Source organism: Adiantum capillus-veneris, chromosome 17 (genome assembly GCF_014529385.1).
Source record: "Adiantum capillus-veneris isolate H3 chromosome 17, ASM1452938v2, whole genome shotgun sequence".
Classification (NCBI taxonomy): Eukaryota; Viridiplantae; Streptophyta; class Polypodiopsida; order Polypodiales; family Pteridaceae; genus Adiantum; species Adiantum capillus-veneris.
In genome coordinates this window covers 53,539,628-53,611,374 of record NC_140947.1, presented here as the reverse complement: position 1 = coordinate 53,611,374, position 71,747 = coordinate 53,539,628, and the positions used below count along the sequence as shown (strand labels likewise).

The window sequence follows — 71,747 nt, the reverse complement described above, 5'->3', positions numbered from 1 at the left end:
ATATGCTCTCCCATGCTGAATTAGGGATTGGCAAAGGTTGAAGAAATCTAGGTTGCTTCCCTCTATCAAACTTTGTCTTTTGGCATACCACACATTTAGAAACATACACTTGTATGTTTGCTTTCATGATAGGCCAAACAAAATATTTATCAATCCCTATTAGGGTACACTGAATCCCTTTATGCCCCGCATAAGGAGGAGCATGAGATTCATACATTACTTTCTCAGGTAGTGAGTTAGTAACGCATAGTCTATTGCCATAGAGAAGATAACCATCTTGTAAAGTAAATGGTTCCTCTTTCTTCCCTAGTGCAAGGACTAAAATCACATCTCTAAAATTGGGATCAATAGCGTACTCATCTATCATAGAAGATAGATCATTGTGAGTTGCTATGGAAACCACATTCACTCTCAACCGTCTTGAGAGTACATTGGCTACTTGATTATGCTTGCCAGGAATGTGAGCAATATGAAAATGAAATTGAGAAAGGAAATTTGCCCACCTCATTTGTTTGTCGGAGAGCTTGGTCTGCATCATGAAGTACTTAAGGCTTTGGTGATCAGTCCACAGAATGAAACGAGTCCCCAGTAAATAGTGCTTCCGCGAACTAAGGCATGTAGAACTGCGAGGAGTTCCTTTACATATATGCCTAGAGCTTGCTAAACAAGGTCGAGCCTTCGACTTTCATAGGCTATGGCGTGCCCTTCTTGGAGCAAAACAACTCCCAAGGCAATCACCACAAGCGTCACATTGGACCTCATGGCTTTGAGGGATCCGGTAATGTAAGCACATGTTGAGGGATAAGATTTTCTTTAAGCTTTTCGAAAGCATTGTTCTCCTTGGTAGACCATGTATACCTGACATTTTTATTTGTTAGGTCATGTAATGGTCCTGCTATTAGTGAGCTTTTCTATGAAGCGTCTATAGTATGCACACATACCTATAAACATTCTTAGTTCATGAAGATTCCTTGGATTAGGCCATCCTTTTATTACCTCTAGCTTTAATGGATCCATTTGGATGCCATCTTGAGAGATAATGTGACCTAAATATTGAATCTCTTGTAAGAAAAAATCACTTTTCTTTCGATTATCATAAAGTTTATTCTCTCGTAAAACTTGAAATATTACCTGGAGATGTTGTTTGTGTTCGTCTACTGAATTAGAGTAGATGATGATATTATCAAAGAACACTCCAGTAAAGGTTCGGTGAGGCCTGAATAGCTTCTCCATCAAGCGGTTGAATGTGGCTGGTGCATTGGTCAAGCCAAAAGGCATGACAATGTATTCGTAAGACCAAACATAGTGCAAAATGCGGTCTTTACAATGCCTTGATCAACTATCCTTATTTGATGATAGCCACTTTTTAGGTCAATTCTATTGAAGTAGATAGACCCTTGTAGCTTATCAAATAGGTCTTCTACCCGTGGAACAGGAAACCTATTTTTGATAGTGATCCTATTTAGTGCTATATAGTCCACACACATACGATATGTGCCGTATTTCTTTTGCACTAATAGCACGGGTGAACAAAATGGACATGAGCTAGGCCTAACCATGACCTTCTTAACTAATTCATGCACTTGCCGCATAATCTCCTCTTGTTGAGCTAGAGAAACTCTATAAGGAGGTTTATTAGGAGGTGAACTTCCTGGAGGAAGTTCAATTGCACGGTCATCATTGCCTCATTTAGGAGGTAGTTCACAAGGGATGTTGTCAATAAAAACATCTTGAAATCCCTTGAGAAAATTGGATAACTCCTATTCTTTGTGATTGTTTATATTTTCTTTTGCTAAAGCATTAAGTTCATTTTGAGAATCTTTAACAAAAATCATGTACACAGAAATAGAGCTCTTTATTGACTTATTGAAAGCTTGCGTATGTACAATGGGTATGGTGTTACCCAACTCTTTGGCGTCTAACCTAAAGTAGATTCTCCTTTCAGGGAATTTAACATTGGTAGCCATGCAATCAAACCATGGTGCCCCTAGGATTACATCCTCGTGCTTGAGAGGAGAGATAAAGAAGTCCTCTTTTCCACATAGCTTTGGACATGGAGCCTCAATTTCCCCATTAAGGGAGTGACTGAAGCTTCTTGCCCCTTGAAAGCACCATCGGCAGGTAGGACATCTCCCATCTCATAGGCTTGGATGCCTAGCTTGGTGGCCAACTCTATGGATATGAAATTGTGAGTAGAACCAGGGTCAAAGAGAATAAAAGCATCATGTTCTCTTACCTTTCCCCAAGCATGGCATAGAGGAGATCCTTTGTGGTGAGATTCCTCTTCTTGGATTTTGAACAAGGTAGCTCTAGGAGGCTCATGGCGGGTGTTCTTTTGGGGGCAAGCACGGTACGCATACCCTTGCTCCCCACACTTGAAACAACGGTTATCCTTGCGATAACATTCAAGCTCTTCAAGAGAGAGTTTGTTTTTACCTTTGTAAACTCCCTTCTCCTTAGCTTTGTTGTTATTGGAATTGCCCTTAGGAGACTTTTGGACATTGTCCTTCCCCTTAGGCTCATTGGAATCCTTGTTTTCCATGGGCTTAGGATTTCTCTTAGTCCCTTGTTGGAAATTGATTTGTGAAGCCACCATGGTATGGTGTATAACCACAGATATGGTGCATGGCCTTTGGGAGTTGACATACTCCACCATATCTTTGGTTAGACCCGCACAGAATTGTTGTTTTTGCTCTCCAAAATCCATTCTTTTGAAGACAGTGGCTTTGAGATGTAAGTCCCAAAACTGGTCTATATATTTGTAAATGGGTTCGTATGGAGAGAGCTTCAAGCTTCGCCATTCGGTGAGTACTTTGTCTTTGGCATCGGTAGCCAAAAATTGCTTCATGATGGAAGCTCTTAAAGCTTTCCATGTTTGTGGAGCTTCATCGTTTGCCCGTAGGCTAGACCACCATTGCTTGGCGGACTTTTGAAAATTCATAGCTATATAGTGTAGCTTAGAGGACTCCTATGAATCCCTCATCTCCAAATGCCACATCGAATTGTTTGATGAAAGCCAAGACTTTGTCTGTAGCACCAAAGGTGCCACCATAGGTAAGGAAAGCGATGTTCTTTCCTGCCTCTTTGAACTTCTTGAGCTTGGAAGACCTCTTTCATGCGGCATAGGATTTGGTATGGCCTCTTCTTTTTGATGGTTCGGCTGCTCCTCTTTACCCCTTTAGAAAAGCACTCAAGCTACTGTACCTGTGGCTCGAATATCATTAATTGCAAGGAATAGAAGAGAGGGTCTTTCAACACCAAAATAGTACCGGCTGCTGTCAAGCTTCTGATAGCTCAATAGTGGTTAATCCGTAGGCAAGCCCCGTAGGACTCCACTATTAAGACCACAGCTCTCGACGGTGATGCCCCGTTACCTGCACAAAGGCAGACACACTGCAAGGCTGAAAAATACCTATTCTACTTACTCAAATGAAATTAATAATACCAACCATTTATAGCTAGCTTGAGACCCTCCCTTCTTGAGCAAGAAAAGAGAAACCTTGTGCTCTAATACCAATGTAACATTTAATGGCCTAGTAGCTTGTGTGTAGCGGAAAATAGCATAGACATAGTAAGCATTTCATTAGAATAAATTCCTATTGAGCATAGCAAGAGTGCTTGGATGGAGAGAGAAACAAAAAGCATAACACCTAGTTAGATAGGCATGAACAATACTTTAAAAAAGAGAGAAATTAAGCTATTGACAACAGTTGAGGACCGGATTTACATGGAGCCGGTCCCCCCTCCAAAAGGCTTTGTATTATAGGTTTTCCCCATCAAGGGAGACACTTTACAATACAATTCTTTGTGTTCGTTTAGTAACTAGCTAGTGAAATGAAGATGAAAACTTCAAGCACTAAGCAAACACTTATAAAACACAACATCAATTCCCTCACGGTCTCAGACCCCAGACCTCACACACCTTCGAAGATGGTGAGAGCTAGCGGGGTATGAGAGTAGATTGAGAGGAAGAAACAGTAGTCTTACGAGAAATAAATATATCTCCTCACCTAATCACTCATAATAGCTTAGCATAGCTTAGTAATTAGCATGGTAGAGGAGATGAGCATGCATTGGATCTTGGCTCTTGGTTGGATTTGCATCACAAAGCCAAGAATTGTTGGTGTAGGCCTCCCTTCTCACAAGCTTGGAGTAGGTGATGAGCTTTCCATTAAAGCTTGAGAAGGAGAGAGAGTCTTCTTTGCTTCACACATCAGATTGTGTGAGTGTGTGTGTGATAATGCCTTGCCAAAATCAGCTCTCTCTCTCTCTCTCTCTCTCTCTCTCTCTCTCTCTCTCTCTCTCTCTCTCTCTCTCTCTCTCTCTCTCTCTCTCTCTCTCTCTCTCTCTCTCTCTCTCTCTCGGTCGACCCCTCTTGCAATTTACTCATGCTGACACCCGATTGGATCCTGCAAAGCTTAGCCAATCATAATTGAGAAGCATAAGTGATAGCCTTGTGACAAGTGTCCCCCTTTTCTCTTTTGTGATAGCTTTAGGTAATTAAATGATGCAGTTAAACTCTCATTGGACCCCTTTGTCTTCTGGCCAATAGGAATCAGGCAAGCCATTCGGCTGTTGAATGCTCATTGGACCCCTTGGGAGACTAGCCAATACTCTTCTAGAGAGCTTAATTCTTATTGGTTCTTCTATTAAGTGTTTTTAAATGAATTAAACTAGATTTACTCTAGGCTAATTCTCATTGGTCCACCTCTATGACCATCCAATAGGATTTGAGTGCACCTTGTGGGCAATTGGGCTAGGGAGCTGACATGTGTCCATTATGCCCTTTGTGTAAAGGGAAGCTTTAGAGTGTGTGTGTGTGTGTGTGTGTGTGTGTGTGTTCTCTCACCTTTTCTCTCTCTTTCCCTACCTTTAGGGCTCGCCCCCTCCTATCTAGGACCACTTGAAGACTTTTTGGTCATCACATAAGTATCCAATTCCACTAAGCTTGACCATTTGGACTTCCCTTTGAATTTTTGGAACCTTAGCATTTTGGAAGTCTTAATGGGCTGAACCCTAAGGTCTTTGGAGCCCATTGTTGCACATTGCTCTTTTGCAAATGGCCCCCCCTTTGGATCCCTATTTTCCCTCCTTTGGATTCCTACTGTGACCAATCTGCTAGCCTTACCAATAATCTAGCTTTTTCTCCCCTAGTACTTCCCCATATTAAATGACCAGTTTAACATAAGAAAATCATTTAGGAGAATTAGATATTATTTATTATGACAGTAAATAAGGTACCTAGGTCACTTTTGTAAACACAAATTAATCATAATAAAGTTGAGCGCTGCCGTCTACTGTGTGTGAGAGAGGAAGAGAGAGAGAGAGCGTGCGCTTCATCCACCGATGCTACTCCCCGCTCACTCATCACATTTGAGAACCAAAAACACCATCGTGCTAGTCTCGGCAAGAGCTACGCAACAACGCCAAGCATTCCTCATAGAACAGAGCGAACACGCATGCGCATCTACGTGCTATTTGCGGCTGTAAGTATAGCAAGCGATGTCTGTTTTCTGCCCGAAAGTAGTCATTAGAATTGTAGTGACATAAGCTACACATATGTACTCATAGATTTCAGTTTCGGGCACTTTCAAAATACTGCTCTGTCTTTATACGCGTTTTTTGCAGATGGGTCTAGAGCTAGGATTTTGAGTGTAGGGGTTTACAACAAGTGTATCCTAGTGAGGGGATGGTGTTCCTTAAGTTTCGTATGATTCTAGTATGATTTAGTGAGTTTCCTTCCGTTTGTGTGTATGTGGGTAGGTGGTGTAGTTGAGAGTAGTGAGACTCTAGATTGTGATTTAGTTGGCCTTCCACATTGTTGTATGTGTAGGATGGTCTCAGCATGACAAGCTAAAGAGATTTTCTCCGTGTGCCTATCGTGTATCCATGTACTCAATTGACATTATGTTGATCTAGGTTGTGTTACATGCACTTTATGGGTGGTGTGATTCGCTCCCGCAACATTGGCGCCACTGCCGGGGATACAAGGACTTAGGTAGGTATTCCTACTAACACTCATGTGATGGTTGCTTGCTTTAGTTTTGGCTAAAGAAGAACACACCCAACGAGACTATTAGGTCATCATCTACTCTCCATCGGGCATCACCACCCCAGTGCCGTCCGCCGCCATCGCTAACCACCAAAATCCATTAGATGGCTGCGTGCGGGCTCGTGCAGCGCCGAGCGCCATGCACCATGGCCAAGAGCTCCAAGATCCTCACTCCACTTTCTTGGCTAATGGAGGGTCATCCTCCACTATATATATCAATAATATCCACCTCATGCCCCCCCGTATGGGTTTAAGAGCCTGCCACATGGCACCTCACGGGCAGCTATCCCTCCAAAGGCTCCAAGACCACTCCAAAAAAAAACTTCAACAAACTTTTCTTTTTTTCCATTTCAAAGCTCTGCAACTTGATGCACAGGGGTCGAATGAACGAGCCGTAAAAGCAAATGAAAGCTCCAATTTTTAACTTTGTCTTGTACAATCCCTGTTGCACTTTGACTTTGCCGAGTCTATAATAGAGGCCGCCAAAATTGCCAAAAAAATTGATACTAGTCTACTAGCATTTGACATCGCGAATTCAGGCTTTAATATCTCCATGATCGAAGCTCTGATTGTCGAGCTATTGATTCCTATGGACTTCATATACCACATAGCTTCCATATAAACCTTGGCACACCATTCGAGGCAATCAAATTGGCACAGAATTGGCCCCCAATGAAACAACCGCTCATATCTTGGCCATTTGGACTCTGATTTTTTATCCAAAAAGACTGACAGGCACTGTAAGATAAGCAATTTAGGTGCATGCACTCACTTCATTTGTGACCCATCATCTGCAACTGTCCAATCCGGTACGGATTGTAAATTACTTTGATCTTCATTTTATTCCATAGCTCCAATTGAAGAACCGTCCGGACCAACATGTAGACCATATTGAGGACCATCTTTGGCACTCCCATTTTTCGCATTCTTTAACCTTTCACCTGTGACAGGCACCATAGCAAAACATTCCAGCCGTGAAAACCATATAAAGCATATATAACAGCTACTCCTTGCCTGCTCTTGACCTTCCCAACTACTGAATCACTTTGGCATGCCCTTGAGAGCCCACATATCCTGGCATTTCACTCTTTGTGGCACCGACCAACTTTATCTACACCAATGAGAATTTGTGCAATGGTGAAATACTGTGCATGTATGCTCCTATGGTGCACTTTTCTTAGACTAGAAAGAAATACATTGCACAAGATGCAAAAGACATTTCTCATTGTATTCAATAATGAATGTTACATCTAAATCACTATGTGAATGCCTAAATGTCTGTTTTGCGGCTTGCCTTTATAATTACTGATGGGGTTTGGCTGATATGCCTTGTGACCTACTTCTATCGATTAGTAGGTGGCTACCCGATAACACTCGATGGATTCAAAACTCATTTTGAAGACTCGAACTGCTAGAAAAATGGATGGGAAATTTGCTCATAAAATTAACGTAGTTCTTGGAATTACTTTAAATCTGCAACACTTCAATATTTGTTACACAAGAAAACTAAGATTTTGCAACATCTTTTGTTTTGAATTAAAATCTTTTCTACTACAATTGGTATACAACAAAACTCTGTACAAATCTCCAACGAGAACATCTTTTGCATCCATTTTTTGTGTGTTTTTGGAAAAGACAATTGCCTACAACACTATGCACGAAAGACACGTGTAGATTGGAATTAGCCACTACACAAATTATAAGGTTTTGGTTCATTCAAGGGGATCATCGACCTCTTGGATTAGGTCCGGGTTCGGTGCCACTAGTAGAAATGGTGAAGGTGGTGGTGGTGGTTGCGATTGCATCGATACTTGTGGTGGTTGTCGAATGGCTCGCACATGACGCGGGTTGGCATGGTATGAAGTGGAGATGTGAAGGATTTGTATCATTCTCCAAGAACAATCAAATTTGGCTCAAGTGGCATGGCTGTAGGATTGGTACATTTTAGACAAGAATTTTCTTCACATATTTCCTTCAAATATTGCATTGTATATGTGAATAATGTGTGATACCACTACACATCTAGACTCAAGGAGTCATTATCAGCATGTATGCTTGAGGAACCATAATCAGGCTAGCTTCACTGTCTTCCTTTTCCTTCTTTGAAATCTCTAATGCTATTTCAAGAGAATGGGCTCTTTTGCGCTCAACATCCTTCATTTACATGCTCATCTTGTGTTTTCTTTTATTACAAGCATTTGCATTGTGCATACTTTCTATTTGTTGTCCCAAATCCACTTGTTGATGCTAAAAAATTATGAGCTCGTTCTTTAGGTTCTCAATTTCTTCTTGTTGTTTAACAATGGTTTTGGCCTACTCACTAGCTTCATTTCATTCTCTACACGAAAACTGCTTATAATGTTTTTGATTGTAGCATGCACTTCAGATGTGTTTTTGGCAAGAGCTTGCATCTCTGACATGTGTTCCATCAATTCTTGAATAAGTGTGTGGGACATGCAATGTAGGATACAATAGGAGATTGGCATGGCTAACATTGTCTACATCATATGTCTGATCCTATCAACTTTAGCATCAATATTATGTTTTTGGCATCTGATCAACATACACTCTTGAATTGTGATATTGCATGTCTAGTTTGAACCAGTGTACTTGTCCCCTTTATTTTGCTCTATCTACTATTGTTCTTATTTCTCATGAGTAGGTTATTCTCTACATTTTCCAAATTGGACACAATGGCTAAAGCATTGGTCTCTTGTTGTTGTGTTGCATCATCTTTCTTTAGCACTAATAGAATTTTCCAAGGGGTAAAGGCCCCGTAGAGGCTCAAATTCTTTTGCTAATAGTTTCACATATTTGCACATATCCTTCTTTACCTCAATAGCCAAGTTTGTTTGTACATCTTGTAGCAGGACAGAGTCTACTGCTACCACATTTTTTAACTCTTTAGCAACAACTCGGTCTTTGAGGATGTGATTAGCAACTTCCACCTGCCCAACCTTTTCAATGACATTGAAAGAAAATTTAATGTGAATGTCATTTGCATGCTACAGTTGTCAAGCCACTATTTCAGCAATTTGTCTTGCTTCTTTCACTTCAATTCTTGTGACAACAAGCTCGGCGATGAGTTGTTGCCATTCCACTCCTTGATTGCTACTCTCTTCAATTCGTTCATCAAAGCTGCAATTTGGCACTTGCCTTCATACTTTTGTTGGTCATAATGAGATTGAGCTAACTCAAGTTCGTGAAATGTGCCTGGCTTGATGTTTTTATTGTTTCTCCAAAGCAGTGAGGTCAACCTTGGAGTATTGTGCACATGCTAACTGGAGTGCCCATTGCATTGCTTCCCCTAACGATTGTGAATTTTTGAACTTGCTAGAGGGTATGGCAAATACCAATGGTGGTTGGTCGCCGCTTGGAGGCATTACTACCGACACCACTGAGTTTTGCATGCTCTTCTCCACATTCTTTGTTTTAAAAATGATGGCAATAAACTCTGCAACCTTGCTTGTATGCTCACTCTTTTGTTTGGAGCTGCGTCTTGCAAGAATGGCTTTGCCAATTGGTTTTGTAGATTTTAAAAGATTTTGTAAGCTAGAAGTAATGCTACTAACCATCAATGAAGGGCAAGGCTTCTTTGCAGATGGGGCTGCCAAAACTATTAGTACCGCTATTGTAGGTAGCTCACTGTTTTTTCTATAGATGCAGTCCTTTAATTTTGCACTAAAGGACTGTCATCGTTGTCTGTGTCATCCGGTAATGTAAAAGAAAAATCAATTTTGCCTTTGCCCTTGGGATCTTTGATAGGCTTTTCCATGGGCTTTATGGGCTTCTCTTGCTGGCTTTTGATGTTCCTTCCTCTTTGGGTGGTTCTTTAGCCCAAAAAAAAAACAATGAGGATTTGTCCACAGCAAGAGTGTTTTTTTCTATTTTTGCCATCACATTCCTTGATGAATTGCCATAGTCTTTGATGTATATTTCATGTCCATGCTACGTGTTCTTTATTTTTAGGATGTGCAATGAAAGCTAAAAATTCTCAAAGAATCCAATTAGCTATGACATGCATCCAGACATATTGCAACATCCACTCCAAGCGATCTCTGATCCAATCAGAACATGCTTTTGTGATGTAGCACTCACCGAACTAAGTGTTGGCAAAGTAGACACTACTTGAGGCATTGGTAATCTTTGCAAAAATCTAATTTATGTGAACCTCCATCTAAAGGCAAGTGTAACCCTTAAGCGACATATTTAGGCTTGATGAACACATCGCGACCATTTGCACGAAGAAAACTTTGGGTCTCCTTAGCTACTACAATAATGTATTCCAAATCTGTTTGCACCTCCTAAATATGTAAATGGAGCTTGTGGAATTCAAATAATCTCATCTACTTGAGCCATCACTACACTTTGTCAAATGTGAGTGTCAAGGATGCAAGCTTGATTCACATCATTGTCATGTAGAGGCAAAGTGTGAAAATATGTGTGACGTGTAGGTGATAGAGCAGAATATACAGAGTGCAAGTGTGCAAAATAGCAATAGAGTGCACAAAAGCTAAACGTTTGAGGCTGTGTGCCAAGGGGATTTTTATAGTTGCATGCGCTTGCTAACTTGAAGTTTGAGCATTGTGAAATCAACCAATGAAATTGCAACACCTCATTCCATGAAAATGAGCACATAGGTGATCATCACTAGGATATGGCCTCATTTATTGCATAGTCCCGTCAGGCCATCACAATCATCGCAAAATCAAATGTAGTAATCATTAAAGCATCATTCTACATAGGTGCCATCAAGTTATTGGCCAGTTGTACCTACACTTTGGCATTTGTAGTGTTTGGTTCTGAATTTATCAACAAAAGGGTGTTACTGTAATACGGCCTAAGTTGATACCCATCGTCACTGGCTTATGAATAATATACCATCAATTTAGCAGAGGACAAAGGTTCCATTTTTTATCACCTTATGGATATACTAAGGGTCAATCCATCCGAGTACTAGCTTGCATGGCATCTTACCTCCTTTGGTTTTAAATAATAATACTAAGGCTCCTTCCTTGAATGCTTTAATCTTTGAATGCCAATCCACAAAATTCTTCCATCAACCCTGAATATTTCACTTACAAGATCTACATAGAGTTGCTCCTCTGCAAGCCACAACATTATGATGACTCTAATCCTTTATGACTCTTCGATCGTCAACCTTTCTTGTACTATTATACACAAACTTGGCACAAGAAACTCCATCGACATCATTGCTTATGTGCCATACACCATGAATTAAATCAAATGCTTGCTTTGTAGGTGGTCATAAATGCCCATAAAGCAGAATATATCTTTTTCTCCCAATCATGCCGATATTCCTCTACAATTTTCTTCAAAACATCTTGCAAAACCTTATTATTAGACTCAACTTGCCCATTGGTTTGTGGGTAGTACATTGCCGTCTTCTTATGAAGAATCATGTGGAATCTAACAACGTCAAATACTACCTTCTTTAGATATTTTTTACCATGTACAATCACCAACTCAGTCGGAAAGAAAAACCGATGAGGAAATTTTCATACAAGATTTTTGCTACATCGACAACTTCATTTGTTCTCAATGATTTTTCTTCTACCCACTTTGTATAATAATTAGTAGCAACCAGCAAATATGCATTGACACCACCCACCCATGAAGGAGGGTTGAAAGGACCAACAAAATCCAATCCCCATTTCTCGAATGGCTTCAAAGGTAATACCAAACAATGCCTTATTCGATCCTTTCTTGTTGGTTAGTCGATCTGTTGACACAGATCACAATTCTTAGCATGAATGTTGGCATCTCTAAACACAGTTAGCCACCACAATCTTGGACATAATACTTTCCTTGTAGTGGCTTCACTAGAAAAATTTCCAACTCCTATACCTTCATGTGCTTCTTTGAGAACTTCTCCCAGCTCATGTCGAGGCACACATCTGTGTAAATTTTTATTTGCACATCTTCTATAGAGTTTCATAGCAATGCGCTCAAAATGGAAGCTTTGCAATTCCGTTCTCTTTTGCTAATCTCTATTAAAATGCTCAAGGAATATCCCTATTTGCAAATAAGAAAACATGTCCTTACGCTAGTCATCCAAGTACATTATGACTACAAACAAGGCAGCATCTAGAAGATCATCTTCATCACCACCTTGTACCCCATCCGCCAGCTTTAAGCCATGATAAATAATCAACCAGCAACATGTTGCTTCCATGGTGTGTGAATTACTGTAAACTCAAACTCGGTAAAAATCAACATCCATGTAGCAAATTTTTTGTGCAATGTTGTCTTTGCTACCAAATACATCAATGTTGAATAATCCACATGAAAAAGAAACTTATTGCCAAGAAAATAATGCCAAAAATTATTGATTGCATAGATCTTCCCAAAAGCCTCCCTTTCAGTAACTGAGTAGATCCTTTCTATTGAACTCAATTGGTGGTTAGCATAGTAAACCATTCTATACCATTTGTCCACCTGGCTGCATCAAAACTGCACCAATTGCAACCTCTGAAGCATCTACAAAAATGTGAATGGAAAATCCCAGTGTGGAGGCTAACTAATGGGGCTTTGGAGAGTATAAGATTTAACCACCGAAAGGCCTTGTCACATTCTTCATCCCACTGCAACTTTTTCAGCTTCGTTTGATTATTGAAGGGTGTAGAAATATTGGCTAGATATCATAGCTTTGTGGCCATGCCACCAATTTGGCCATAAATCTTAACAAATCCTTCAAAGACTTGGGCAAGCCTCCTCTCCAATCATTGTCTCCTTTGAAACTAAGTACAACACTTATGCCAAAGAACTCACATCTAGCATGCATGCACTTCAAGTTTGGAAACGTTTACCAATGGATTCTAATTTGTTCATTAAAACCAATCAATAAAGCATCAAATAACTACTCTCTAAGCCTTTTTCTTTTGAAAAACACGTTAAGTGTCCCTCTATTATTCAAAATTTTTAGCCTACTATTCAATACCAACCTAGGCAAGACAATGTTGTTGTTGATGATTTGAGTAAAAGACCTCTCTCTTTTAAAAATATTTCTATAATTGAAAGTATATCATTTGCATCCATGCTTGATACATGTGCACAATATAATTATTTTAAGACTGCATGGTTGCACAAAAATGAGCATGTTACACATTCTTTTTTGGAGTACATCATTCAAGACCAATTTTTTAAATTTAAGCAACCGCTTTGTGTTGCACAATCATTCCGTATCACGATCATTGAGGAATTGCATAAAACACCATATATACAGGTCGTCAAGGTTTTGTTGTCACTTACCAGAATTTGTCTCATGATTTGTTTTGGCCAACTATGCACATTGATATAAAGACATTTGTTGAGTTTTGTTTTGTTTGTCAAAAGAATAAGTCTACCACAGTTAGGACTTTTGCATCCACTCGCCATTCTTGAAAGGCCTTGAGAACATGTTTCCATGAAGTGCTTTGCAAAGGGTGGCACCACAAAGTGCTTGTGCTCACTCAATTATGGCAGTTTTTTCCTTCAATGCTCTCAAGTGCATGAAGCACAGGAAGTCATCAAAGAGGCCTTCTTGATTGAGGCAAGAAGCTTTAAAGCAGGGGAAGAATTTGAGTGGGAAATATTTTATTCGACTGCTGTTATAGCTTACCTCACATTTTAAATCTAAAATGTGCTGTAAATAAATTTTGATTTGTAGTTCATATTGCCTTGATTCAATGCTAGATAATAATGTTTTCATGAAGTTATTTTGGGATTATCAGGTGTAATTGGCCACAGATTTGATAGCAACTTGCAAACCAGGTTACATCATAACGCAAAATTAATTGCTGTATTCTTGCCTCAAATTATTTCTTCTTGCTCTTTCCAAAAGGCACCACAGAATTACGAAGGCTCTTTCAATCAGCACAGAAATCAAAGCAAGAACTGAATATGTATAATGGTGGCTTCGTTATTGTATTGCCCCAGAATCTTTCACAGATCCCTTTGAGATCCATTCAATTCTCCTCATGTGGAGCAAAAGCTCTTCATATTGTGCGGATTCGAACCCGGAGGCGACTTTATGAACTATTCATCACTCTGACCATCCCAACCTCCTAAGAGTGCTCGCATCTTCAGAGATTCTTATAACTTACAATTTTTTTGAAATTGTGCAGACTTATGTATACAATTTTCATAAAATTTGTAAATATACTTCCTGTTAGAAATTACTTGTGAATCTCCTTCAAGGCCTTGATCATATGTATGCTTAAACTTTTACAATAGGTACTTTTCCAGACGCCACTAAGCATGCTTTATGTAACATGATATTTGCACATAGAGGTAATAAGAAAGACAAAGTATCTACATAGTTTCACATTCTCTACCACACCCACATGTATATTTACATGAAAAAGAACAGATGATTTACCCATTCTAGCATGTCAATCGACGGTTTCTCCTATCGTTTGTTTTGACATGTTTTGACAGGCTAGTGCCCCCCCCCCCCCACACACACGCACCCCTCGTTTAGCTTCTTCCCTCTCCCCAGGGATACCATGTATCATCAAGGCATGGTTGCTTCTCATCCTTTCTACAGTTTGACCTTCCAATAATTGTATTAATATGTGGCTGACCATATGGGACTGATGACAACAGTCTCAAACCTTCAGCTTTGCTTTCATAAGGTTCGGATTGTCGCTTACATAGTAAATGCTTTGAGTGAGGCAAGCGACAAGATTCAAGAATGGTGTAACAGGAAATGTGCATAGAAGTTGACAGTATGTGAAGCATATTTGCTTACATATCCACTTCCACAAGTTGGATATTCTGACCAGAGTCTACGCATCTTTACCCGTTCATGATCATTGCCAAACTTTTTTCTTTAGAAAAAAGAAAGAAAAATTCAACACATATTAGCAATTATACTTATCATTCAGTACACACTTTCCGTATCAATACACCATATCACTAGCTCTGCTTCTTACAAAAAAACGGCCACGATCTTGTTCACAAATTGGTGGTTTTATAACACAGCATACAAACTCTTGATTACCTATAACAACAAACGACTGTCCAGCATATGAGACAAAACCTGAGCCGGCTCGAAGTTCAATCTCATGTCATTCAAAAAATGAAGTCTCCATGGCTCAAAATGGAAAAAATAAAGAAAGTGCATAAGCTTTGCGAGACTCCAAAAGACCCAATCCCTCCTAAGATTCACTCGTAGCCACCAAATTGAGCAAAGCAAGGCTTGCTGGTGGGGAAGACCTTGCTCTACGAGAGCCGTTTTCATGTCTTCGACAGGCTTTGCATCAATCCCACCAGAATATGTTGACCCATAATTATGCAGCGCCTGCAAGATAGAACATCATCATTCAGCAGTTGCACCAGCAAAGCAAGAGCTGTTCAACCTTTTGGGCCAAAAGCATTATTCGATGAGCATGGACAGTACCTTTGCGCAAACCTCTGCTATTCGTCCACAAGCATCTGAAAGAGAGTCGTATTTCCCAAGTTCCTCAGCAAGAAACTCACGAAACTTGAGGAGATACCTGTAAAGCATATGCAAAAGAGCAATCTAATTTCAGCCATGTCTGCTCTATGAGCTGAATGGTTAGCTTATTCAAGCATGCATTGTCAAAGAAACAAGCGCAACTTTCGCAAGCACCAGGCTGTGTAAAGCGACAAAAGTGTTCTCCAGTATACTTACAGTCATTAGCAGTGTTTCTCCTTAAGAAAAAATGGAAGATATGCATACATACATATGCGCATATACCTTCAAGCAAAAAAGGAAGATATGCATAAATGCATATGTGCATATCTCTTCAAGCAAAAATGAAGACATGCTTCCATAGATACAGACTGCATTGTTCTCGTCAGGCAAGATACGCACACATACATACAGGCATTCATGCATGCTAAAGTATGTAGCTCAAATGATACGCACAAAATGTGTGTGTGTGTGTGTGTGTCTGTGTTTTAAGGAAGGCCCATTAGCACATTCTGACGACGCAGCTATGGAGAGAAGGGGATTTCTGGAGGCGCTGGGTCCCTGTGGCCGCAGCGTCACATTCAATCGTTGGCTTCCGAAGCACGGGCGGTGCGCCATTTACGCGACGCATGTTGGCCATGACGAGCCTCACAGACGGACGACGAACAAGCAGGCACACGCGTGAACGCTGTGGAGACCGCCATTGCAGCTCACGAGAAGATTTAGAAATTTTCTAGTGTAGAGTCTTTCTCACTGTTTTTCATACAATGCATAACATCATGAGCTTCTGCTGGAGAGGCACCGCATACCTAGCTAGGTACGATTGGGGGCAGGGGAACCCCGGGCCGGCGGTCCCCTGCCCCCTAGCTAGGTATGCGGCGCCTCCCTCACAGAAGCTCATGATGTTGAGGTAAGTCACAATGTGGGAAATATTGTGAGAATTTGTCCAAAACTTCTTGTGGCTGCCTGCTCAACTTTATCTGTAAAAAGCTTTAGCTTGTGATGAATATCTTGCAAGAGAAAATACATATCTATACAATGGCATACATCTATATATCTATATACCTCCAATGAAAAAAATTATATCATTCTTGTATTTGAACAAGAGCAAGTATTTTAAATTCCTATTGATGATAAAAAAAATTGTTGTTTTTGCTTTTACTTTTCAGGCCTGGGGGCAGAGGTCCCTTTTAAACGCGCTACCCAAGTCAACCCAAAAGAGATTCATGCCAACGTCTACATGCAAATGTGGTTAGTGCAAGTGTTTTTGGCAAGGGGAGAGCATATCGTGATGATCCCTTGCTTCTCGCTCCTATCTGTACGAACGTTACTTGCCATAAGAGGTTTTGTTTATTCAACACATTTGGCCATAGTTGCAACCACAAAAGTGCATACTAGATGATTTGCTCAAGTTAGAGAATGATATATGTGCACTATTTAGATACTATGCTCGCAGCATTCTACCAACCTCCACACTTTCGTGCCATCCTTGGGTCCAATGAAGCACTCAAAAATATTCAATTAGGAAGTTCTAGTTCCACTCAAAAATATTCAATTAGGAAGTTCTAGTTCCTCAATAATGCATGCGCAACAATTCACCTTCATATCTTGGCCCACGTAAACTCATTGGTAAATTATTTTTTCTAAGATGCTAAAAGATGGATTTCCATTGTCATAAAGATTAGACTATCTAAAAATTGGGGCAAATCCATCTCAAAATGATGCACGGATATATTGGAAATTATTAAAATTTGAGGGGCATTTTGGGAATTTCCACAAATTTTAGGGGTATTTGGTAATTTTCCCTATTATAAACTATCTATTGGGATGTTTTCTCATGTGCCTTGTCATCCAAGCTTTGGGCCTTTATTTCATTAGTGGTTCTCACTTGTCCATACATTTTATTGTATCATACGCAAAATAACTTTCGGTTTCTTTTTTTCATAAATAAATTGAAATCCATTTTCACTTCATTGCTCACTGTGCAATCTTGACCCGGCCGATGGCACAACTAGTGCATTTGCAAGCCTCCGCTAGCTATAGTGAGCAAGCAATCCCTATGCTTTGACCTAAGGAAGTCATTTGTTTTGGTCCTCAAACATAGCCAAGCCCCTTGCTTGTTGCGATTGATAATTCTCTTGACAATGCTCAAACTTTCACACCATATGTTTTCATATGTTCTTTGCAAAGCATGTAGCGACAAACATAACAATAAATGGGTAGTGTTTGTAGGTTGTGAAGGATATGTCCATGGGCAGAGTGCATGGACATAAAACAAAGTACTTCAATGACCTAATACTTAAAGCTTTACTTATCTTTGCACATTGTGGTGGTCATATTTCTTGAAAGAGGTTTTGGCGATTCTACCTCCACCTTGGTTGTAGGTTTTGCGTGGTATGTATCTCTTTGAAGCGATCACACAAAATCCTTGAACATACATTTATCACACATCATTTTGTGTAGGTTTTTCAAGCCTTACAAGTAGCTTCCACTACAAGACTCCATATAGGCAAAGAATCACAAAAAATATGGCATCTAACAACATCTTGGTGCATGATGACAACATGATGAGGTGATGCAATAATGTTCATTGATTGATGTTACTCACCCACAACATATGTATTATTTGAATCTTTTGTTTGCATGCCAAACAAGAAAGCAAAGTAGGAGCGATGCACAAAGTTTTCTCATCATCAAAGTATGTAATAATGATTTTGGATGGTTATTTTTGGGGAGAATTTTTGCACATCCCGATTCTGAATGAAGGCGAAAAAGCAAAAGAAATGCCAGTTGTCGTGCTCGGAAGTCAGCGAATGCAGGATAGGCAAGTGGAAGGATGGATGACGGAGCCACATATCAAAACGGGTTGCGAGCGACAGGGAGGAGGACATAGTAGGTTTCTTTGTTTTATTGTGCGTGGCTCACTTCATGGACAACACGGGTGTCAGAGCATTGTGTTGCAAGGCATTGGTGAGATGAGATCGATCTTGCTGGTTGGTGCTTTTGACCCAAGCTTGCAAACCAAGTGGAATCTTGCAAGATTCCAGCTATTGGAAGGAAAAAGAGCCAGTATAAACAAAGTACTTTGTTAGTAAGAAGTTTCAAGCCTAATACACTCTTGAATTCTTTCTTGGAGTAGTACGTAGGTATTGAGGCCAGCATAGACTCCTAAACAAAGCTTATGTGTGATATATTACGTCAACAATCTAGAGTCTCAAGGTTAAAGTGGAAGAGTAGTTTGGCATATGATATTGTGACATATGTTCTTGACGTGTGTATTTCTCTATGATTGCTAAGTTTCTATGACCGCATGATTTATTATAGGGGCTTCTTTTAACGCATCCAATAGCTAAGTGGACCTTCATTTGAGTTTTGCGTAGAGCTCGTTTTCTTGACTTTTTTCCAAGTTTCCTTGGTACCTCTAGCTACTCTTGCTCCATTGTCAAGTATTGTTGTAACTAACGTGGCATTTCCATCTTCACCTTCACAATAATCACTTACATGATCAGCACTAGTTCTGTGTTTTCCTTTGGCTTCTCTTACTCTTCGACCTTGATTTATAGGCTCTTAAGAGGAACCATTATGCCGATTTTGCTTAAGCATTTGTCTACATTAACCGACATAGTTCCATTTAAAATATTGGCATGTCTTGACTTTGGACAAAAAATTTATTCAAAGCCCTCGTATATGGTCATCAAAGTTGCAAGCTTTATCATGAAAAATGTGTTGTGGTGGAGTGCCACAACTCCAAGTATAAGGTGGTTAAAAGCTTCTCCCAAGGCGAGGTTGTCATATTGTTTGATTATAATTGTTCCAATAAACTTTGATAGCATTCTACATTAAGAAGAAGCTTATAGGCTATATCTATCAATCCATGCAATTTAGCAAATTTCCAAATTTTGCTCGATATTGATGTAAGAGGTCGACTCAACATAGTCCAAAGTGCTCAGTCCGGCACAAAATCATGCAAAATCTTAAAATCCAAAAGGACAATTTGTGTGTATGTACACACGTGCACACACGCGTGAAGAGACTATATACATTGTGTATGTATGTGTGCATGTATGTATACATACATACATGGAGAATTGTGTGGTAGTTACACATAGAGATATTGTTATCTAATATGCATCCTAGAGGCATTTCTAGTGTATGTTTCTCTGAAATGTTAAATATCCCAATCTAGATAATAAATATCTTAAATTTAAAGATATAGCAATACAATGACACAAAGTTGTGGTCCTTGACCATGGAAAATTCGTCGATTTCGAAAGCTCTCTACTTAGCCAAATAGTCTAAGGATGGAATGGCATTGGTGACCAAGCAACACATGAACATCTTTAAGGGAATGGGACTTGGACTATAGATCAATCTCTTATGGTTAGGCCTATTATCCACCACTGACTTTCTTACCTCACCCTTGATAAATATGCCAACCAAAAGAGATCCCATGAATGCCTTCAAGAACCGAAGTATCAAAAATTGGAGCGAAGAAAGGGCAATAAATAATTTAAGGACGGTGACCAAAGCATAGAGTTTGACAAGTTTTCGGGCCACACGGATACAAGGCTTTGTCCTTTCATTAGCAATTCGACACCGCGCCGCTTTCTCAAGAGAAAACTTTACAAAGGACATAGATTTAGTCTCTTATTAGTGGCAGACAAAAGAGATTTTTGCATATATCAAAAACATTTTTGCAATGGATCGCTTAATGGACCATACTTCCTTGAAAGGAGACATGTAGCTAGTCCATTTCACACTTGCTAACAAAAGTATTTTGAGATAAAGAGAAAAAAAAAAGTATTGTCTATCAATGTACGTGGACAAGCCTATTGGAGAGGAGAGACCTATTTTCAAACAAACCTTTTGGCAACAACAAAGGAGCCATTTGCTCCTCTCTCCCAAGTTTAGCCTCTTCAACAACCAAGCTCATCACGTTTTGATGGGAGTAAGGAGTTGACCTTCAAGCTTTCTACGTATCTGAAACGAGGTGATTAAAATCACGTCGTTCAAGTTTTCCTCTTTGCTTTGCTTCTCTTTACATTTTTGAATAAATCCACATTGTAGTAGGGCAGAGGAGCCAATAAAAGGGCGGTTCCCAAAACTAAAGCAATGTTTGAATAAATCCACCATATCTTTTGAACAATTGGATAAGAGAGATGTGATCTTTTGACATCATTTCCATTCAAAATCACAGAATATCATGCGAGGATAAGAATTGGGAAGATTTGTATTTTCCTTAAAATGGCTCATACATTTTGAGTTTCTCCAAACCGGCTCCTCTTACCTTACTTGAAAGCTTTCAAAGTGTATTAGTGAGTGGCTCTCTATCATACCAGTGTTGGGAAAAAGTGTGTCTTAACTTACAAGTGTCCTTTGTAAGCGTCTTGCTTCAAGGGGAGTTGGCTAGTGGTAAAGGGGGGGGGGGGGGGGGGCTTTAAGAGCGCCCGCTTTGGCTCAACCCTTGCAACATGCGGGTGTAGATGTGGGCACAATCCCGTAAAACTAGTTGATGTGAAGCATCAGATTGGGCAAAAAGAAAGATTCAAAATTGCTGGTTGAAAGTAAGAGAGATTGATATACATAGACTTGACCAAACTACCCTACTAAAGCTCTAATGCATAATGTTTTGCCCATGAAAACACAAAATCAACCAAGATACAGCACACTTCTAGGCACTATTTCACATTTGCACAACACCAAGTCTGTCTTCTAAATGTCCCATCTCAAAACATATTCCCTAATTCTACCAGATTAGCCACTTAAAATCAGACTTAAACTCTTCAGAGCTATGTATAAAAAAGTAATTCGAAATAAACAAATACTATACAAGTCATACAGACAGCACATATTGGGCCCATATACCTGGTGAAAGAATGTCTATTTTACAAGAGCATGATTGTAGTCGTGGTAATGATAGGTTTTCTTAACAAAATTTGACAACCACCTCGAAGCTACTGTAGCCAGCACTGCTCCCCCAGCAAGTGGTATGCTCCAGCTTCTCACTTGGGGAGATGGCTTGAGAGCAGCCATTCCCAGCATTGCTGCTGCTCCCACAGACACCACTTGCAAGAACGACTCTGCTCCCTCGAAAACCTTCAGAGCAGCTGTGCAATGGCGGCATACTTTTACGTGCGTCCAATACCTAAAATATCAACGTATCACCCATTTTCACACAATCATTTGGCAAAACTTTTCAAAACAAATAGATTCTTTGTATAACTACATCAAGCCTTCCAGCACAAGCAAAATCTTAAGTATCTATAGCAATAGCTGGCCCCTGCCACACGGGAAAAAATAGGGGCTATTTAAATCCCAATGGCTATTTTTAAAGGGTCACCAAGATCATTTGGCTATTTTACAAAAAATCATTTGTCAAAATATTAGCCAAAATCTCCCAACTTTCATGGAGACAAATTCGCCAAAAGTATAGAGTGCCAATTTGGTCAAAAATTTCAAAAGATTTGCCCCAAATCCTGCACATACAGATTTATGAATGAGATCATTTGCCAACCCATCTACTCTTACAAATTCTTGAGGGGTTCTTCTTTTTTACCCTCTAGGACCCCTTGCCATGTAGTTGTTTAATATTTGATAATGTGAAGGACATGAATAGGAAATCTTTTAAAAACAAAGCCTTTTCTACAGTGGCTCAAAATTAAAAACTACATTTCTCCTGAATCTTCCACCAAAGCACCTATTAGACGCTCAAAGGAAAGGCAAATGCAAGCCCCTAACTTTCTGATAGAAACTCTTGGTGTCTCAAAATTGAAACACAAGGAGTATTCTATTCGTACACCAAACAAAAAAATTGAAGGGGTAAAAAGAATAGCAGAATCATTGCTTATCCTCAGCTTTGATGTATCTCCCTCTAAAAACCAGAACTTTTGCACTAAATTCGTATCCTGAAATAAACCAATTAAAGCTCCATTCACTCATAGAAAAAGGGGATCAACATGTTTGGAGCAGGATAGAGACAAGATAGGCTCCCTGCTTGTAAAAGCATACTACATACTCTAGACGAATCTAGTGGCTTTAACTGCCCAATAGCGGGTGTAGAGCTAGTTATCAATATATGCCCATGTATACTTCCCTCTCCCCCCAAACCCACCCACCACACACACACTCATGCCGCATGCGTTCAAATGAGCATAAATTAATACAAATTTCTACGTACTGACTTTATGTCATGGCTTACGAGAGGCAAGCTACAATCAGCCATGGTGAAGCTAGCATTACATGAAGCATTAAACAAAAACAATTAACCCGATAAAAAGGTGATAGCTAGTGCATACGCACCACTAACAATGCCCAGCTGGATATGTCCCATACAACTGCCTGCCTTGTTCAGGGCTTGGTTGCCTATGCGTCCTGCATTGATCCTCGAGCAACCACACTGCTTGGAGGAACTTGAGAGGCAACCCTTTATATGGAATGCATGTTACGCACCAGGAGTTCCGGCAGCTTCGCTAGAGGACTCACAATGATTGGGCTAGGTGGAAGGGTTCTTTGCTAGAAGCAGATTTCATCAGCTGTGTATGGGATCCGACATGGGGTTGCTACCTGTATGCTAGAGATTGACCATGCTATTCCTATCAATTGGCATAACAGGATTAGAGGACAGACCGCTTTGCCTTCTCTTGAGGGAGGTGGGCTTTCTTTTCTCCCTCCAATTGGCCAATTGCCACTTGTTATGGGACTCTTATTTTCTCGATTGCAAATGTGCGCCATAACTCAACTCTCTCTCTCTCTCTCTCTCTCTCTCTCTCTCTCTCTCTCTCTCTCTCTCTCTCTCTCTCTCTCTCTCTCTCTCAATGGGAACGGGGGGCTCTGGAACGTTTTCAAAACGGGGGGGCCCTGGGGCAACGGAATGGGAACGGGGACCGGAACGGTAAACCTAGAATATGCTTAAATTAAGCTGGATTCAACCTATATGTTAGTATAGAGCCACACACACCCATTAGTCCAAGTAGAATCCTATTTAGACATGCTTTTCAATAATGCGTAAGGCCTACACAAGGGAGGGATGCCAAATGGAGCCTAACACTCGAGAGTGAGTCTTGACAAAAGGATGGAGTTTGAGCCTTGAGGCTTGGAGCCTTGAGGCCCGAGGGAGAGGGTGAGGTTGAGAGCTTGAGAGTGATGGAGCTTGAGGCTTTGAGCCTTGAGGCTTGAGCTTTGAAGCTTTGAGGGAGAGGGAGAGGGAGAGCGAGAGAGAGCCTTGAGGGCTAGGGTGAGGTTGAGAGCTTGAGAGAGAGGGTTTAAAACCCTTCTTTATATAGGAGAGGATGGGAAGGATACCCCCCCCCCCCCCCGGGCCCCAAAAAAGAGTTCAAAAGAGCTGCCCCAAACAGCCATCTTTTCAAACTTGGGCGTTGCTCCCGTTCCGCGTTCCGCTTGCCATTCCGGGCGTTCCGGGCCCCATTCCGATTATGCCTAAGGAGAGAACGGCGTTCAGTTCCCATTTCCGTTCCGAGAAAGAGCCCAGCTTAAGAATGTGTTCAAGAAACGGAAGGGCCAAGTTCCACCTGCGCTCTCTCTCTCTCTCTCTCTCTCTCTCTCTCTCTCTCTCTCTCTCTCTCTCTCTCTCTCTCTCTCTCTCTCTCTCTCTCTCTCTCTCTCTGTGTGTGGAAAGATCATCTCTATAAATTTGAGAACAATAGAACCCTAGAGATGCTAGAACTAGCCTATCTCGCAGGATGTAGAGGGTTGAAAAAAACCAAGAATGGATATGGAAGAATCCACCAAATGCAACTCTTCAAAGTGGGGTTGGTGGGAGAAATGTTGCTGACCGCGACCTCTAACAAAACTGAAGAACAACTGGAAGTGAGCCCATCATCTAAGAAAAACAAGCCTGTGCTCCTCAGCTGCCTTGAGGAACCCGCTGTTGAATCCCACGGGCTACGTGGAGTGTGGATAATATCCACCCAAATGTCTACGAGGATGTCCATAGCAGAGGACCGTGCAGCACTGAGAAAGTGACAGCAACGAGCTCGCAAAACGTTCCACAATGTAATGGCAACTGGCATGCAGAAGACCTCATCTCGAAACTAAGGAGCATCATGTTGTGCATTCCCTCTGGGGAGGACGACTATAGGATTCGAGCGCACACTAATAAGCGATAGTTACTCCTACTCTAAGCCATCCGATCAAATGCCCTGCTTGGTCTGCTATGCCCTGATTAAGTCTTAAAAAAACCTACCCAAGCATCCCCCCCTTCGCACAAAGCTGGGCCTTGCCCTGCTCTTTTCGCCAGCTCTTGGTAGCTGCCCTACGGAAGCTGAACCCTCATTGCGCCATTTGGCTGCTCGTCACGCACGTGTTTTCATGGCTGCGTTGGCACCTGTTGTTGCTAAATTGGTTTTTCTAACATAAAAAATTAATTCTAAATGAATTATTGGATTTATAAGTGAGAGGGTTTTCTCGCTTGGAACACCAGGTAGAATTATTCCAAATGAATTATTGAAATTTTAAGTGAGGGTTTTTCTCACTGGAGACATTCGAGTACAGATATTTCTAGTGAGTCATTCAGAGTAATGGCAGAAGCACTATGAAAGGGAATATCTGTAAGGCCACCAAGGACGGGTACTTCTGATGCGTCACATCGGATGGGTGACAGGGAGCATCTGGACTCTCGCTTGGAACACCTGGAAAAATAATTCTAAATGGATTATTGGAATTCTTAGTGAGAGGGTTTTTCTCATTGGAGATATCCGAGTACAGATATTTCTAGTGCGTCATTCAAAGTAATGACAGGAGCACTGTGAAAGGGAATATTTGTAAGGCCACCAAGAACAGGTACTTCTGATGCGTCACATCGGATGGGTGACCATCGGGAAAAAGTATTTGACCATCCGGGAACGGACACCTCTGATGCATCGTGACATAGAGCATCGTGAAGGAGATTGTATTGTAAGTTCGGTAGGAAAGGACTAGGTGATGGGTATTCCTAATGCGTCACAAGGTGGGTGACGAGTGCATCAAAAAGGGAATATCCATAGTCACAATGAAATTCCGAACTGTATTAGAATAGTGCACAAGGAAAAGCAAGCACTTGAACGATGATGGTTTCAGAGGAAACTTTGAGGAAAAACGGATGCTTTCTGAGAAAGCGAGATTGCTTTTCAAGAAAGCAGATGCTTTCCTACGAGGATGTCTATGTCTGCATTGCAACTGTACATGTGATTGCATCCAGGGACCCCTGGGAAGTGATGTGTAAGCATTGTTTTTAACTTATAAGGTTTTATTGAGTTTTTTGGGCAGATTCAGACCATTTTTAAAATATGCCGGTTGCCCACTTAATAAGTGGGCAGCCACCTGGAAAATAAAGCAGCATAAACCAGCCAGCGATTTTTCTCTCTCTCTCTCTCTTTTTGGAAGAGGACCAACAAAAAAAAAAAACGGCCGCGATCTCTCCGCGAGCAGCTAGCGTTCAGCTATCTCTGTCGTGGCCAGGGAGCTATAAAAGCATCACACCCCCTCTCCCAGAGGGAAGACCAGCGCTTGCAAGGAGGAGATGCTGCTGCAAATTTCAACCGCAAAGACGACATTGCCGGTGATGCCCATGGCTGCCCCAAGTGTACCAGATGTCGCGAGGACCCAGTGGGCGAGTTCCCTCGCGAAGAAGTGCCTACGGAGCGTGTTTCCATTGCGACAAGCTGCTCTTTTTCTCTGTTTTCAGCCCATAAACGTCGTAGACGGGGCTGATTTGCAAGAAGGAACCCGAGAACACACCTCTTTTGTGTGTATATTGGAAGAGAGGATTTTCTTTGTTGAGATCTCTTCCGGGAAATTGCTTTTCGAGAACCGACTTGCGTTTCGAGCGTCCAGACTTTGAAGGTAACGATTTTCATGATATGATCTCTAAGTATTTGTTGCAGGTGTACTTCCTCTTAGTAAAAGAGTAGGAGCAGAGGAAGGCATGAGCCTCTGCAGGAGAAAAGCCCTCTGAGGAACTAGAGCCAAATGAGCCCAAGGGTTTCGTACCCGAGTTTGGGACGTAGATCCACAGATCCTAGAGTGGTAAACTCTCGAGTTGGGATTCAAAAGTTGAGATTCCCAAGGAAGGACTTCGCATCCGGGAAAGCAGAGTTGTTCTAATGGAAGAGGAATCTGGAAACAGAGTCAGAAACGAGTTGTAGGGATGCCATGCCTCGAGTCTAGAAGGTGAGATCCAAGGTTCTCAAGGATTTGAAATAAGCAACGAAGTTCCTTGGAACAGGGTTTTGCCCTAGGAATCGGAAACCGAGGCTTCCGGGAACCATCAAGTCTTATTTTAAAACGAGCGTCGTAATACATTCGGTTCAAGTGCTTGTATAGACTTGTCCTCAGTAATAAAGATACTATTACGGGGAGGACCAACCCATCTTCTAGTTCCGAGTACTGTGTCGATCTTCTCATTGTCTATCTCTCTCTCTCTCTATCTATTTCTCTCTATATCCTTTGGCTTCAGTATTAAGTGATAAATTCTATTTATATATATTTTATATTGCTACGCGCTCCCGTTTGTGACACCTGCAACCTCTCCACTGCTGCCCCGCCACCTACGACCTCTCAAGAGTAATACCTTGCGAGATTCCGCTTATTAAGCGTTTCTTCAAATGTGTCCGCCCTATTGGAAGACCATCATGAGTAAACAACCAATGGAAGTAAGGAATCCTCCATGTTACACAAAACAAAACTGATAAATAAAAGCATGTGATTAACTTGCACATAACCTCTCTCTCTCTCTCTCTCTCTCTCTCTCTCTCTCTCTCTCTCTCTCTCCCCATTACTGTGTTGATCTTCTCTCTCTCTCTCTCTCTCTCTCTCTCTCTCTCTCTCTCTCTCTCTCTCTCTCTCTCTCTCTCTATATATATATATATATATATCCTCTGGCTTCAGTATTAAGTGATAAATTCTATTTATCCGAATATATATTTTATATTCATATGCGCTCCCGTTTGTGACACCTGCAACCTCTCCAGAGCTGCCCCGCCACCTACGACCTCTCAAGAGTAATACCTTGTGAGATTCCGCTTATTAAGCCTTTTTCAAAATGTGTCCGCCCTACTAGAAGACCATCATGAGTAAACAACCGACGGAAGTAAGAAATCCTCCATGTTACACAAACCAAAACTGATAAAATAAAAGCATGTGATAAACTTGCACATAACCTCTCTCTCTCTCTCTCTCTCTCTCTCTCTCTCTCTCTCTCTCTCTCTCACACACACACACACACACACACACACACACAAAGAAAGGCTGATTTCTATTACTTGGAAAGTCTTTCAGAATGCCCAAATGGTGCCAAAGCTGAGGGCAAGTGCATCACTGATTACAAAGAAGGCCAGAAGGCAGCAAGCTTGAGACTGTAAAAACTAGATACATTGAACCACATGGCAGACTGTAGAAAATTAAAGCCAGGTTAAAAACCTCTCCTAAAGAGAGTGAAAAGTGCCCTAGCAAGCTAAGGGAAGAGAGGATGATAGAAGCCTCTAGAGAGAGGCACTTCCACCAAAGCATACTCTACTGCTGGATATCACAACCTGAACCACCAAAAGCCACCAAGGGTGGAAAGGACAAGGAACATCTGCAATGGCAAGAGCTCTAACATCGGCCATTGTTGTCACAAGTTTGTGACGTGGCATGCCCAACTTAACAGATATGGTCGAGAAGACCAAGATGTTAGAGTCTAAAAGTTATAGATCCCTGTGTAGCCATCTCATCCTTCCGGAACTCTTGATGCACTCACAAGAGTATCCAGTCATCTCATCCATATAGAAATCTTGATGCACTAGAATCATACTCACTTAGTCATCACATGAAGATCTCACTGATCTCTAACAGATGTCTAGATGCACTAAGTTCATCAAATCATTCATTAGACAAAATGTTGCAAACATTTCATCTTCCTTTGCATTACTCTTACAATACACACCTGAAAGAGTACATGTAAGCCGTTCAATCTAGGAAATTTTCAATTCATTGTGCATATATTCATAAAGTCAATGAGACCGTCAGTATCCCTAAAATCTCAAGGAGAAATTTTTGACTTTATTCATTTTAGGCAACTTGTGACAAGGGAGTGGAGTGGCTCCCCTCTTGTGCAGCACGTGTTGCACGAGGTTCAACCCCACTGATTCGACGAGCACTTAAGGAACAGACAATGCTAAAAATTCCAAAACCTCAAGGTTCAACTGTCACAAGACGGGCACCATGTGTTGGGTTTTCAAGCCCAGGTCGGTGTTGTCTAGTCTATGCGAGAACAAGCCCTTTTGGTTAGCTGAGGAGAACTACTCCTTAGTTTTGAGTTTGCATGAAAAGTTTAACTCTATATATGTAGTAGATTTTTAATCAAATATACAAGCGTTATTTTTGTGTCGTGTCGACTCTCTCTGCTCTCTCTCTCTCGTCGACTGTTTTTCTGCACCCTCCTCGCCATGGCACCTTGCCATCACCCCCCATAGGCTCGAAGCCCAACACTGGTATCAGAGAAATTGGGGTTCGAGCTACCATAGCCTCGCCGCATGGGACAAGTCGCCTGTGGAGGAAAGAGAAAGTTTTGACCTGCAGAGAATCCTAGGAGGGCTACCTCAATCAATTCGCCCTGGCTTGAGATGGAAATTTCGACACTATGAAGGGCTAGAATTCTACTCCTATTTGTTGCTTCAACCCGAAACAACCCCTACTCGTTTTCATTGCACTGCACAGCTCGCCAGAATTTGCCATTTTTGCTTTTTCACACTCCATTAAACTTTGCCTCTTCTTTATTTTGGTATTTCGTCTCCAACCAAGGGGGTTTTCACATGCACCGTTGACTCGAAGAGGTGTTGAAGATGGTGTAAATCAAGCCGCGTGCTCCTCCAAAGCAAGAAGAAGAAGGAACCAAATTGCATCGGAATTCCTACTGTCTTTGGTGTTATACTCTATTGCCATCGAGCTAAGAGGAATCACGTTGAAACCCATTCGAGTTTGAATTATTTCAAGGAAAGAAAACATTTGATTTGTAGATGTACGCAACACTTTATTCTTCGAAGGATAAATCAAGTGTAAAACTTATCAATGTTAATAGTTGTAGCAAGCAACAAGAATTTATTTTCGACTTCAACGACAGTGACCATAGCAGAAATTATATCAAGCATGGCATCGAAAGTGGATAAATTCAACGGATCCGGCTTTCACATTTGGCAAATCAAAGTAAAAGAATATCTTACGTGAAAGAACCTTTGGAGCGTCGTCAAGACTCTATCAACAAAAGACTATCAACAAACGAAGCAGGCACATCCACCAGAGCACTATTTGCCGAGCAACAACGCAAGGACGAGCAAGCATTAGGTATTACTCTGATGTCTCTTGAAGATTATTTTATTCATTATCTAGATGACATGCAATCTGCCAACGCTGCTTGGATGGAATTAGAGAAAGTGTTTGCTCCTAAAGCCAAATGCTCCAAAATGAGCCTTAAAATGGAGCTATATTCTCTTTCTATGCGTGATGATGAGAATATTGCAGCTTTAGCTAACAGACTGAAAAGCATTTGCACTCAGCTGATTTATGTTGAAGCTCCTGTCTGAGATGAAGATCTTATAGCCGTTTCTCTTAATAGCCTACATACATAATTTCGTCAAATTGTAAATCCGCTGCCTTTTTTGGATGGTATTTTTAATTCATTGCGGGAAGAAGAGAAACGAGTACCACGTATTAGTTCTTTCGTACCGACTGCATATGTAGCTCGTGGTTGCACTTCGACTACAAATTCAACCAGGACTGCAACTTCAACAAGGCCTACTACCAGCACTAGACCTTTGTGCGATATGTGGCCATAGCAATCATCAAACCAAGGATTGTTTCAGCAAAAATCTTAGCATCCACTGTGGAAAGACCAATCATCCTTCGGATAAATGTTTTAAGAAGAATAAACGATAGATCAACATGGTTGAAAGTGATGAAGACGGTAAGGCACCAATGCTTGTTGTAGATAGTGATGTCCTGTAGCTTTCATTCTGTTTTATGTTTCCTTTTATGTTAGCAATTTGTCAATAAAATGTATGGGTTATAGACACTGCCACACATCAGTGGTAAGACTGCCCTTTTATGTTTGGTTCTGAGTTTTGGTTTGTCTCACACTGATATTTGTTTGAGGAAAGTGCACACACACACCTATGTTATTGTCAAGGGGGGGACTTCTACTCATAGTTTCAGGTGATTGAACTCTGCCATGGTCTGTCTCGAGTCCATTGTCAGTGGTTTAGGCTTGAGGGGGGGTTGTTCGGTTTTCAAGCCCAGGTCGGTGTTGTCTAGTCTATGTGGGAACAAGCCCTTTTGGTTAGTTGAGGAGAACTACTCCTTAGTCTTGAATTTGCATGAAAAGTTTAACTCTATATATGTAGTAGATTTTCAATCAAACATCTGTGCCGTGTCGACTCTCTCTGCTCTCTCCTCGTCAACTATTTTTATGCACCCTCCTCCCCATGGCACCTCGCCATCACCCCCCATAGGCTTGAAGCCCACCACCACTTGCCAATAGAAAAGAACAGATTGAACAGACTTTTAGCACTTCAATAACAACTAAACTGAGAGAGAGAGAGAGAGAGAGAGAGAGAGACGACACGGGACACGGAGTGGCGGAATTCCACCCAAGAGAGTATTGGCCCCAAACCTTGGCGCCCCTTTCGGTATTTCTTTATATTGCATCAACACAGTACAAGCCGGTACTCCAGACTCTTCACCTTCTCCAAGAAGCATGCCAAAGAATGAGCCCATGGCCTCATATTCAAAGGCCCTAGGCCCAAAAAGGAGTTTACATGAAAAGCCTTCAAACTCGAAAGCTTCTGGTCCAAAAGCAATGCGAAAAAGCTATCTGTCACGTGACACATCTAACCCTATTTGTCCGTGGACAAGCTACAGCATGACCAGGGTTCAGTTCAATCAAGTCAGTCTAGGATAGGAAGTGATTTGGCACTTTTGTGAGTCTGTTCGCAAACCGTGCATGTCCAGACACTTAGATTAGATGCATATCCTCTCGTTGCACCCAGCATGATCATCAACATTACCATCAGAATCCATCAAGAGCATTTTTACAGTGCATAGACCTATTTTCCCTATTTTTGACATTTTTCACTTATTATTTTTAAGTGACTTTTGTTGGAAAGTAGGTAGGGCAAATTTACTAAGTTTGTATAAATAGAAACCTAGCGCTAGCACTTTCTGGCAGAAGAGGCAGCAGGAGCACCTTGCTCAACAGGCAACTTCTCAGCAAGACCAACCCCCGCGACAACTCTAGCGTTTTCAGCATTGCAGAAGGCCTAGCGTTTTTGCATCAGATCAGCCAGCGTTTTTGCATTTGCAGATTTGCGGCGACAGTAGACAGCAGGTCAGCCCTAGCATTTTTGGAGCAGCAAGCGACCTAGCGTTTTGCAGTTCCTTCGCGACGGAATCCACGGTAGCACCAGCATTTTCAGTTTTCAGCAGTCAGCACACGCAGAACAACCCCCGAACCTTGCAGATCTCACCTTCCTGCAGCAGATCCTCGCCGCACGGTCAACTCCCGCGAAGTTTGCAGATTCAGCCCGGAAAACGCAGATTTCAGCATCTGCGTTTTCAGCGCGTTGTCGTCGCATCTTCGTCACCGACATAGAGTCAGAATTCAGCTGATAAAGATTTGCAGATTTCAGCCATTAGCATTTTCAAATTTCAGCCAATCTCGTCGTCTCGACATCGTCGGCAAGTCCAAAGCATTGTAGAGATTTGTGCAATCATAAGTAGACCGCTCTCGCCATAGAGAGTGGGGCCTTCAGAGAAGGGTTTGACAACATTCTGGTGTTGTATTCTCTCTCTCTCAAACTCATGCACCTTCATTCACGGTGTCAATTCACTTTGTTTGTGATCATTTGCACTCTCTCACTGAAGGAACGGAAGGCTCTCCCTTTCGTAAGTAAAAGGAACCTTGAGCACAGTTCGGAGCACTCTTCTTGAGCAAAGTTCAACATTCATTCCGTTGCACCTAACATTGGTATCAGAGCTTTGGCAATGTTCTGTATCACTCAAGGAAAGAACCACAAGAACCACATTTTTTTTTTTTTGCTTGTTGAGGTCGCACGAACCCAAGTACACTTGGGCATGTCGATTCCTAATCGTGTTTTTGAAGAGTGACAAGAAACCCAAGAAGAGCCTCCCCTTGTGCCTCTTTTCACTCATTGCAAAAGGACCGTGCACTTAGCGGCTGGCCAATTGACATGAGGTGGGAAAAAGCAACCTTGGTGTGAGTGCAAAGCCGCCAAGGGGAGCAAAACTCGGGTGAAGAGAGGATCCTTCTCGAACACCGATTGCAAGCGAAAGAAGAACCTCAAGAACCCAAGACCCTCAAGACCCTCAAGAACTCAAGAACCCCAAGAATCAAGACCCCCAAGAACCCAAAGTTCCTTGTGAACTTAAGAACCCAAGACCACAAGAACCCACGACTTCAGTGGATGGTCATCACTCGAAGCGGAATAGATACTTCGCTTGGAGGTGGTGAGCATGGGAGTGGCGAAGAAGAGTTTTCCTCACCAGGAGGTTTTTCCGACCCTTCCCCATCTACGCCAAAGATTGCACCAGATCCTATGGCAGCCATAGATCGTGACTACGAAGAAAGAGTGGCAACTGTGAGAATGGCGATGGAGAGAGAAAGTGCCAACGCTGGGATAGAGAGAGAGTGGGTAAACGGGTTCCCAATGGAACCTCTCTACTATCGTAAGTGTACAAAGATAATGAGTACATGTGGGGTGGGCCTAGCATATATACTAGGCCCCAAGGCCCCCACGACCTCATGAGATAAAAGGCCTCATGACCCTCATGGGAAAAATACCCTAAGGTATAAAACCATCCAATGTGGGTGTGTGAATGGAAAAAGGAATGACCATGTGCAAAGTGCACATGTGACCCTAGGCTAAGTGCATGACATGGGTGGCCAACCCGGACCATACTAGCCGTACAACATGAAGTGTGAAGCAGCCGGAGATGTAACTCTAACACCCCCTCTCAGCACCGGATGCTGAGCAAACAGAAAGAATGCGGTGAATAGAAGCCAAAGTCTGCTGGGAAACAGCCTTGGTGAAGATGTCTGCAGCAGTGTCCGCCGTACGGACGTACTCCAATCGCAAATCTCCAGCCAAAATCCTCTCGTGTACATAGTGATACTGCACCTCAATGTGCTTGGTCCTCGCATGGAAGACCGGATTCTTGGCGATGGCGATGCAACTCTGGTTGTCACAGGAAAGAAGTGTCGCTGCACTCGGTGGAAACCCCAGCTCCCCCAGAAGTCTCCGTAGCCAAATGCCCTCGCACGCAGCGTAGCAAGCTGCGTGGTACTCCGCCTCTGTAGATGAGAGCGCAACGGTAGGTTGCCTCTTGCTGCTCCATGAGATAGGTCCTGAGCCAAGTGTGAAAACGACTCCAGTAGTCGAGCGCCGAGTGTCGGGATTGCCAGCCCGATCCGAATCGCACCATCCACGAAGTGTGGAACCGCCTGAGCGACGATAGAAGATCCCCAGATCAACCGTGCCAGAAATGTACCTCATCGTACGAAGAGCACACTTCGAGTGTCGCTGCCGAGGCTTGGAGGAAAAAGAACTGAGTATGGAAACAGCGTAGCAGATGTCTGGGCGTGAATAGGTAAGCCACACTAAACAGCCTACGACATTGCGGTATTATGTCTGGTCAACCCGAGCTGAGGGATCATGGATAGAAAGGTTCTCCCCGGGCTCAAGTGGAGTGCCTATAGGTCTGCACTGTCCCATTCTGAGTCGGTCAAGTATATCCGTAGCATACTTCCGCTGAGAGAAGAAGATGTCGTGAGCTGTTTGGTAAATCTCAAAACCCAGGAAGAAGTGTAGCAAGCCCAAATCCGTCATCTCAAATGTCTTTTCCAAAGACTGCATGATGGAGCGGATCCTGATTGTCCAAGAACCTGAAAAGATCAAGTCATCAACATATACAATAACAATAGCAACCAAACTGCCCTCTGATGCTACATAGCAGTTCGCGTCACCATGTGTACGCTTCAGCCCGAGACTAATGAAAAACTCATCAATCCTCTGATACCAGGCCTTGGAAGCCTGCTTCAAGCCGTATAGCGCTTTGTACAGTCGACAGACGTAGTCCTCGAAGCCAGGTTTCGCAAAACCTGGCGGCTGCTCAACATAAATCTCCCCTGTAAGAGTACCGTTGAGGAAGGCACTCTTGACGTCCATCTGATAGATAGGCCAGCCGTAGTGGGCTGCTAATGAGAGTAACATCCGTATAGTAGTCATCCGAGTGGTTGGAGCGAAAGTCTCGTCGAAGTCAACGCCAGGGCGCTGTGCATAGCCCTTGGCCACAAGTCTCGCCGTGTGCTTCTCGATGGAACCGTCAGCTTTGAACTTCGTCTTGAAGATTCACCGCGTCCCAACAATCTTCCGCTTCTTAGGTCGAGGAACAAGCTTCCAAGTACCATTCCGCTCAATAGCGTCGAGCTCCATAAGCATCGCACGCTTCCAAGAGTTAGACTCAAGGGCCTCTTTCACTGAAGAGGGCTCTGGGGCCATAGAAGAAATCCGCGTCATGAGAGCAAAGTTCACGAACTCGTTGCCCTCGTATACCTGCCTTCGCTGCTGAAGGCGTGCTGAGCGTCTAGGCTGCCCAAGCTCCTGCGGCTGTGGTAACTCCGTCAATCCAGAAGAAGAAACTGTCGAATAAAGCCAACCAGGTACAAGTCGCTCCCGAGGTGCTGCCGCTACGTCCTCTGGAGGGTCCTCAGCATCATCTGCAGACTGGAAAGAGTCGGTGTCAGAATCAGCATGATCCAAGGTAGGTACTGGCTGCTGTGGTAGAGGTCTAGGTAGTGGTGGAGGTGGAGGTGGAGGCCTGACTGGTGCGGGAAGGGAGAGAGGTGTCGATGTAGAAGGCTCCGATGTAGACGTCCCCTCTGAAGAGCCGATGAACTGCTCATCAAAGACAACATCACGACTCACTGTAGTGGCCCTGGTGACCGGATCATGAAGGCGAAATCCACTGGAGTCCTGACTGTATCCAACAAAGATCATCTTCTTGGACTTAGGATCCAACTTCGTCCGCTTCTCCTTCGGCACATGCACGAGGCCGGACACCCAAACACGCGTAGGTGTGCCACAGAGGGCTTGCGCCCATAGTAAGCCTGATAAGGGGTCATAGATGCTACTGCTGATGTAGGCGACCTGTTCTAAAGGTAGACCGCCGTGGAACAAGCTTCTGCCCAGAAAACCCGAGCCAGAGAAGCATGCTCGAGCATCGTCCAAGCCATCTCAACAATAGTCCGATTCTTCCGCTCGACCACTCCATTCTGAGATGGAGTGTAAGGAGTAGTCAGCTGGCGCTGTATGCCCTCCGACTTGCAGAACTACGCGAACTCCTTGGAAGTGAACTCACCTCCGTTGTCTGAGCGAAGAGAGACAATCTTTAAGTCCTTCTCCTTCTCCTTCTCCACCATAGTCTTCCAATCCTTGAAGTAGGATAGGCACTGCGACTTGAGTTTCAAAAAGTAAACCCAAGTGTACCTCGTAAAATCATCCACTAGCACCAACATGTAGAGGGCTCCATTGAAGGAAGGAGTGGCTTGAGGGCCACAAATGTCAGTGTGGATCAAGGCTAGTGGTCTCGAAGCTCTGCTTTCAGCCTGCTTCGGAAAGGCGTCACGATGTTGCTTGCCCATCTGGCAAGCTGTGCAAACACCCGTAGGAGAGCGAATGCTAGGAAGCCCATCAACCAAGGACTCCCTGGATGCCCATATCTGGCATGCCACAATGAAGAAGATACCGAGCCATGTGATAGTAGTGCTGTGAGCTTGAAGAGGGTGCCGTCTCGCTCACCATGGGCTAGCACTGTGCCAGTAGCAGAGTCGGAGATAACAACCTTACCTCCTCCAAATAGTACTTGTGCCCTCTGTGAATCAAGTGAAGCCACTGAAAGGAGGTTGAAGGCTAAGTCAGGTACATACAAAGCCTCCAAAGCACTGTATCGTGGATCAGTCGAAGATCTGAAAATGGGTATGTGGCCTGTACCAGAGACCGGTACCGTGTGGGAATCACCAAGAGTGATAGTCTGATCTCACGTAGTTGTAAGGGAACTGAACCAGTCCCTCATAGGAGTCATGTGGGCAGTAGCACCGCTGTCCACAATCCATGCTCCAGACTGAGTAGAAGTCAATGCCGCACCGGTAGCAACAACAAGAGAAATCCCCTCAGATGGCTTGGCAGTCGTCACCGCCGTGGAAGCTATGTTCTTCTTAGCTTTGTCAGCCTCGTCCCGCTTCTTCTTCCGACGCTCCGCTTGCTTGTGCCCTTTTTTCTTGCAATAATGGCACTCGATGTCTTTGTTGTTGTTGTTCTTCTTCTTCTTGTCGTCCGACGTAGAAGGTTCGCCCGAATCTGATGTCTGGGCCTTCTTTCCCTTGTCCTTGCCCTTAGCCAGCAATGCACCATCCGCGCCAACAGCTCCTCCGGCCCGAAACTCGGAGTGGCTCTCAATCTGCATGAGCTCGGGAAGAACCTCTTCCCAGGTAGGCGGGGCTGCGGGGCGTGAGCGTATGATCCCCTGGTAGTAGGAATCAAATCGAGGAGGGAGTTTGAAGAGCAAGTGCTTGGCCATCTGCTGTGTGGTCATGCTGCCTCCAGAGGCAACGAGGTCGTCCCAGATCTCCCACATCTTGCGAGCCAACCCCAGAAGTGAGTTGAATTGGCTGAACTGCAGGAGGTAAAGCTCCCGCTCTAGCCGAAGACACCTAGCGACTAATTTGTCCTCAAACAATTTTGTAATGCGTTGCCAAAGCTTGTGTGCATGTTCCTCCGCTTTAACTTCCTGTAGAACCGTGTCAGAGAGGTTCATAAGGAGAAAAGTGTACACCCGACGGTCAGTGTCGACCCATGAATCAATATCTGCCTGTGAAACAGATCCTGGAGTAAGAACCGGCTTCGTAGCCAATGTGCTGTCCTGGAGCCAATCCCAGAATCCATTGTAGGTGATCAGGGTCTTCACCTTCGTCTTCCAAACACTGTAGTTGGAATTATCCAGCTTGGAGGTCTCTGAGAAGACCGTAAAACCATATGCTGCAGGGGCAGCCATGTCTCGTCAATCTCTGTGCGGAAGCGTATGCCCAGAAAGCAGAGAGATCAAGTCGATGTGAGGGTACCGTGATCAACCGTGCTAGAGGATAAGTGCCAGGCAAGCTGTCTACCCAAGAGCAACTGCTAAGGTGCTGAAAATCACTGCTGAACAGTAAAAAACAGCAAGCTTGTACGTCTCCGAACAAGATGGAAACGCTGCAGAAGCGGATGTTGAGTAATCCCTGTGTATCTCAGCTCTAAAGAGGCTGAAATGAGAGAAAAACAGCAAGCAATACTCATCCAGAATCGCACCGGAAGAGAGGGGAAAATGCCCAATGAAGAGGGTACCGTAAGAACCGACAAGATCGATGTCCTCACCTCGTGTGTGCGCTGAAAACGCAGCAGTAGCAAAAAACGCAGCAAGCTGAAAATTGCCAAATTGCTAAGGTAAATGCCCGGCCGATGAGGGGCAATGAGGAGTAAGTGATAGGGGATGAAGGGGAACTCTGAAGCCAACTGCAACAGACGATAAAACCTCCAACTGTGTTGTTGAATAACACAAGCACCAAGTGGCGATGAGGGGGGAAGATGGACCAATGAAGAAAAAAAAAACGCTGGAGTTAACCTCTGCCCAATGCGATGATGAGGGAAAAACGCTGGAGTTAATCCCAAGAAAAAACGCAAGGGGGGCTGGTCCAAAAACGCTGGTGGCAAAAACGCTGCTGTTCCAACTGATGCTTCTTCACGATAGAAGTGAAGAGGAGGTTCAGCGCTAGCCTTGTATGCCTCAATCGCAGGTGTAAGGTGCTCCCAGTCCAAGCGATGATACCATGTGAGAATGGCGATGGAGAGAGAGAAAGTGCCAATGCTGGGATAGAGAGAGAGTAGGTAAACGGGTTCCCAATGGAACCTCTCTACTATCGTAAGTGTACAAAGATAATGAATACATGTGGGGTGGGCCTAGCATATATACTAGGCCCCAAGGCCCCCACGACCTCATGAGATAAAAGGCCTCACGACCCTCACACACCCATGGGAAAAATACCCTAAGGTATAAAACCATCCAATGTGGGTGTGGTGAATGGAAAAAGGAATGACCATGTGCAATGTGCACATGTGACCCTAGGCTAAGTGCATGACATGGGTGGCCAACCCGGACCATACTAGCCGTACAACATGAAGTGTGAAGCAGCCGGAGATGTAACTCTAATAGCAACCATAGAGCGTGAGTACGAGCAAGAACGCTTGGAAGCCAAAGAAAGATAAGCCGAATTCGATCGCGAGTGCGAAGAAAGATGGTTAGCGTATGAAGCGCAGAGTGCCCAACAAATGAAAGAGATGTTGCGTCCCTTTTCTCAAGTGCAGGCACAGATGCAAGAGATTCGGGAAAAGGAGACTCTCTCAGTCTCTTCTTCTCCAAATCATGACACACAAGAATTACATGATTTGCATGATAATTTAAATGATAATGATAAGCATGATGTTGAATGATAATGATGAGCATGATGATTTGGATGACAATGACAAGCATGATGATTGCATGATCAAGATGTGATTAATCACAAGCATGATGATTTGCATGATCAAGATGTGATTTCTCACGAGCATGATGATTTGCAGAAAAAAGATGTAATTGTTCACAAGGATGATGGTTTAGTTGATACTTTGTCTAGTGAAACTAACCTCATTGCAGACCCGATCAATCACGAAGAACCTATCTTGGCTCTTGAGTTGAGGTTCAAAGAACCCCCACAGGAAGATTCGATCAATCACGAAGAACAGATCTTGGCTCTCAAGCCTAGGTCCAAAGAACCCCTCACAGGAAGTATTATGTGTTGCATCATTAGTCAGCACGCATTGTACGAGTGTTTCATTCGTGATCATTTCCTGTATTTTAGTCAGCGTCTTTATGTGATCCCTTTTCCTAGGCATGACATATTGTACATTGAGCACATTTCACTCATGAATGAGCATGGATGTATGCGGATTATTCATGTAAAGTTGAAAAGTATGCATTCAAGGAAGTCACATTCCATGTCTCTTCCTTGGCACGACACAGTCGTAGAAAGAGCACAAGCAAGTATGAGCACCAAGCATTGGCATTTCCGTTATGATTTGCCACAGTTGATTGATTTAGATCAGAAAGACAAGATTCGATCTCATTGTTTGCGTGTGTGTGGTGAACGGTTTGGCACTCCGTCTCTTTGTTCATCTACATTGCATGCACAGTCTCTTACGAAGACCAGATTTTTTCCAGTCACCTTACATGGAATAGGTATGTTCATGTTTTTGTGTTGGAAGTGGTTTCAGGAATTTTCAGCCATGGAGATTCTTGAAGAAGGAAGAAGCATGACTCTAGACGAAGTTGAGAATCGAAGGAGCCGAAGGAGCCACAGAAGACTGTGTCGCTTTCAGCGCGGCCCAAAGAAGCAAGCGCTGCAGAACTTTATGAAGTTCAAGTACTGCACGACCCACACATCAGAGTGGGCCGGCAAAGAGTCCCTTCCAAGATTCCGCATGCTATTGGTGATCTCCCTCGACTCCATACAGTTCGGTACTAGTACCTCACTTTGAAAAGGAGGGGATGTCATGTGACACATCCAACCCTATGTGTCCGTGGACAAGCTACAGCATGACCAGGGTTCAGTTCAGTCAAGTCAATGTAGGATAGGAAGTGATCTGGCACTTTTGTGAGTCTGTTCGCAGACCCTGCATGTCCAGACACTTAGATTAGATGCATATCCTCTGGTTGCACCCGGCATGATCATCAGCATTACCATTAGAATCCATCAGAATCCATCAGGAGCATATTTAGAGTGCATAGACCTATTTTCCCTATTTTTGACATTTTTTGCTCATTATTTTTAAGTGACTTTTGTTGGAAAGTAGGTAGGGCAAATTACTAAGTTTGTATAAATAAAAACCTAGCGCTAGCACTTTCTGGCAGAAGAGGCAGCAGGAGCACCTTGCTCAACAGGCAACTTCTCAGAAAGACCAACCCCTGGGACAACTCTAGCGTTTTCAGCATTGCAGAAGTCCTAGCCTTTTTGCATCAGATCAGCCAGCGTTTTTGCATTTGCAGATTCACGGCGACAGTAGACAACAGGTCAGCCCTAGCGTTAGCAGCTTCCCCCACAACAGCAGATCAGCCCTAGCGTTTTTGGAGCAGCAAGCGACCTAGCGTTTTGCAGTTCCTTCGCGACGGAATCCACAGTAGCACCAACGTTTTCAATTTTCAGCAGTTAGTACCCACAGAGCAACCCACAAACCTCGCAGATCCCACCTTCCCGCAGCAGATCCTCGCCGGACGATCATATCCTGCGAAGTTTGCAGATTTAGCCCCGAAAACGCAGATTTCAGCATCTGCGTTTTGCGTCGTCCTCGCGTCGTCGTCATTGACATCGTCACCGACATAGAGTCAGAATTCAGCAGATAAAGATTTGCAGATTTCACCCATTAGCATTTTCAGACTGTCTCGTCGTCGTCGACATCGACGGCAACTCCAAAGCATTGTAGAGATTTGTGCAATCATAAGTAGACCGCTCTCGCCATAGAGAGTGGGGCCTTCGGAGGAGGGTTTGACAACATTCTGGTGTCATATTCTCTTCTCTCTCTATCTTTCAGACTCGTGCACCTTCATTCACATTGTCATTCACTTTGTTTGTGATCATTTGCACTCTCTCACTAAAGGAACGAAAGCCTTCTGTAAGTAAAAGGAACCTTGAGCACAGTTCGGAGCACTCATCTTAAGCAAAGTTCAACATTCATTCCGCTGCACCTTACACTGTCAGTGTAAATCACAGAATTCCGTACAACTGCTACATCAGCACTGACAGCGCGCTTTGCAAAAATCTGCCACATCAGCACTGTCAACGATATTTCAAGTTTTTCGTACAGTTGCCACGTCATCAATTTTTGCACAAGTGAGGGTCCAGCTTTATTTTTAATTTTTTTATGTCTCTTGGGCCCCATCGGACGGGCTCCCATAAGTTGGTAGGACTTCTTCTACTATTGTTGCTTGTTCTTCTTAGGGTTCGGGCCCCTCGGTCGTGATCTGAAGGTTGGCTCTGCACTTCACTGACTTGACACGTCAGCACTTCTTGAAAGAGAGTAATCGTCTACGATTACAACAGATCTGCAAAACAACTCAAGTTAGCTTTTAAAAAAAATTCTGAGGGTCATTTCGAGGGACAATCAGTTTGCATTTTTTTTAAAAAAAAGTAGTTGTCACAAAGTGATGACGTGGCCACCCAAGAGCAAAAACCCTAACCCTAAAACTTGCAAACCCTAATTTTGGAAACCCTAACCCTAAAACCTGCAAACCCTAATTCTGCTAACCCTAAAAGGCAACATGGAAAAGCAATTGGATGCTGACGTGGCACCGTACGGCAGATTCTGCAGAACGCAATGCGTTTCACGCTGGACTGTACGACAGATTTTTGGATTTTGCGCTGGAAAAAAAGCAGTGCTTTTTATTCTACACAATTTCACAGAGACAGAGAGAGAGAGAGAGAGAGAGAGAGAGAGAGAGAGAGAGTGTCACAAAGTGATGACGTGGTGGACAGCAAAAACCCTAATTTCAGCCAGAAACCCTAATTTCCAAAAATCGCCGAGGCTTTTTTTTTTTAATTAAAAAAAAAAAGGAAAAATGATAAGCGACGCGAATTTTGCCTTTTTTTTTATATAGAAAAAAGAGAAAAGACTCTCTAAGAGAGAGAGAGAACTGATGCTTTTTATTTTAAAAGCTTTTGGGGCTCTGCTTTTGGGCATCCCTTGTATCTTTAAATAAGTGGTGAGGGCTTCACTTCTCAGAGCGTCTGGACGCAGAGTCTGAGAGTGAAACCCTAGCCACTCTCTTGTACTTTGAACTAATTAATATAAAAAGAAATACCGAAAGGGGCGCCAGTCTTTGGGGCCAATATCTCTAGGCACGGAACTCCGCCGGGCCAGTGCAAATCTATTGTGATCTGTGAATTGTTTTGAAGTGGTTATTTGGTGCTGTCGCGATTGAATTTTGACTTGGAGTGTCCAAGTCTGTTACAATGGTATCAGAGCACGGCCGATTTCTCTTCTACGGGAAATCCGATCCCCGAAATTTTTTTTCCACGGCACCTATGGCTTCAGGCAATGATCAATCGACTCCCTCTGCATCTGGAGATACGGGCTGGGATCACAACGAAGATTCCAGCAGAGAGTATGGCCCGCCTTGGCCTACTCAAGCGGAGCGGCGAGAGATGGAGCGTCGCCAGTTGATCGGCGATGCAACAAAGATAATGCTCAATTTTGCCAAGGACCAGAAGATGGCAAAATATATGAACCAAACCTCTTTGGAAGAGGTACAGATGGAGTGGCAAAGAACCACAACACCACTCCCGAAACCCGCTCTCAAGAAACCTTCTGCCTCTAAGAAATATACGGAGAGGAACTGGAGAACGTGGTTGCTGCACGGATTGCTCACGCTTTCGACATGCAAAAGAAAGGAAAAAAGCACCGCAAAAAAGCAGAAGAAAAGCGCTGACTTCCCGGGATATTTGGGTCGTCAATCGACTTTTGACAAGGCAAAGAAACAGAAGAAGCGTGTTCGATTTGAAGGAGTACCGAGTTCTTCTTCTTCTTCTTCTTCTTCTGACAGTTCTTCTAGCTCTTCAGATTCGAGCGAAGAAGACAGAAAAGGTAAAAAGCGAAGCAAGAAACAAAGCTTCGGAAAGGGCAAGAAAAAGGCAAAGAAGGCTACATCTCGCCCAGAGACTGACAGTTCTACTGAGGACTCGTCTACAGACAGCTCAGATTCCGATGACGGAAAGTTTTATGCGAACAAGAAGAATTTTTACAAAGCTAACCAGTATGACTTTCTCGAAGATAAAAGCAAGAAAGTCCGAGAGTTTAAGGAAGGTGGCCACTCGATCAAGTTTGATACTTTTCAAGATACTCAGATGCTTCGAAGGCTTTGTCTTTTATACAGCAGTTTGACATCGCTTTCGCGGGAGGACGCTATTCAGAGCACTCCAAGATTCGGAGAGCTACCTCTTACCTTAAGGGGAATGCTCGTACTTGGTGGTCCACGCTTCTTTTAACAAGAGTGCGCCAATTAAATGGCTGAAGTTTAAGAAGCTTTTTATTTCTTCTTGGTTGACTCAAGAGTTTGAGCGAGATATACGAGCTGCTTGGAACCATCTCCGGATGACCAAGAGCGATACAGTGAATTCTTACTATGAAAGATTCCGGAACTCTTTTCTACCCGCCTCTTCATTCAAGAAGATCTCGTTCAGAGAACAGATTGAGCGGTTTACCTTGGGTCTACCTACAGAGATCCGAGATCACTGCTTGGAACAGCAGTCAGCTTCTATTCAGGAGTTGATGAGTCATGCAAAGCGGGGCTTTGCCATTCACTCTGGCAGTCTGACCTACCCCACAGATGAGGCCATGACACAACGAGCCGAACAGACTTATGGAAATGAAAGTAGAAAGAAAAAGAGCAACCCAGAGAAAAAGGATGCACGACCCAAGCTTACTCTTGAGGAGAGAGCTCGCTTCATCAGAGAGGGGAAGTGCTTTGGATGCGGGGAACATGGACATATCTCCGCGAAGTGTCCTAAAAAGGCACAGAAAGAACAGAATGATAAAGACGATGACAAGTCTGATAGTTCGAGAGCAGCTGAGGAATGTGGCAGAAAAGGCAGATAGAAAAGCAAAACTGGTACCACATGGCGTGGGACCTACACCGAATCTAATGCATGAAAGTACAAACTTTGCCGCTTTTGGGGCAAAATGAAGGATCGGGAAGCTCTTTCGAAGGAGCCAAGGCCAACTTCTTTTCACTTGGAATTGGCGGCTCGATTTGGAATTACGCCCGACAAACTGACACCACAGGCAGAGGTAGTTTGACTGACACCCGGATGGGATGTTGCCATTACACCGAGCATTGGCAAACTTTGTTTGCAATGACAGGGGTGTTCAGGGCACGCGAGTGACGTTCTACTCAGGATCCCTTGGTACCACAAGAACTACGCCGTGGTTGACTACCGGGCCGAGAAAGCGACTTTGATAAATGAAGGGCTTAGAGATTGTACTTGATGAACTTCAGTTTCTTACTCATTCTTTTGGGAGAGAACTGAACGCTGGATAGAGGTTGAATATGTTTTGACCTAATCAAAAGAACGCCAAGATTTTTCTCCACACTCATGCCGATTGCTTTTCAGAGGGCCTGAAGATCAAACCATTGATCTGATACCTGGAAGGACGCCACCGAATCGGCCACCTTATCGTGTGAGCCGAGTACAGAATGAAAAGATTATGAACCCAGTGAAAGACCTCTTGGAAAAGGGTCTTGTCCAGCCTAGTACTTCACCGTATTGCTCTCCAGTGTTGTTGGTTTTGAAGAAAGACGGATCTTGGAGAATGTGCATCGATTATAGAGCTCTCAACAAATCACCATCAAGAACAGATTTCAGATTCCTACGATCGATGATATACTCGACAGGTAACAGGGATCCTCGTGCTTTAGCAGGATTGACTTGAAGAGTGGATATCATCAGATCAGGATAGCGCCAGGAGATGTCTACAAGACAGCTTTTCGGACGACTTTTGGGTTATTTGAGTTTTTGGTGATGCCTTTTGGCTTAACCAATGCTCCTGCGACATTTAACCGGATGATGGACAGGATTTTTCGAGAGTACATGCTATTTGTTGGCACTTTCTTTGACAACATCATTGTTTTCTCCAAGAATGAGGCAGAACACAGAGATCATCTGCTTCAAGTCTTTCAGGCATTACGAGATCACACGTTAGTGATTAATGCAAAGAAAAGTGAATTTTTCCTACCAGAGATACACTTTTTGGGACACATTGTGTCAGCAGCAGGAGTGCAAATGGACCCGGCCAAGATAGAGACTATCCGTGATTCCGACATTTAACCGGATGATGGACAGGATTTTTCGAGAGTACATGCTATTTGTTGGCACTTTCTTTGACGACATCATTGTTTTCTCCAAGAATGAGGCAGAACACAAAGATCGTCTGCTTCAAGTCTTTCAGGCATTACGAGATCACACGTTAGTGATTAATGCAAAGAAAAGTGAATTTTTCCTACCAGAGATGCACTTTTTGGCACACATTGTGTCAGCAGCAGCAGGAGTGCAAATGGACCCGGCCAAGATAGAGACTATCCATGATTCCGACATTTAACCGGATGATGGACAGGATTTTTCGAGAGTACGTGCTATTTGTTGGCACTTTCTTTGACGACATCATTGTTTTCTCCAAGAATGAGGCAGAACACAGAGATCATCTGCTTCAAGTCTTTCAGGCATTACGAGATCACACGTTAGTGATTAATGCAAAGAAAAGTGAATTTTTCCTACCAGAGATACACTTTTTGGGACACATTGTGTCAGCAGCAGGAGTGCACATGGACCCGGCCAAGATAGAGACTATCCGTGATTGGCCCGATTTGAGGAATGTCCATGAAGTTAGAAGCTTCTTGGGACTGTGTTCGTACTATAGGCGGTTCATACGAAAGTTTGCAAAGGTTGCTTCCCCTTTGCATACCTTGACACAGAAAGGAGTACCTTTTTCGTGGGGACCCACAGAGGTGACTGCCTTTCGGACATTGAAAGAGAAATTGACTACGGGACCTATTTTGACTTTGCCGGACTTGCAGAAGTCATTTGAAGTATATTGTGATGCTTGTGGTCGTAGTCTGGGTGCGGTCTTGATGCAAGAAGGCCATGTCATAGCTTACGAAAGCCGTTTGTTCTCTAGGCCGAAGATGACAACACAGATCTATGAGAAAGAGCTTTTGGCGGTTATCCATGCTCTTACTCAGTGGCGGCATTACCTACTCGGAGCGGATTTTACTGTCTTTACAGACCATAAGAGTTTGCGCTACTTCTTGTCACAGAAGCAGCTTTCGGAAAAGCAGATGCGGTGGGCGAACATCTTGTCACAGTTCCACTTCCAGATTGTCCATGTGCAGGGACAGAAGATTGTGGTGGCAGATGCTTTGTCTCGGAAACCGTTGGTTCTGGCTGTTTCCGCGATACATCATAGGAGCTTCGAGGATATGGTCGATCAGTATGCCACAGATACAGATTTTGCAGATATTTTCACACGGATACGGGATGGGGAGACAGTAGCTGGATACTCCCTTTGGGAAGGCTACTTGATGAAAAAGACTATGTTGTCTGTTACACACCCGTTGAGGGATAAGGTGATGACTGAATGCCACTGTCCACCTTTTACAGGTCACCGCGGCATTGCTACCACCATGAAGGGGGTAGAGAGATACTTCTTTGGGCCGAGACTCAAAAAGGATGTGGAAGAGTTTGTGCGCAGTTGCTTGGTATGCCGGAAGGTCAAGTTTGACAGGCATAAGGCACAGGGATTGTTACAGCCTTTACCCATACCCACCCACCCCTCGCAAAGTATTGCAATGGATTTCATTTTTGATCTCCCAAGAACACAGAATGATCACGATGATTTTCCGATTACATGGCATGTCTGAGACGATTGTCTCCGACAGAGACCCCAGATTTATGAGTTTGTTTTGAAAGGCAATTTGGGAGAACATTGGCACGGGTTGCAGTTCTCGTCATCGTTCCACTTGCAGACTGACGGGCAATTTGAGATTGCCAATTCAGTGATTTTAGATTTATTGAAGTCTTGTAACTCGGATCAGAAGACTCAATGGGAAAAGAACTTACCTTTGGTGGAATTTGCGTACAATAACACGATACACTCTTCGACGGGGAAGACGCCATGTGAGATTGTTGTAAGTGCTGCGAAGGTTCCATCCTTCCTGAGCAGGAAAGATTAGATATTTGAAGCGGATGAATATTCGCGAGATTTGGATACGGCTTTTGCCAAGGTTCGCGAGACTTCGCAGGAGTCTCAAGAATAACAGTAAAAGGCAGCGGATCGCCATCGTCGCGACTTGAAATGAAGGAGGATGATTGGGTGCTCTTACGTTTTGAGAAGGCACGCCTACGAAAGAAAAAGGGAAAGGAGAGGCTTTTTCCAAAGCTTAGTATGCAATACTACGGACCTTTCCAGATAACTGAAAAGATAAATGATGTCTCCTTCCGATTGAAACTGCCAGATACTTGGAGGATTCACAATGCATTGCATGTGAGTCTCTTGAAACCTGTTAAGGGTGATGTGCCTGATGATGGGGAGCCTGATGAGCAACCCGAAGTGGAAGAAAACGAGGAGATCCTTGTTCCTGAACAGATTTTGGCACATAACGATACGAAGAAAGGTAAAGTCCGAAGGCGGTTCTTGGTTTAGTTCAAGAACTTTCCTGCATTTGATGCGAAGTGGATGCAGGAGGAGGACCTAGCAGATACTCCTCGGATTGTGAAACTTTACTTGGATGTTTTGGTTTAGCATAGTCTACTCCAAACGGAACCCAGAAACTCAGCTTGGCCGAAGATCTGGTGCAGTGGGATGCACAAGAGGGGAGTTACTCCACTCCTTTGTCAACAGATGCCTCGATTTTGATACTAAAGTCACTGATGTCTCTTTGAGCTTCAGAGATACTGAGAGCTGACAGTATTCTGCTGGATGACTTTATGAAATGGAATTCTTGATAATGATCCTGATTTGTTCTTCTTGTGAGTGCAGGAACTGATAGCCGAAATGACTGCAACATTTTGGTCTGATTGATCTCAAATAGACATGGTTGCAATAGGGGTTAGTCAATCAGACATCGATGAGGTCCCGATTGGACCTAGATGTGATTGCTAGCTACATTGCCGATAAATCATGGTCTAAGATCCGAATGAATGTTGAATGTCATGTGATGTCCTGTGATGTCTGGTGATGTCCTATGATGTTCTGTGATGTGATTGTCGATTTTGTACATGTGCTAGATGTGTGTTCCTAGTACGTAGGTACTAACAGTCAGTGTCTGCTAAGACGGTTTATGGCTTTTGTCGGTTTTGCAGGCGTAATCGCGGTCGATTACAATGCTTTCAAGAGGGGGGTATGTCACAAAGTGATGACGTGGCGGACAACAGAAACCCTAATTTCTGCCAAAAACCCTAATTTCCGAAAATCGCGGAGGCTTTTTTTTTTTAAACAAATTTTTTTTGGAAAAATGATCAGCGATGCGAATTTTGCTTTTTTTTATATAAAAAAAAGAGAAAAGACTCTCTAAGAGAGAGAGAACTGATGCTTTTTATTTTAAAAGCTTTTGGGGCTCTGCTTTTGGGCATCCCTTGTATCTTTAAATAAGTGGTGAGGGCTTCACTTCTCAGAGCATCTGGACGCACAGTCTGAGAGTGAAACCCTAGCCACTCTCTTATACTTTGAACTGATTAATATAAAAAGAAATACCGAAAGGGGCGCCAATCTTTGGGGCCAATATCTCTAGGCACGGAACTCCGCCGGGCCAGTGCAAATCTATTGTGATCTGTGAATTGTTTTGTAGTGGTTATTTGGTGCTGTCGCGATTGATTTTTGACTTGGAGTGTCCAAGTCTGTTAGAGAGAGAGAGAGAGAGAGAGAGAGAGAGAGAGAGAGAGAGAGAGAGAACTCCTTTGCTTTATTTTTAGAGAGCTTGTGAGATAAAGAGCCTTTGCTTTTATGTTTAGGCTTCTGATTTGAAGCTTTTGGGGCTCTGCTTTTGGCATCCATTGTAAATAAATAAGTGGTTTGGGCTCCCACTCTATAGAGCATCTGGACGCAGAGTCCGAGTGTGAGACCCAACCACTCTTGTACTTTGAACACAGATTAATACAAAAAGAAATATCGAAAGGGGCGCCAGTCTTTGGGGCCAATATCTCTAGGCACAGAACTCCGTCGGGCCAGTGTAAATCAATTGTGAACTCTGAACTGTTTTGAAGTGGTTATTTGGTGCTGTCGTGGTAGATTCTTGACTTGAGTGTCCAAGTCTGTTACAGTGTTATCAGAGCACGGCCGATTTCTCTTCTACGGGAAATCCGATCCCAATTTTTTTTTCCGCGGCACCTATGGCTTCAAGCAAGGATCAGCCGACTCCCTCTGCTTCCGGAGATGCGGGAAGGGATCACAACGAAGATTCACGCGAAGAGTATGGCCCGCCTCGGCCTACTCAGGCGGAGCGTCGAGAGATGGAGCGTCGACAGTTGATCGACGATGCAACAAAGATGATGCTTAATTTTGCCAAGGACCCGAAGATCGCAAAATATATGAGCAAGACCTCTTTGGAGGAGGTGCATACGCGCTCTCAAGAAACCCTCTGCTCACAAGGAATATTCAAAGAAGGAATTAAAAGAGGTGGTTGATGCACGGATTGCTCAGCTTTTTAACGCGCAAAACAAAGCTAAAAAGCACGGCAAAAAGCAGAAGAAAGGCACTGACTTCCCGGGATAATTGGGTCGTCAGTCGACTTTTGATAAGGCAAAGAAACAGAAGAAGCGTGTTCGATTTGAAGGAGTACCCAGTTCTTCTTCTTCTTCTTCTTCTTCCTAGTGCGTCGGTACTAACAGTCAGTGTCTGCTACGATAGTTTATAGCCTCTCTGTTTTGCAGGCGTAATCGAGGGCGATTACAATTCTTTCAAGAGGGGGGTATGTCACAAACTGGTGACGTGGCAAGCTTCCACACACACACACACACACACACACAGCGGCAGCGGTAAAAATGCCGCGTGGCAACAGTACGGACCCCCGCAAAATGCGTTGGTAAGCTGACGTGGCAAACTGTACGGAATCTCTCTTTTTGCGCTAGCTGACGATGTGGCAACCTGTACAGATTTCTGTAAATTGCGCTAGCTAATTTTTATGACAGCTTTTGGGACAATTGCTTTTGAGATTAAAAGCTTTTGCGTTTTATGCTTTTGGGGCTCATGCTTTTGGGCATCCCTTGTACCTTTAAATAAGTGGGCAAAGCTTCACCTCTCAGAGCATCTGGACGTAGAGTCTGAGAGTGAGCACCTACCTGCTCTCTTGTACTTCGAACACAGATTAATACAAAAAAGAAACATCGAAAGGGGCACCAGCCTTTGGGGCCAATACCTCTAGGCACGAAACTACGTCGGGCCATGTCAATTTTGTGAACTGTTTTGAAGTGAATCTTTGTTGTGTCGTAATAGAATCTTTACTTGGGGTATCCAAGTTTGTTACACTTTGTGACATCCCTCCTTGAAAGAAAGTAATCGTCCGCAATTACCATATATCTGCAAAACAACTCAAGTTAGCTCAAAAATTTCCGAGGGTCATTCCAAGGGACAAATCGGTTTTCTCACTCCAAATCGGAGCTCTTGATTTCCTAGGTCGTTGACTTCCCATAAGAATCTCATCCAATAAGGAGTATATTCTCATTTCATATTGGAGCTCTTGATATATTGGGTCGTTGGTTTCCCAGAAAAATCTCATCCAATAAGAAATAATCGGTGCTTGACACATCACAATGCAACACAAATGCTCACATATGCACATAACGCCGCCGATGAACACTCCCCACGCAAATAACCATCTTGGTCCGGGCCATGAGCTATTCAATGACTGCCTCATCACTCCTCCCGTAAATAACCTAAAAAGCTCCGAGCCATGAGATGTAGAGGCCTTTTACAACCACAAACGCCCCCCAAACCACAACCTGTGTCGTTTGGAGGTGCTGAGAGTAATCATTGCTCAGACTTCTTAATACTCCCCCACCACAAGAGTTCGGGCCATGAGTAAAAATAGCACTTTTCATTGGTTTTCAAACATTCAATACTCCCCCCCGCAAATAATCTACAAGGGTCCGAGCCATGAGTATGTGCAAGCATTCTCAAACATCATTTCTCACTTTTCCACCCAAAAGTAAATCACCAAGCATTGAAACCAGTATTCAAACCAGTGTCAAAGAATTCAAATCCGCACCAAGACAGGTTAAAAACAGATATAATCCATTTCAAACAAATTCCAAATAGGATCACCAAACAAGTTTTCAAACAGATTCTCGGACAAAATTCAAACTTAAAAAGCAATCTCGACATCAATCAAGCTCGAAAGTCGACGAGGCTTCTGTCCACCTGCACCAAAATCAGGGTTAGATTTCTTCTATAAGGTTGTAGCCGACCGTAGCATGGTCTATAAACTCTTGAATTGTCGAAACTGGCTTGGACAAACAATGTTCCTGTGGTGGTGATAGTAGTCCAAAGCTATAGCAATCACACTGGGCCTCCAAGGTTCGAGAAGAGACACCTATTGCCAGATGTCCAAAATTTTCAAGTTGTAATCTGCTAGGATTTCCATGGCAAGCATTTTAGGATACTCCACTTTGCCAGAATATGCACTGTGAAGGAAGATGTCAAAAAGCATGTAGCTTCAGGGAGAAAGCTTGCCAAGTCCTTGGCATGTGCGGCTTTGTAGCTGTAGACATCCGCCACTCATAGTTACATGGGACGGCGGGTCGGGGTCGGGAACGGGGACGGGACGACAAAAGTCAGGAAACGGGGATGGGATCAGAACGGCAAAAATATTTTTAAAAAAAGGTTTTTTTTGGCATTTTTTGACCTACACAGATACCACACACAAAGAGCATCAATTTGACCACAAATTTACACTAAATAGACCAAAGAACATGAGTCATATAGGCGCAAATGTGCTAATAAAAAATGAAGAAATGAGGACCCAAAAGATGGCTTTTATAGCCATTAGGCCCTTTGGGGTGCTTCAAAGTTCAAAGATATGGCTATTGGAGAGGAACTAGCCACTAGAAATGATCAGTTTTTCAAATTTAAAAAAAAGTCCCCTCCCGTCTCCATGACGTTTTGCCTGCGTTCCCACTCTCCAGGCCATTTGCCGTCCGTCCCCACCCGTCCCCATCCCGGAACAGGGCGTCCCCCGTACCTAGGCTCCGTCCCCTGTAACTATGCCGCCATTGCATGGCACTGCCTCAGAGAAAAACAACGGCTTGAAAGATCTTTGATCCTTCTCTTGCAAGTGATCTTTATGGCTTATGCCCTATAAGACAAAGCGATGGACGGGAGCGCGCCCGATGCGCGAAGGAGTAAGGGTGGAGTGGCTAATAAGTTCGGGGTCAGGACACGAAGCTCCTTTAATAAATTTCGTGGAAGCACCAACTTCCTCTGTCTCCTCTTTGGTAGGACCATTATGCTTTCAAAAAAGCGCACGCCTGAAGCTCTGATGCCACTGTCACAGGGACGGGCACCACGTGCCCACGGAAAAGAACAGACTGAACAACTTCAAGAGCTTCAAATAACAACTCAACTGAAAGAGAGACGATATACGAGACGGGGAGTGACAGAGTTTCACCCAGAGAGAGCACTAGCCCAAAAACTTCGCACCCCTTTCAGTATTTCTTTATATTGCTTGAACTCAGTACAACGCCGGTATTCCATCCTCTGCACCTCTGCGCGAGAGCGTGCCAAAGAATGAGCCCTTCGCTCATATTCAAAGGCACTTGGCCATGAAAAGCTTCAAACTCAAAAGCAACTGGCACAAATTACAAAAATCCGAACAGGTGCCACGTCAGCATGTCAATGTATTTTGCGGACGTCTGTACAGTCTGCCACGTCAACATGTCAGTGCGTTTTACGGGCCTCTGTACTGCCACGTCACACGCAGTTTACGCAAATCCTCTATGTGTGAGCGCATTGGTCACGCTTGATTTTAATGTCTTTAGGTCACTTCGACCCCATCGGATGGGGTCCCATAAGTTGGCAAGAGCTCCTCTTTAGAAATAGGCCACACGGCAAGTCTTTATAAGTTGGTAAAACTTCTTCTGTTGCTTCTTCTTAGGTTTAGGCCCCTCCGCCGGGATCTGCATGTTCGCCGAGATCTGCATGTTGGCTCCGTTCTTCAGTGGCTTGACACGTCAGCAGTTTGTGACAGGGGCTGCTCTCGAGCTCTAATGAAGAGCTTCATCGCATAGAGCATGCTCACAATAGGGGGGGTAGAAGCACTGCCGACCTCCCAAGAGAGAGAGAGATGCTGAACTTAACTAGACAGGAGCAAGAGGAGGAGGCGCTAGGGGATGAGGGAGGGTGAGAGAGAGCTTGCATGGGTAAGTGTGCCACTTGACACACTTACTTTAAAACTTTAAAACCCTTCAACTTAAAAGTTCACAAGTCACTTTAAAAAAATATGCAACTAACTCACAAATGTTAACATTAATTCTACCCATGAGAACATTAAAGGTTCTTGACGCAATGCCACACAGGCACTGCTCCTACATTACTTATCCGGCCATTTGCCCGGGCACATATAATTAAAATTAATTAACTTGCTTATCCGAAAGCCTTAGGATCACTGTTCTAAGCACCCCATCTCATTCCTGTGTTCGCACTAACATGCGTAATTTTTTTCAGCCTAAAATCTGAAGCTACTGTCTACCCCCTTTTTGAAGGCTTGATTTCCCAATCTATAAGACCTCAAGGTATTTTCTGCTTGGGTCTCCCTGAGGTGTTCTAGCCCGCATATAGGGACACCTAAGGCACTAGAGCTACTACTACTATTCTAATGTGCACACAACTAATGAATAACTATTTTTGAGTAAATACATTGCTTATTTACAAAGATTGACATTGTTACACTCTCTGTCTTTTTACGTGAGAAAGTTGGTCGCCATTGGCCATGTACTCATAAAGCTATGTGCAAACTTGTGTCACCAACGGAGCGGCCACTACAGAGCAGTTGCATTACAGAGAACCAATTAATGACGACGGTGGCTCAATTCAAAGACAAAAATTATATTCTCTTGCCTACACACCCACTATAGACGATAGACCTGAAGAAGTTCAACCACGACCATACGTACAGGAGATCTACGTGAAGATGCTCACCCACTATAGTCTACCGTGCGGGAGCTGTGAAAGGACTCTCTGACTTCGTAGCTGGCCACGAAATCAATATTGAAGCTAATTGACAGATCTGGCCATGGCCAGATGGCTGCTGTCTAGACTCTACCGTGCCATTTCCCTCTTGAATAAGAGGTCTTGAGTTCAACTCCTCGTCGGCTAGATCTTTAAGGTCTCTTGGGATAGTTTCCTACGACGTTAAAACTCTTCTTCTCCTCCTCCTCCTCCTCCTCCTCCTCTCTCTCTCTCTCTCTCTCTCTCTCTCTCTCTCTCTCTCTCTCTCTCTCTCTCTCTCTCTCTCTCTCTCTCTCTCTCTCTCTCTCTCTCTCTCTCTCTCTCTCTCTCTGCTTCCCCACCATTCAGCTGGCCTTTGATTATGGAGCCTAACAATGAGGAGCAACATTAACGGGCACCGTGTTTTGCTTTCGAATTTAGCCTTCAGCTTGCAATTTACGACACCTGGCACCTCTACTCCCATTGCCATTATATGATAAATATAGATTAGTAAATGAATATCTATACATGCGTGTGTGCATGTGTCTGTATGTGTTTGTATTTCATGCACTAAAACAAAAATAAAGCAAAGGAGCACCTGTCCATGAGCATCTCCCTATGAGGAGTTGGAGGGAGGCCATCATACCGACCATTCCAATCAGGTTTCCCTCCAGCATAAACTCTTAACCACTTCCTGAATGCAATCACAAAGGCATCTGACTTTGTTGGCACATAGCAAACTGTCTCCCACTTTCTGCTTCCTGCTTCCTCTAGTTTTCGCTCCTGAAATATTATACAGCTCTAACTAACTGCTACTCAATTCCAAAGAGATAATCGGCACAAATTTCTGAATCGTGTCTTACAGCCACATGCAGGAGATAAAGATCAGAATCCAAGACAAGCATTTGCCGAATATGCAAGTACCATCGAGGCATCAGAACTTGCATCCATAAGGAAAAATTTCTCCTGAATGCCCATATTAACTTGCTTTGGCCAGGAGATACTGGGATGCAAATAAAGATCATCACCACCTTCTTTGGAACTCCCTTCTTCTGTTGACAAAAGAAAAGGCAATAAATTTGAACCAGGAAAGTGGGATCAATGAATGACTCTCTCTTAACAACAAGATGTATCAATAAGCTTACCGTTGGTTTACCAGGAATCTGTGCCTCCATGGTAAAGATGCAAGGGGCTGTAAAGACCGCAGGGCCTCGAGCAGCCATTCCAGTGAAACCCGAGTTTTCCAACTTGTCAACTTTGAGATTTATAGGCACCGCCATATTCCGGTTACCCTGGAGACAGAATCTATATTAGCCTAAAAGAGAATATACTTTCATAAGGTCAGACAAATCTGAGCTTACAAGCTGTAAGAAGAAACAGAGCACTTATTGCAGACAAAGCACAATCAAGAGACAAACATACTCCTATAAAAAGAAGAAGTTTCTATTTGAACTCATCGATATGTTTCAAGTGTAACTTTTCGAACAAGGTCAAAGGACTCACCATGGCCTGTCTCATGATTAACATAAATATAAGACATAAGGGATCAACCAACTAAAAAGGAGATGAATAGCAATAAATATTATATACTACTGTCACAAAGTCGGTTGAACAGAATAATGGCAAGGCCCTAGGCAGGCCAAGAAAGAAAATCAACAATAAGCACAAAACACCACCACCACATTATACCTGAAGGCCATGATGTGCAAATGGCACATGTGCTGGATCCATTAAGTTTTCAATCAATTGTTCATACCTGCCAGCACAATTTCCCCACCAATCACTTGCTACTGGGAATGAAGCCCCAACCTTACACACACAGTCAAGCACTCCAAACACTAGGCGCTCAAATTAATCCCAATTGGCGTTCAGATTATTTGCAAATAAAAGAAAGAAACACCCGTATCAGGCAGAAGTTAGAACATTCATATTGCCTGATTATAGAGCTGTGCACTAATGCCACCAAAATCATGCATTCCAAATTACATGATAGAAGAATCAAAGCACCAACCCATAATTCAAATTTCGTGAAGCAAGTTCATCTGTAAAAGTGAGATCAGCAAGAGCAGGGAGTGACGGAGGAGGGTTTGTGTCCATTATCCCCTGAAATTCTGGTCTTGTGTCGGGCCAAAACCACAGTATCCCCTCTTGAGCAACGCTTGGATACACAGCTGCAGATGCCCGTTTTGACTTCCACACCTACGCCACAAAACAATTGTCAGAGGTCAAAGCCATGTTTGCCTCAATACTGAGAATAAAGCTTACAGAACGACACATTGCTCGCTTCCTCCATTGAGGGCAAAAGAGAGCTCCAGGCATGATAGTAAAGATGGGTGTTGACCCTTACGTGATAAGCTTAACATAGGCGATCAATTTCCAGACTCACGAACTCAAAATAGTTTGTGCAACAGAAGGTGCTCTTGATCTCATTCAAAATGGTGAATAGAACAAAAAAGACCTTTGAGACTTTACTGGCAGAACTAGGAGTTTACAAATGACCAGCTAAAAGAGGGAACCGGTGCGAGCTGAAACAAACTCAAATATTGCAGCAAAGCACATCCATGAAAACCAATACACCCTTACCGGGTTACCATCTTTTGATGCTTGTGGGATGCAGGTGCAGTCACCGCTACAAGGAGCAAAACACCAACCATGGTACGAGCACTGCAGTTCTCCTTTTTCATTGATTCGCCCCTCTGAAAGTGGTGCCAATCTATGAGGACACCTATCATCCCAAACTTGCCATGTCTTTCCATGTCTATCCCACCACACCACTAAGTCTCTTGCCAGAATTCTCACCGCCGTAGGTACCCTTTTGTCAAGGTCAGCCACAACTGCAACTGGATACCAATGTGCATTCCAGTCAAATTTCCTTGCCTCACTTAGCCCACCCTCCTCTTGTACCGAAGTAGCAATCCCCTCTCCTTCGAAGTCTTTTTCTTCCTCTGAAAGGTGCCCATTTACCAGCAGTTCTGCCTCATGCAAAACATGATGTATTGGTGTAAGTCTCAAGCTAAACAACTGAGAAAAGATCTGGCTTTCTGGCTTTGCTTCTAGGATACTTCTGTATTTTATCTCTTATGCAATATTGGCATGGTAAGATAACATGCCACCAGCAACATAAACCATCTCATTCAAATGCAATACATTGAGAATTCAATATGGCATGCATGATCCTCGAATGGCTTAACCGCCAACGAAAGAGTAACAGAAATAAAGCATGATGTATTTGTGAACTGTCTGTGACCCGTTTCACCTGCGTGCATGCATGTGTGTGTTGCGCCCACATAGCACACGTGTGTGTGTGTGTGTGTGTGTGTGTGTGTGTGTGTGTGTGTCCGTGTCCGTCCCAAATCATTTCAGCCGAAAATTGCAACGAAAGAGAGCACCTGGCGAAGTAGCAGTTGATGCTTCCATGGTGAGATAGGGGAGCGTGTGAGGACGGTGTTTAGCAGAAAGACCTGATAATGTAGGCCACGTAAAGAGCTTCCCGTGTTTCACCTTCAATCGACCCCAACAGAATCATTGGTTGACGAGAATTCGGCCCTCCGCACGTTCAGTGCGAGAGACGTAGGAACAATCTGAATTAGAGCCGAGTCTCACAACGAGATTAGAAATTATGTAGGGAGGGGGCGGCGGGGATAGCCACTTTGGGTGATAGAAATCTTCTATGTAAAGACATAGAGAGAGGGTTGGCACATGCTGTAATTCGATGATGTAAATTTCAAAATCTGTAGCTGTAGGTGCGAGGGGTTGCCATGGCAGCACCGATGATCCATTCATAAAGTCTCCCACACCCACAAACTCCTATTATTGTCCTAAACGGCGTTTCACCACAGCCGAGTCAACCACAAGGCATTCAATGTGGAGCCAAAACAGGGAGAATTTTGGACTTTCAGCTGCTCCACCTATTGTTGGAGTTCCTTGATTGTTCTCTAGCCCTATTCACGTGGAAATTTTGCATCAATTAGATATCCTTTCAGTGAAAGGATTTCCTTCTTTTGTTCTTCTGGCTTGATTTTGTAGACATGTGATGCCAGATTGTTTACCTGAAGATTGTGCTTCCATCATTTGTCTGATAGCATTTACAATCATGTTCCACCGTGTCTAGATAGTTTCACACAACCATTTGTGATGGTTTCTAGATTTGAGTTATGCATTTTGTATGTAAGTAATGGGACTTTATATGGTATTGGGAGTTTCTACGATGCAACAATAACAACATTGCCCACCAGTTTATTCTTCTGGAGTGTCTGGAGCCTATCTACTGAAGTTTTGCTACTAGTGGATGTTATAATAGTAGGCTCTTCAGTTGTCGCCTGATTTGGACTCTTTTACAACTCAATGGTCGTTTATAGTGTAGTGCTAGGTAACACTATTGCAGCTTCAGTAGAAGTCCCTAGAGCTTTTTCCCCTTCATTCTTTGATTTCTTTTCAAGTGATGTGGCAATAACTTTCTTAGTACGAGCACTAAGTTGGTCCTAGAACTCCTTGGTTAGTCTTGATTTCTTTGTGACCAGCTCAAATGGTGCTTGCCTAACTCCCTTTGGGTCCCAACTGTGACAAGAGCTGTTTGCTCTGTCTGGGACTCTAGACCACTAATCTGGTTCTTTCGAACTTCTAGTCAAGTGATCTTCAGCATCACATTTTGGACTTTTATATGTGGTCGCAAATTGGTTTCCCAGCTGAGAAATTGCCACACATACCATGCTTTAAACAAGTTTTTTGTCTTCACCTTAGCTATTTGTGTCACTACATTACTTAATAGAATGGAAACGAGCTTGATAGATGCCTTAATGTTCATAGTTTTGGACACGAACATATTGTCAAAGACATATGTTGGGTTATTCTTCAAATTGTTGGCCTCATTAGCGAACTTGTAAGTTGCTCTGTTTTCCAGTGTTGAGATTGGGATTCCTTGATCAGCACCTTTGCATTTCTTTCTAGATTGAGCGGTTTCATTCAAAAATGAGTTGATAGTGTCTGTTGTGGATGGTTGAGGTTTCTGGTCAAAGGGTAACCTAAATGCATGTGAGATTGCTACAGCAGTCATCTGAAGATTTCTGCCATTGATGATTATTGTACTAGTGTCATCTTCAAACATATCAATGACCTACTGGATAATGTCATCAAAGGGTAATTTGGTGGCTTCCAATATCACTAGTATGCCATATGCCTGTAATAGTTCCTTTTCCCTTTCTTGAAATACGTAATTGTTGATGTTATGGTGAGGGACTGTGTGTTGTGATTCTACTAGCACCAAACCTTGTTGTACCTAAACAATTTCTTGATTTTGTTTGTTGATCGCTACCTACATAGCTTGAGAAGACATGATGCCTCTTTTCACCATTGTTGAACTCTGCGATGACAAGCTCTGTGTGGATAAAGAGAACTCACTTGATTGATGGTGATGCAATCCAAGAAAGTGTGTCGAGTTGTGTAGTAGCTATTGGTGAAGGCAATGCAAGGGATGTGTATGTAGGAGAGAGCTTTGTGCATGCAAGAGGTGAAGGAATAGTCGCAGGTTGCACACCCTCCTCATAGCTATTCTAATTCAAGTCGTGAATGCTCCACTCTTTGCACATCTCAAAGTTATACCCATTATGATGTGGCATCCATGTATTGGTCGGACCATATACTCATTAACGACAGGATACCCAAAAAGACACGCTCTTAATGCGCCTTTAGTGACCATTATGAACTTCATATAGTTTCTAATGATTTCCAATATGGGTCTGAAATTTGGTGACACTCAAATCAAGCTCAACGTTCACTTCTTCAATTATCCATGTCATAATAATCAATATCTAATTCTCCTAAATGATTTTCTCATGTTAAACTGATCATTTAATATGGGGAAGTGCCAGGGGAGAAAAAGCTAGAATATTGGTTAAGTTAGCAAACCGGCCACATTTTTTGCTTCGTCAGAATATTCCTTTTTCGTCGAAATATTATGGCCGGACGGCGACCGGCGGACGGCGACCGGAAAGCGGTCGGTTGGCCGGTAGTCAATGGCCGGTGGCCGGTGGCCGAATTCAAAAGCGGATTTGTCTACACAAGGGCGGCCACACATGGGCGGATTGGAGGGTCCCATTTGGACTTATTCACACAAGGGCGGCTACACGTGGCTGCCTCTCATAAGAGAGGGCAGCCCTTTTGGCCTATAAAAGGAGGCCATTTCTACACACATTTCATAGTGTGAAGTTGATGCAACAAGGTGAGTGTGAGGTGGTGAGAGTGAAGCAAAGCAGGAGCTCCATTAAGGGTATAATCCCTTTGTAAACTACTTCTTGTTTTGAAGTACTAAAGCCATTGAGTGGCTGCTTTCCCGTGGACGTAGCCCACATTGGGTGAACCACGTATATCGTGTGTACTCTCTCTCTCTCTCTCTCTCTCTCTCTCTCTCTCTCTCTCTCTTTGCTCTATAATCTCGTGTATGTAAATTTGTCTCTCTCCATTAAGTAATCTACTCAATTATCTATTTAGCTACGTCTTATTTCCTAACAACTGGTATCAGAGCAAGGTTTGCTCGTAGCTAAATTATCCCAAGGAAAGGATTCCTTGAATTGAGTGGGAGTTATGGCGGAGGAAGGGAAGCTCAAGATTGATAAGTTCAACGGCAAAAACTACCAACATTGGAAGATGCAGATTGAAGACTATCTCTACCAGAAGGACCTCTATTTGCCACTAGGCGGTCTTGCGAAGAAGCCCGCAACAATGGCAGATGAAGCATGGATTGTCCTTGATCGAAAGGCACTGGGAACAATCCAGTTAAGCTTGGCATCAACGGTGGCCTTCAATGTTTCGGAGATGAAGACCACGGAGGACTTGATGAAGTCACTTGACGACTTCTATGAGAAACCATCGGCATCCAATAAGGTATTTCTTATGAAGCGCTTGTTCAATCTAAAGATGGCAGAGAATGGTTCAATTGCAGAACACCTAAATGACTTTAACACAAACATAAGTCAACTTCGATCGGTGAAAATCAATTTCGATGACGAAGTGCGAGCTCTCCTTATACTATCATCTCTACCGGATAGTTGGGACAACCTTGTGATGGTTGTAAGTAATTCTATTTCTGGCACAAATACTCTTAAGTTTGATGATGTTGTGGGTGTTCTCCTAAACGAGGAAATACGAAGGAGAAGCACAGGAGAATCATCAAGTGTTGCACTATCAGTGGAAACAAGAGGAAGGCCTAAGGAGAGGTTCAAAAACCAAAAGGGTCGTGATCGCTCAAGGCGGAGCAAGTCACGCACAAAGTCAGTTCTTGAATGTTGGAACTGCGGCAAGAAGGGCCATGTCAAGAAGGATTGCTGGTCCAAGAAGAAGAAGGAGACTGAGTTTCAAGACAACAAGCCAACATCGGAGGCCAATGTGGCAGGTAAAGTGAAGCAAGATGCTCTAATTCTCTCATTAGACAATGTGTCTAATTCCTGGATAGTAGATTCCGGGGCTTCATTCCATGTGACACCACACAAGCAACATTTCCAAGATTACACCAAAGGTAATTTTGGGTATGTATACTTGGGAGATGATGAAGCTTGTGAGATTGTCGGCAAAGGTACAATTTCTGTCAAAACTGCTAACGAAAATGAATGGAAGCTTAAAGATGTTAGGCATGTTCCTTCTCTTCGAAAAAATTTAATCTCTACAGGACAATTGGACGATGAAGGTCACAACATTGTATTCGGAAACAAACGGTGGAAGATCTCAAAGGGATCTTTGGTGGTTGCCAAGGGAGAAAAGGTCGGTACACTTTACTTGTGTACTGTTAGCATGCAACCTTCAGCTTGTGCAGCAACTACAGAAGTTGACAGTGCGGTGTGGCACTACCGGCTTGGACATATGAGTGCCAAAGGAATGCAAATCCTTCAAACAAAGAAGCTTCTACCAGGTTTGAAAGAAGTGGACTTACAGTTCTGTGAAGATTGTGTTTATGGTAAACAAAAGAGGGTGAAATTTCAAAAATCAGGAAATGAAAGAAAAAATAGAAAACTTGAGTTGGTTCATTCTGATGTTTGGGGTCCTGCAAGTACACCATCACTTGGTGGCTCATTGTACTATGTAACATTCATAGACGATGCGACTAGAAAAACATGGGTTTATGTCATGAAGAATAAGTCCGATGTGTTTTCCATATTTTCAAAGGTGGAAAGCCTTTGTGGAGAATGAAACAGGTACCAAGGTTAAATGCCTCAGATCCGACAATGGAGGTGAATATTGTAGCCAAGATTTTGAAAGCTTTTGTGCTAGTAATGGCATTCGGAGGCAAAGGACAACCCCAAGGACACCTCAACAAAATGGGGTTTCGGAAAGGATGAACAGGACAATCATGGAGCGAGCACGAAGCATGCGACTACATGCAGGCCTATCGCTTGAGCTTTGGGCGGAAGCTGTAAGTACGTCTGTGTACTTAATCAATCAGTCACCCTTAACGGCATTGGATGGGGGAGTTCCAGAAGAGGCATGGACAGGTAAACCGGTGAATTATGCATTTCTCACAGTGTTTGGGTGTGAGGCTTTCATGCACATAGATAGAAGCCTAAGATCAAAGCTAGATGCAAAGTCCAAAAAGTGTTTCTTCATTGGCTATGGAGAAGGTGACTTTGGGTATCGCTTATGGAATCCTGAAGATGGTAAAATCTTAAGGAGTAGGGATGTAATTTTTAACGAATAAAATATGTACAAAGATTACTTGGAAAGAAAACAAACAAAAGAAACAGGTGATGAGTACATGGAGCTTGAGGACGATGAAGACTCAAGGACTGCAAACAGTGACAATGTGCAACAACGTCAACCAAACGAGGAGCCTCAACCTATTCCCCGAAGATCCACAAGAGCAAGTAGACCTCTAGAAAGGTTTGTTCCTTCCTTCAACCATCTCTTGATCTCAGATTATGGAGAGCCGGAATCATATGAAGAAGCTATGCAACATGAATCCAAAGAAGAATGGACGAAGAGCATGCAAGTGGAGATGGACTCACTACATCGCAACCAAACATGGGAGTTGGTTGAGTTGCCTAAAGGTAAGCGGGCACTTCAGAACAAATGGGTGTACAAGGTGAAGGAAGAAGAAGGTGGGAAGAAAAGGTACAAGTCTAAGCTTGTGGTAAAAGGTTTTTCTCAAAAGAAAGGTATTGACTTCAATGAAATATTTTCTCTTGTTGTTAACTGTAATAATGAACTCAATTAGGCTTGTCTTAAGCCTTGTGGCTGCTCATGATCTAAATCTCAAGCAAATGGATGTAAATACGGCATTCCCTCACGGTGACTTAGAGGAGGAAATCTACATGCTTCAACCAAAGGGGTATGAAGTAAAAGGTAAGGAGAAAATGGTTTGCAGATTAAAGAAGAGCTTGTATTGTTTAAAGCAAGCATCAAGACAATGGTACTTGAAGTTTGATCGATGGATGTTGGATCATGGATTCACAAGATTCAACTCGGATCACTCCGTCTACACGAAGAATTTGGGAGATGGGAAATTCATCATCCTAATGTTGTATGTTGATGACATGTTGATTGCAAGTGCTAATATGCAGGACATCAAAGACCTAAAAGAGGAGCTGTCTAAATCTTTTTCAATGAAAGATTTAGGTGCTGCAAAGAGGATACTTGGTATGAAAATATCAAGGGACAGGATGAAGAAGACAATAAAGCTATCTCAAGAGGATTACATCAAGAAGGTACTAGAAAGGTTTACAATGCAAAATGCAAAACCAGTTTCTACACCTTTGGCTGGTCACTTTAAACTAACGAAGGATATGTGTCCAAAGACACAAGAGGAGATAGCCTATATGTCTAAAGTTCCATATGCTACAGCGGTAGGTTCTCTAATGTATGCTATGGTATGGACAAGGTCAGATATTGCACATGCAGTGGGAGTTGTGAGTAGGTTCATGGACAACCCAGGTAAAGAGCATTGGCAAGCTGTGAAGTGGATACTTAGGTATCTAAAAGGGGCAACAACAAATGCTTTGTATTTTGGAGGAACTGATATTTTTCTAGAAGGGTATGTTGATGCAGATATGGCAGGTGACAAAGATACTCAAAGGAGCACTACTGGCTATGTCTTCATGGTTGGAGGCACAACAGTAAGCTCGGCTTTAAAGTTGCAGAAAGTGGTCTCACTTTCTACCACGGAAGCAGAGTATGTAGCAATTACGGAGGCAAGCAAAGAAATTCTGTGGCTTTACAGATTCTTAGAAGAGCTTGGATTCAAACAAGACAATTGTGTCTTGTACAGGGATAGCCAAAGCGCTATCCATCTTGCGAAGAACTCAGCCTTTCATTCAAGGACAAAGCACATTGAGGTGAGATATCACTTCATACGCACTCTTTTGGAAGAGGGACAGCTAAACCTAGGAAAGGTGCATACAAGTGAAAATCCTGCAGACATGTTTACAAAGGTGGTCAACAAGGAGAAGTTGAGCTTTTGCTCATCTTCAATCGGTATTCAAGGATAAGAAGCCAGGATGGAAAGCAATCATAGGTTTGGTTTGGAGATCAATCTCCAAGTGGGAGATTGTTAAGTATGGAGCCTGATTTACCCCTTGTAATTTTATGTGATAAAGCGCACATTTGTAAGGCCCCCATTATGAGGAGAAGCCATCGTGCATGAAGGAAAATCACTCGCCCAAAACCAAAATTTTCACGGCAAAAAATAAGGGGTAACTTTAGAGGCCGGAATATTCCTTTTTCACCGGAATATTATGGCCGGCAGACAGCGGCCGAAAAGCGGTTGGTTGGCCGGTAGTCAATGGCCGGTGGCCGGTGGTCTGAAGAAGTCAATGGCCAGTGGCCGAATTCAAAAGCGGATTTGTCTACACAAGGGCGGCCACACATGAGCGGATTGGAGGGTCCGGTTTGGACTTATTCACACAAGGGCGGCTACACATGGCTGCCTCTCATAAGAGAGGGCAACCCTTTTGGCCTATAAAAGGAGGCCAGTTCTACACACATTTCATAGTGTGAAGTTGATGCAACAAGGTGAGTGTGAGGTGGTGAGAGTGAAGCAAGGCGGGAGCTCCATTAAGGGTATAATCCCTTTGTAAACTACTTCTTGTTTTGAAGTACTAAAGCCATTGAGTGGCTGCTTTCCCATGGACGTAGCCCACATTGGGTGAACCACGTATATCGTGTGTACTCTCTCTCTCTCTCTCTCTCTCTCTCTCTCTACTCTATAATCTCGTGTATGCAAATTTGTCTCTCTCCATTAAGTAATCTACTCAATTATCTATTTAGCTACGTCTTATTTCCTAACAGGGGCCATTTGCAAAAGAGCTATGTGCAACAATGGGGTTAAAAGACCTTAAGGTTCAGCCCATTAAGACTTCCAAAATGCTAAGGTTCTAAAATTCAAAGGTTGTGTCCAAAGGTCAACTTTAGGGAAAATTGGATGCTTTGTGTGTGTCCCAAAAGTCTTTGTCAAGCCCTACATAGGAGGGGGCGAGCCCAAGAAGTAGGGGATGAGAGAGAAACTCATACACATTGACACAAGCTCCCTTTGTACACAAGGGGAAAGAGGGACAAGTGTCAACTCCCTAGCCCAGATTCCCACAAGGTGTACTCAAATCCTATTGGATGGCCTTGGAGGTGGACCAATGAGAATTAGGCTAGAGTAAATCTAGTTTAATTAATTTAAAAACACTTAAATAAAAGAACCAATAAGAATTAATCTCTCTAAAAGACTATTGGACAGTCTCCCAAGGGGACCAATGAGCATTCAGCAACCCAATGGCTTGCCTGATTCCTATTGGCCAGGAGGCAAAGGGGTCCAATGAGAGTTTAGTTGAATTATTAAATTACCTAAATCTCTCACAAAAGGGGAAAGGGGGGCACATGTCAGAAGGCTATCGCTTATGTTGCTTGATTGCCATTGGCTAAGCCTGGGGAGGTCCAATAGGATGCTAGCATGAGTAATTAGCAAGGGGGGTCGACCAAGAGAGAGAGGGGGCTGATTTTTGCAAGGCATTATTGACACACACATATTCACACTATCTCATGTGTGAAGCAAGAAGACTCTCTCTCCCCTTCTCAAGCTTTAATGGAAAGCTTATCTCCTACTCCAAGCTTGTGAGAAGGGAGGCCTACACCAACAACTCTTGGCTTTGTGATGCAAATCCAGCCAAGATCCAAGCTTCAATGCATGCTCATCTCCTCTACCATGCTAATTACTAAGATAAGGTATGCTAATATGAGTGATTATGTGAAGAGATGTACATCTTTCTCATAAGAATACTCCTTCCTCTCAATCTACTCTCATACCCCGCTAGCTCTCACCATCTTTGAAGGTGTGTGAGGTCTTGGGTCTGAGATCGCGAGGGAATTGATGTTGTGTTTGATAAGTGTTTTGCGTAGTGCATGAAGCTTCAGCTTCATTGCACTAGCTAGTATTGAAGGAACACAAGAAATTGTATTGTAAAATGTCTCTCTTGATGGGAGAAACCATAATACAAAGCCTTTTGGAGGGGGGACCGGCTCCATGCAAATCCAGTCCTCAATTGTTGTCAATTGCTTAATTTCTCTCTCTTTTGAAGTATTGTTCATGCTATCTAACTAGGTGTTATGCTTTTTGTTGCTTTCTCCACCCAAGCACTCTTGTTAATCTCATTAGGAATCTATTCTAATGAAATGCTCACTATGTTCATGCTATTTTCCGCTACACACATATTACTAGGCCATTAAATGTTACATTGGTATCAGAGCACAAGGTTTCTCTTTTTTTGCTCAAGAAGGGAGGTCATGAATCTAGCTATAAATGGTTGGTACTATTAATTGCATGTGAGTAAGTAGAATAGGGATTTTTCAGCCTTGCAGTGCACCTGCCTTTGTGCAGTTAACGGGGCATCACCGTCGAGAGCTATGGTCTTAATAGTGGAGTCCTACGGGGCTTGCCTACGGCTTAACCACTATTGAGCTATTAGAAGCTTGACAGGAGCCGGTGTTGTTGGTGTTGAACGACCCTCTCTTCTATTCCTTGCAATTAATGGTATTCGAGCCACGGGTACAGTAGCTTGAGTGCTTTTTCTAAAGGGGTAAAGAGGAGTAGCAACTAGGGCTTGAAGTGCCAAAGTACACCTAAAAAGTTTACACCTAAAAGTTGTTAGAATGGGTGACAATAGTAAAGAGAGTGAAATTAATGTTCATAACTTTGATTTTGCTAATGACAAGCTACTAATGATGCCCCGATGCTTGTTAACTATCTTGTTTCTAGGCTTCAACAAGCCATGGGCAATCCATCCCTCCAAAGTGAAGTGCAACGGCAGCTTTGTGCTCATGGGCATGACGAGAGAACACCTAGGAAGCCTCCTTGTAAGACTTCCAAAAGAGGTCTCAATTTCCAAACAGAGGCTAAGAGGAATTCTAAGACCCCTGAAAACAAGGGTTCCAATGAGCCTAAGGGAAGGACAATGTCCAAAAGTCTCGTAAGGGCAACTCCAACAAAGCTAAAGAGAAGGGAGTTTATAAAGGCAAAAATTAACTCTCTCCTGAAGAGCTTGAGCGTTATCGCAAGGATAACCGATGTTTCAAGTGCGGCGAACAAGGGCATGCGTACCGCGCTTGTTCCCAAAAGAACAACCACCATGATCCTCCTAGAGCTACCTTGGTCGAAATCCAAGAGGAGGAAACTCACCACAAAGGATCTCCTCTATGCCATGCGTGGGGAAATGTAAGAGAACATGATGCTTTTATTCTCTTTGACCCCGGTTCTACTCACAATTTTATATCTATAGAGTTGGCCACCAAGCTAGGCATACAAGCCTACGAGATGGGAGATGTCCTACCCGCAGACGGTGCTTTCAAGGGGCAAGAAGCTTCAGTCACTCCCTTAATCGGGAAATCGAGGCTCCATGTCCAAAGCTATGTGGACAAAGAGGACTTCTTTATCTCTCCTCTCGAGCATGAGGATGTAATCCTAGGGGCACCATGGTTTGATCGCATGGCTGCCAATGTTAAATTCCCTGAAAGGAGAATCTCCATTAAGTTCAGGGAAAAAGATATGTATATAGATGCTAAGGAAATGGGTAACACTATACCCATTGTACATACACAAGCTTTCAACAAGTCAATAAAGAGCTCTATTTCCGTGTACATGATTTTTGTTAAAGATTCTAAAAATGAACCTAATGTTTTAGCAAAAGAAAATATACACAATCAAAAGGAATTAGAGTTATCCAATTTTCTCAAGGGGTTTCAAGATGTCTTTATTGACGACATCCCTTGTGAGCTACCTCCTAAACGAGGCAATGATGACCATGCAATTGAACTTCTTCCAGGAAGTTCACCGCCTAACAAACCTCCTTATAGAGTTTCTCAAGCTCAACAAGAGGAGATTATGCGGCAAGTGCATGAGTTAGTTGAGAAGGGCATGGTTAGGCCTATCTCATCTCCATTTTGTTCTCTTGTGCTACTAGTGCAAAAGAAAGATGGCACATATCGTATGTGTGTCGACTATAGAGCACTAAATAGGATCACTATCAAAAATAGGTTTTTCGTTCCACGGGTAGAAGACCTATTTGATAAGCTACAAGGCTCCACCTACTTTAGTAGGATTGACCTAAAAAGTGGCAAGAAGCTTCCGCTACACACAATAAGTAATTGATCTTGTGAATCTGATGCTTCCTTATTTTTCCCATCTTGTGTTGTAGTTTCTATCGATCTGGAATAGTAAAACTTAATCTTTGCTCCATTATAGACCGCTAGTAACATCAATCTAGATAAATCCTTCAGTCTGTGCCATTCGAGAATACCCAAATCACCTCATATGGTCCTAAGCTGTTTATCTTTAGATTGGGTTTCTTCACGCATAATTTTTATTGATATAGTAATACCAAGTCTCCTTTTCTCATATCCCTAACCTTTACCTTACTGTGATGCCAATGTTTCTTTCGTTTTTGTACTACTTCATGTTCCAACATTGCTTTGTGCCTGATCTCATATATCTTAAACAACTCATCTAGCCTATTCTTCAGTGTTGAATTGTAGTTCATGTCTTGTTTGATGGGCAATCTAAGACTAGGAACAACGAACTCCATTCATACAACTGCTTCAATCCCATACACCATTCAAAATGGTGTCATTCCAGCTATGATCTTATGTGTTGTTCTGTAGGCCCACGGTGCTATCTAAAGCTTTTCATCCCAATTGTGGGGTTCCTTTGGAAAAATAATTTAGAATGTTCTTGATGGTCTTATCATTGATTTCAACATGTCCATTGCATCTTGCAGAATGTGAGAATAATGTGGTGTAGATTTTCAATGATTCATCGAGAAAATTTTAGTCAAAATCAGAGTACTTTCATTGATAAAAAGAGTTTCCTAATCTAAAACAATCTCAATCTGACAACCATACCAGCCTATAATATTTCAATATAAAATTCAGGTTGTAGAATTTGTTGTGTTGTTGGGTAATGCCTTAGCTTCCACCCATTTATTGACATAACATCTTGAAGGGTCTTATAAAGTCCAGACCCATTTCATGAAAAATCCCAAGGGTCGTATTGTGGTTGAAGGTGTCATATATGTTGTTGTTGGTCTGCCCATTCTCTAGCAAATGTCACATGTTTTGCAAAAAGCTTTGACATCTACCATAATACTCTACCATCATAACCCTACTTGTAAAATTTTCTTATGAGTGATATTAGTGGAAAATTGTAGTCCTAAGCTCCCACTTTGAGCCTCAATAATAACCTTCATTTTGCCATGCATTCGTACACATTTCTAAGCACACCATCAAATCCAAGCCTATACAGGGATCCAACTATAGCAGTAAAGTTCATACTTGTAATGATTAGAGCCTTGCTTACCTAGGACAAATTCTCTAAAAATCCTCCAATTGGCATGGGAACAATCCTCTAAAAATCCTCCAAATTGGCATGGAAACAATTCTCTAAAAATCCTCCAAAGAGGAGAAAATTATACACATTTTGCCATTCTAGATGTGACTCATCCATTGCCATGTTCTGAAATAGCTCTGCATCTACTGGCTCATCTCTAAATGATGTGGCTGAAACTCCCTCAGTGCTTTTGAATAATAAATCGACACCAAAGTGAGTTTTACCTAGCTTATGGATTAACTTGAAGTCAAATTCTAGTAGAAACATCATTCATCTTTATTAATCTGCCTTGAATCGAACAAATGCCCTTCTCTCTACATCTCCCAAACAATATTGCTATGAAAAGCATATGCATTTTTTTGGATGAGAATATTGTAAAATCACCAACGAATATAGCTAGAAGTCTATATAAAAATTCATTGAATATTTTCATCATGCATCTCTAAAAAGTTGCAGGAGCATTACATAACCCAAATGACATTACTATAGATACATAAGCAATTCCCATTCAATGATAAATGTGGTTTTGTGGGGGGAACTCGGTTGGATTTTTCCCAGATTCTTGCCATGTTTTATGTGTATCTATAGTTTACTCTCTGATGGGTTAATAGTCGAGTGCGACTAAATGCTCGAAAAATAACGTTATCAATGACAAATCACCTAGTTTTTTCAAACGTCTACTTTTTTCACCTTCTCTCTATTTTGTGTGCAGCTTTGCCTCCTTTTGTTGCACACCCTCTTCCTCTTTGAATTATGAGCTTCCATGGCTTCCTCTAACATTGTCCTTCTCATACCAAACTTCTTGTGATTTTCATAACTTCAAAGAAGACAGTCTTTGGAAACCCATGTCTTTTCGTGTGAATGACTGGGTGACAATGCTTGCTTCATGAAAATGTGTGCACAAACCATTGGAAAGGTTGTGTTTTTGCCTTTAAAGTGACCGATAGTGGCTAGCAAAGGTTCAACATGTTTACATGACCAAAGAGGGTGTTAAACTTGGATGAACATCCTGTAAGAAATGCGGAATACAATAAGGATCTAGTAGCAGGGAGAGTAGAGAGAGATATGATGCAAAGTAGATTAGTGGCAAATAAAAAAATTTAGATTAGCAATCTATTACAAAGTGATGGCGTCATCCACCCATGCTCTCTCAAGATAGAGCTTAGATGGTGATTTAGACAACTAGAGCAAGTAGGAATACAAGGGACTAACAATCCTTACACAAAGATGTGTTGTGTGCGTCAAGTGTGCACACCATTCTACTGAATTACTCATGAGAAGGCCTTCTTATATAGATGTAAGGGAGCCTCTAAACGCCCATGTGCAACCGCCCTTAGATAGCCAAGTCCAAGTAGGACTCTCCCATGCGCCCATGTGTAGCCGCTTTTGAATAGACAAGTCCTATTGGAAATCGGCCACCGGCCAAGGAAATCCGGCCACCAGCCAAAGACCACTGGCCAAAGACCATGGGCCACCGGCTGGCCATTTTACGATTGTCTTTCGGCCATCGTCCGGCCAAGATACTCCAACAAAAGGGAATATTCCCCCAAAGTTGCCCCC

At 43.0% G+C, this 71,747-nt stretch overlaps 3 protein-coding genes across 6 annotated transcripts; all 3 read right to left on the bottom strand.

Annotated features, from left to right (window-relative positions):
- Positions 1–14,929: 14,929 nt before the first annotated feature.
- LOC147437264 (uncharacterized) lies at positions 14,930–16,363 on the bottom strand. 3 transcript variants are annotated; one of them, XM_086485894.1, is made up of 5 exons: positions 16,144–16,363; positions 15,948–15,972; positions 15,456–15,552; positions 15,272–15,356; positions 14,940–15,056 (listed from the first exon to the last, which is right to left on the bottom strand). In XM_086485894.1, exons 1-5 carry the CDS (start codon positions 16,193–16,195, stop codon positions 14,956–14,958), a joined length of 360 nt encoding a protein of 119 aa, XP_086342020.1. In that variant the 5' UTR covers positions 16,196–16,363; the 3' UTR covers positions 14,940–14,955. The 3 variants fall into 3 exon arrangements, 2 of the variants coding, with proteins under 2 accessions (XP_086342019.1, XP_086342020.1); XR_015184716.1 differs by lacking the exon at positions 14,940–15,056 and having other exon boundaries at positions 15,315–15,356; positions 15,711–16,363; XM_086485893.1 differs by having other exon boundaries at positions 14,930–15,356; positions 15,456–16,240.
- Positions 16,364–21,259: 4,896 nt separating this feature from the next.
- On the bottom strand, positions 21,260–57,894 carry LOC147437262 (protochlorophyllide-dependent translocon component 52, chloroplastic-like). Of its 2 annotated transcripts, none has more exons than XM_086486841.1 (8): positions 57,736–57,894; positions 56,930–57,318; positions 56,358–56,545; positions 56,036–56,102; positions 55,492–55,638; positions 55,210–55,398; positions 54,945–55,129; positions 21,260–21,636 (listed from the first exon to the last, which is right to left on the bottom strand). In XM_086486841.1, the coding sequence occupies exons 1-8, from the start codon at positions 57,761–57,763 to the stop codon at positions 21,372–21,374; spliced, it is 1,458 nt and encodes a 485-aa protein (XP_086342967.1). In that variant the 5' UTR covers positions 57,764–57,894; the 3' UTR covers positions 21,260–21,371. The 2 variants fall into 2 exon arrangements, with proteins under 2 accessions (XP_086342967.1, XP_086342968.1); XM_086486842.1 differs by lacking the exon at positions 21,260–21,636 and adding an exon at positions 21,726–21,967.
- On the bottom strand, positions 36,531–37,605 carry LOC147437263 (uncharacterized). Its single transcript, XM_086486843.1, has one exon. It carries the CDS (start codon positions 37,584–37,586, stop codon positions 36,573–36,575), a length of 1,014 nt encoding a protein of 337 aa, XP_086342969.1. The 5' UTR covers positions 37,587–37,605; the 3' UTR covers positions 36,531–36,572.
- Positions 57,895–71,747: the final 13,853 nt, after the last annotated feature.

Excerpts from the sequence above, each read along its gene's own strand:
- LOC147437263 (XM_086486843.1), bottom strand. The coding sequence starts at position 37,586 with ATGGCTGCCCCTGCAGCATATGGTTTTACGGTCTTCTCAGAGACCTCC.
- LOC147437262 (XM_086486841.1), bottom strand. The coding sequence starts at position 57,763 with ATGGAAGCATCAACTGCTACTTCGCCAG. Across the intron at positions 57,319-57,735 it reads ATCAACTGCTACTTCGCCAG|AACTGCTGGTAAATGGGCAC; the intron begins GTGCTCTCTTTC and ends TGCATGAGGCAG. Across the intron at positions 21,637-54,944 it reads AGGGAGATGCTCATGGACAG|GTATTGGACGCACGTAAAAG; the intron begins GTGCTCCTTTGC and ends TTGATATTTTAG.
- LOC147437264 (XM_086485893.1), bottom strand. The coding sequence starts at position 15,563 with ATGCTTTACAGGTATCTCCTCAAGTTTCGTGAGTTTCTTGCTGAGGAA. Across the intron at positions 15,357-15,455 it reads TAGCAGAGGTTTGCGCAAAG|GCGCTGCATAATTATGGGTC; the intron begins GTACTGTCCATG and ends TCTATCTTGCAG.